Source organism: Cryptomeria japonica, chromosome 8 (genome assembly GCF_030272615.1).
Source record: "Cryptomeria japonica chromosome 8, Sugi_1.0, whole genome shotgun sequence".
In the NCBI taxonomy this organism is placed as follows: domain Eukaryota; kingdom Viridiplantae; phylum Streptophyta; class Pinopsida; order Cupressales; family Cupressaceae; genus Cryptomeria; species Cryptomeria japonica.
In genome coordinates, this window is record NC_081412.1 from 85,117,571 (window position 1) to 85,189,659 (window position 72,089).

A 72,089-nucleotide genomic window follows, 5' to 3' on the forward strand; every position below is an offset into this window, starting at 1 on the left:
TAACAGGATCGATTCCTAACAGAACCTATTGTATCAGTCTTTAATCGGACAAGGCTCCTAACAGAGATGACTTCTAAAGAGTTCAAAAACAAGCTTGTGGGTATTCATCCCCACCGTGGTTTTTCCCTATTGGGTTTCCACGTGAAAAATATGTGTGTCATGTGTGATGTCTTCTTCATGTGATGCTTTGTTGTTTTCTGTCAAGCGGTGAATCTTGTTCCAGAAAAGCCCAAGAGAATCCCACTTGGTTGTAGTCAAGTGGATTCTTAGGTATCTAAAGGGAACTATTGACTATGGATTGTGGTATCCATATAGCAAGGATTTCAACTTGAAAGTTTACACAGATGCTGATTGGGCGGGCAATATAGATGACCAAAAAAGCACAACCAGTGGTGCATTCTTTCTCGGTGGTAGACTGGTCTCATGGATGAGTAAGAAGCAGAGTTGTATCTCTCAGTCTACAGCGGAAGCAGAGTATGTTGCAGCTTTCATGAACTGCACTCAGACAATTTGGATGAAGCATGTATTAAATGGCTTCAAAGTTCCTGTATCTGAACCAATAAGTATATTTTGTGACAATACCAGTGCAATTAATATCTCTAAGAATCCGGTTTTACATTCTAGAACCAAGCACTTTGAGCTTAAGTATCATTTTATGAGGGAAAAGGTTCAAAACAAAGAGATTGCACTAGAACATTTTTCCAGTCAGGAGCAATTAGCAGACATATTTACCAAGCCTCTCCCAAAGGCTACATTTATGTACTTAAGAGGTGAACTAGGTGTTTTGCCCCTTCAGGAGGTAAACTAAAGGTATATGCTCCACATCAGTTAGGTATTGCATAGTCAAATTTTTCTTCAGGATTGATGTGTTGAAGGATTCTACTCCTCAAGGGGAGCAACATAATGGAGCAGGGAAGCTTGTGCCTCCACTTTGGCATTGTTGTCAAAGGGGGAGAAGATGAGAAGCAGAGAAGATATCTGCAGAAATTGGGGGAGAAGATGTGAAGTAGAGAGATATCTTTGTATATTGGCATCAATGCCAAAGGGGGAGGTTGTTGGCATTATGTGAACCGGTATGAGGACATAATGACATTGTATATTGTCATTGATGTCAATATGCTAAAGAGGTGAGAACCGACATATGTGAGAACCGATATAACACTGTGAACTGGCATTTGTGCCAAAGTGAAGCGGTGTGTTTGTTCAAGGTGAACCGACATATGGTTATGGGAACCGGCACATGGAAGTGTTGTATGACTACCAGTTGGTAGTCTCAACTTCAAGGTTTCCAGTTGAAGTGCTTCAAGCCTGTGTGGCTCAACCAGTGACTTTGTGTGATGGGTTAGGATGGCAAAGAACATATCGTGTTGCCACGTAAGCCTTGTGCGCATGAAGGATCTTGCATGAAGGAGATTGTTCCTATCTACCTCGAGAATGTGTGAAGTCTATAAATGGTGATAACGTATGATGGGTTATCAGCCGCTATGAAATCGGTGGAAAATGGATGATGGAGATTGGATCAAGACTATTGCATTTAATGCAGTGTGCTCAATGGTCAGGATTGAATCGTTTGAATTCCTTAACGTAACAGGTTTTAGGGTTTAAAGTTTATGCTACCGACCTATCTGTTTTCCTTTAAGGTCGATGTTGTGATTCTTTCTAAGGTTGTTGGCAAAAGTTGTGTGTGTGTATCCAAGAGAAGGGATACGTTATTCTTGCCAGACCAAAAGGAGAGAAGTGATACCTGCAGAGTGTAAGTGCAGAAGGTGAAGAGGAGCTTAAGCGGATCTGCATTGGCATTGAGTGTTGTTACTAGATCATTGTAATACCTGTTGATCTCTAACCACCTCAACAGTTGGAAAATCCCTTAACAGGGTAGCTTTAACTGGTTTGTTGTAAATCCTTTAACAGGGTGACTCAAAGAAATTGAGTTCTTGAAATCCTCTAACAAGGTAACCTTTAATAGGGTTTAACCCTTAACCGGGTGTTCTTGCCATCCCTTAACCGGGTGATCCCTAACAGGATCGATTCCTAATAGAATCTATTGTATCAGTCTTTAATCGGACAAGGCTCCTAACAGAGCGGACTTCTAAAGAGTTCAAAAACAAGCTTGTGGGTATTCATCCCCACTGTGGTTTTTCCCTATTGGGTTTCCACGTGAAAAATATGTGTGTCATGTGTGATGTCTTCTTCATGTGATGCTTTGTTGTTTTCTGCCAAGCGGCGAATCTTGTTGATCTAGTTGCTCATATGTATATCTTTGATGGTAGATTACTTGTTCATGTATTAGGGTGAAATGGAAATGAAGTGTTAGAGTATATGAGAAGATAGGTATTAACCGGTTTATGCTTGTCTTAGTTATTCTAGGTTTTTGCCGGTTGTACTTTATTTTAGGACCTGTGTTACTGTTTGTCTGTCAATGCACAATGTCTACTGACAACCCGGTCTAAGAGTGTGTTTTGTTCTGTACTGATTCAGCCCCCCCCCCCCCCCCCCCCCTCCCCTCTCAATATTGGTTTGGTACTATTCTTTCATCATTGAGTTATCAGTCGTGTGCAGAATGAAAACGTAGAGTTTATGTCTCAAAGCAGGTTTTTGAAGTTGACTCTCAATAATTTTTGAGATATTGCTAGTGGATATGTCATGGCTACTATTAAATAATTTTTATATTAGGCAAACTACTTAAACAACTTAGTAGCAGTTTTATCATTGTCATTCCTAAGAAATGAAATGTAACATGTGCATATAGTTTTGGACCTATAATTCTATGTCTTTTTAACACCTTTGTCCCTACCTATTTATCATATTAGCTAAAGTCCTTGGGAGGAATATTGTGAAAATGGTTTCCTCTCAAGCTTTAATAGGTGTTAAATTTGCCTCCTCCCTAAATTCTTCCTCTCATTACTATTTTGTGGATGATACAATTTTATTTGGTTTCTTTCCTCTTGTGGAAGCAAAGATGGAAAGAAGTGTTAAACCAATATGCAACAATTATTGGATAGTGTATCAATTATGAAAAAAGTGTGCTTTATTTCTTCAACACTATTGATGACCTTCAACACAAGATTGTAAAAGTGTTAGGATGTGATAGATCTTAGTTGCCTACTACCTACTTGGGACTATCTCTCACTTTAAAGAATGTTTTCACTAATTTCTAGTATGTGATGCATGGGCATCCATGGTGTAGGGGCTATCCTCATCAACCAAAAATATGTTTTATTTCAATTTCTGTAGTTTAAGTGAATAAATGGTGTAGAAAAAATATTTTTGTAATAAAGACCAAATATTTTATTAAATATTTTGGTTAGCACCTTATTTTGAAACTTTGTGTAAATTTGGATTCGTTTGTTGTCATTTACAATGTCAAATATTTCAAATAGGCCAACTTAAGCATTGGATTTGGAGGGGACCCACTTACATCTCATGTGAATGTAATAAAGGAAAAATTACAATATTTCGAGAGTAACAAGTTGTAAAAAAGAATTTAATGCAAGTTGGGTGCCCAAGAAGATGATCCAAACTTTTACTATCCTAGGAGTCAACCGGTGAAGTTAGTGGTATGACAGGACAACTAATTTTAGCATATTGGAAGGGAAGTTGTAAGAGCAACAAATTGACATGTTGAATGCAATTTTAAAAGGAAAATGAGAGGGAATCTAAGTTGGGCATAGCATTTATGGGAGGCTAATTTTAGCCAAATGAAATGTATTTCATTTGTGGAGTTTCATATTCATGGGGTTCATTTTTTTTATTGAAGCCATAGTTGTAGTTTTTGCAAGTGAAGTGTGTGAGAGCTAAGGAGAAGGATAAATCATATTTTAAGATTATTTTGGTGTTATACCCTCTTCTTGTAGGTTTTGAAGAGTTTGTAATCATATTTGCATATATGAATGTGATGCCAATGATATAAACTATCTTGATTGATTGATATACTGTAGTAATGAAAAAGATTTATCCAAATTCGATCGAGGATATCATCATCTGATAGACCGGTCCAAGACAATTTACTAATTGGCCACCCTGAGATGTCACAAAACTTTTCTTTAGCTAGAAACAAAAGAATTGATCTAATCGGAGCTATTGGGTTTAATTCATTGGTAATGAGATCGGTAATTATTGTAAAGAGTTTACATTTTCAGATTTAATTCAAAAGATCATGTTTGCTTGCATATTTTATGATCAGATTGGTATGAGTTTTTTGTTGTAAAATTTAAATTTGATGAAGAAAGCTTATCCCTCTACATCAATGGTATCAGAGTAGGAAATCCTAATAGTGTAAACAGATTGTCGAATGTGAGGCAATTTACACTAGGACCTGAGGGTGGAGTGTGTGTGAGTTCGATGCATGAGTCTTGTAACTACATGTTGTGTTGGTTATTCTCTAGCAAAAATAAGGTTGGGTAAAAGGTGTAGAGTTCCTCAACTGAGAGATAAAGAGTGGGTAGAGGAAGAATATTTTAGAGTTTTTGTTGAGGATAGTTGAATTGTAGATTGAGACTATATGGCAAGTGTTTGCAGAAATGCCAAAGAGAAAAGACAAGAAGTTTTTCATAGTTGTGTATAAAAGTGAGCAAGAAGGAGAAAATATTGCAAAAGTATGCTTTGGGCATAGTATGAAGGAAGAGAGTAAAGTGAAAATGCAGAGGTTTAGGGCAAAAAGAGAAAATTGCAGTAGTGGTTGAGAGTCATTTAGAGGACATAGATGATTTACAAAAATAGATTAAAAAAGAGCGAGCTAAATTATTTTTAGATAATGAGAGAAAATTTGATTCTTATGAATGTTTTAATAAGAATGTGAAAATGGAGAAGGATATTGCAGCAAAATAAGTAGAGTGGGATGCACTAATTGTAGGACAAGGAGGTGATATAGTTGTGTGTCTTGTTGAAGGCATGAAAGTGGAGAACAAAGCAGGAGTTGCAACAAGTGATGGGAAGGTAAAATATTTTCTTATTATTGGTTTTCATGTTGAGATGTTTGAGTCAGTAAAATAAAATGAGATGGTTCAGATAGATTTTGCTAGTGATAAATGGTATGCAAAGGAGGATTTGTATGGTGTTGCAAAATTTAGTACAACTACATCTTGGAGATGGTGGCCAGACTATAGTGGGTTAAATCCCACAATATTAGAGGAGAGTGAGAGTTGCAATTGGAGGAGGTGGTTGAGCTATGGTAAATTTGATTCCACTTTGAGGAAGTTGAGTATAGAACAGAGTTATTGAAAGAGAAGGATGCCTGATCCAGCTAGGTATTGGAAGAGAAGAAAGAAGAACATACATGAGGTATCAATTTTAGAAATGGAGTTTGTTGAAGATTTCTTTCAATCTAAAAGGGTGGTATTACCACTCAACTCCATTTTGTGAATCCATATTTACATTTGTTTTCTTATCTTGGGTGTCTGATGCAGGATCATACATGGTGTAGGGGCTATCCTCATCAACCAAAAATATGTTTTATTTTAATTTCCATAGTTTAGATGAATAAATGTTGTAGAGTGAATATTTTTGTAATAAAGGCCACATAATTTATTAAATATTTTGGTCAACACCTCATGTTAAAACTTTGTGTAAATTTAGATGCATTTGTTAGCATTTACAATGTCATATATTTCAAATAGGCCAACTTGGGTGTTGGATTTGGAAGGGACATAGTTACACCTAATGTGGATGCAAATAAGGAAAAATGACAAGATTTTGGGAGTTACAAGTAATAAAAAAGCATGTAATGCAAGTTGGGTGCCCAAGAAGGAGATCCAAACTTTCACTATTCTAGGAGTCAACTAGTGGAGTTAGTGGTATGGCAAGACAACTAATTTAAGCATATTTGAAGGGAAGTTGTAAGAGAAATAAATGGACATGTTGAATGCAAATTCAAAAGGAAACTGAGAGGGAATCCAAGTTTAGTGTAGCATTTATGGGAGGCTAAATTTAGCCAATTGAAATGTAATTTCATTTATGGAGTTGCATTTCATGGAGTTCATTTTTTTGGTTAATTTATAGTTTTAGTTTTTACAATTGAAGTGTGTGGGAGCTAAGGAGAAGGACAAATCATATTTGAAGCATATTTGTTTGTTATAGCCTCTTCTTGAAAGTTTTGAAGAGTTTGTAATCAAATTTACACATCTAAATGTGAAGCCAATATGATCATGTTATTTTTTTTCAATAAAAGTGGATTATTCCACTAAACTTTTTTATTAATGTTTTTTCTTTTTTTTTTACATAGGATTCAAAGAGCATACCAGAGGAAAGAACCCTAGGAAGAAAACCTCTAGTCACAGCTCATAAAATAAACCTATAGTATCTAACGGATCATGTTATTGTAATCAATACATTTTCATATTTAATTCAAAAGAAGTATGTGAGTTTGTAGAGTATTATAAATATTAAAGACCAAAATAAATATTATTAAATATATTTCATGACATGGCAGCAATAATAATAAAGGTTAATGCATTGAACAAGTTGACTTAGATATTCATGGAGTAATTTGCATACATTTGTCTCTCACTATTTCTAATAGTAAAAGAGCAAGGTTATCGTACATGCCAAGGATGATGTGAAGTAATGCTATAATCTAGCAATGACTTGCGCATAAATGGTGATAATTGCTCTAAGGCTTTGAATATAATATAAAAGGTTTTTTTAAAAAAATTTGTGAGGTATGGGATTGAAAAGAAGAAAATAATGATCTATGTAGATTAATAGAATAGTGGTAGTTTTGAGGCTTTGACATTAACAAAGAGAAATATATTGTTGTTGGTGTTTAGAAGTGAGGAATTTTTTTGAATTCTTAATTTTCTTCTTACATGGTTATATGTACGAATAATATGTGTTCCTTTATGATATATCATGAATAAAATATTTTTAAAATTATTGTTGGTGATCAATAAATACTAAATATAAAATACTGATAAAATGAACTAGGGTTCAAAAGAATCCCACAAACATAAACATAGTTAATTAATGAATAGGTTGCTTGATTAGAGTTTACATTATAATTCGCTTAAAGTTATTTTCTTTCATTTTTTTTCTAGCCAATATTTCATATATTCAGGGTAATGAGCAATCCCATGATGTCATAATTTTAGGTTCTACGAATCTACACCACCCTCATCCATATATTTCCTACTCCTCTACCTTTACATTTAATGTTATGCATAAATTTTATCCAAAACCATATGTTTGTTCAAATGATGGAGGGAAAGTAGATGGTTCAATTGTCGAAATGGTACCCTTAGAATCACTATCACACATACATGATTCATTCTCATCATTGCATGCCTCATGTGTCTTTTGTAAATATATTAATTCATGTAAAGAGATGGGATGGTCGTAAGTCTTTAAATTAACATGGTAAATTCTTCAATACCACATGACATGAAATCTAGTGGACCTACTAATAATCACCACATAAATCACCATTGTTAAGGAGAATATCTTATTTTATAATATTCTTATCGAGAGATGTAATTTTTATAATACATTTTTTGAAATTGTCTAATATTTGACATATGTTATATAGTTGAGGAACAACATATATGCATATTTTCTTCTTGTGTAGAAAAACTCCATGCATCTATATAAAGTGGATAGTATGACTTTCATAGCATGCAGTCATGGATGTCTTAAGAGAACATTGCAATATTTTTTGGGCATCACATGAAACGATGTATCTAGTGTGAAAGGTTTCATTATGGTTGGAAGAGTAGTAGTATTAATATAAGATATCCACACAAGGTCAAATCCTCTAATAGTAGGGTTAAATGGTTGTACAGTCTTTGTCATGCCTAAATTGTCTATGCAGTCATCAAAAGGACTCGTGATAAGATAATTTTTTAAATTTAATAATTAAATTAAAAATCAAAAAATAATTGTACTCTAATTTTTAATTTAACTATTAAATTCAAAAAACTATCTTATCACAAGCCCTTTTGGTGCTTGCATAGAAATTGTCTGTCAAGCTCACAATAAACTGTTTTAAGTAATCTTTATTGCATACGTTTAGATTATCCATTATCAACTAAATATTATTTAAAATTTAAATATCTTATGCCTCTTCATGATGTGCAAAGGTAAAAATTAATTAACAATTGACTCATGTGGTAGCTTAGATTTATCATCAAATGCAATAGTATGCGGTCCTTTATGACTAATAGATTCTACCAAATATGTCACCATTTGTGGAGTACTATTGGAATTGGTTTGAATCTTATCGAGTCTTTTTTCATGATACCCGTACAAAGAGGTGATGTGCACATTAGATCCCAAAGTAATATCTTAGCTTGTGTGTTATTTATTCCATGAATACTATCATAGTTCTTTAAAGTTTTATTCATATGTGTAGGCTTAGGAGGAATATTAGGTGTACTAGGAGGTAGGGTAGGTTGTTGTGAAGGAACACCCTGATCTCTAGGTAGTCTTTGATGTGTATTCCCAGCTATGTTATAATCATGTAAATTCTAGGAAGAACATGAAAAGTTAGTTTGTGTCCATGAAAATATGCTCTTATCATACGAATGGAAGGAAAGAGAGAATTGAAAGGTAAATCATGCTCAAAGGTATTAATACATATCTATCATGTCCTTGTGAGAAATATGTTTACAAAATGACTCATGAAATCATGGCGTGAATTCATAAAATAATTATAAAGAAAACAAAATGAATTAAACCATTGCAAATATTTACCATTAGGATTGATTCTATACTCACTGTCAATAAGATACCATCCTCTACATACTCATAATTGGAAAGCAAGAATGATTTAACATGTCATGAATTATTTGTAGTACCATAAAAAATCATCCTGTGATAGTTCTTCACTAAGGATAATAATGCCACCATGTAGTGTAGGAGAAGGCAATGTGGTATCAATATTTATTGCACGAGAAGCTAATGAACTAACATCAAGGTTTAAGCTATCGTGTGAGGTGTGACTATGTAAAAAACTATCGTGGGTATCTATAAGCTAAACATGAGATGTAAAAATAATGGCCATCATTAAGCTTTATATCATGTATACAAGAAGGAAATTCATCAAAATCGTATGAATACTTGGATATTGGGCTACTATGACATGTAAGAGAAGCATCAACAAGAGGTATAATAATGTCATGTATAAGTGTAGAAAGTTTGGCCATTATGCTAGATATATCACTAATGCATGATAAATTTTCATTGGGTATGTGCTCATCATTATCACATATCATAGGAGAAATAAGATTAATATGAGATTCATGGAGAAGTGAATAATGTCTAAAAGGAAAGAATCAACACTAACAAGACCAATGGAGGGAAAAGCTAATACATAATAAAATAACACCTCCATGAAAAATATGTCCTCATTCATTGCATTTAAATATCATTATAGTTTATATTGTGGAAGGAAGGATGATGTGTTACAAAGGATATGAATAAGTCAAAATTAAAAATGTAAGGATGCATAACAACCAAGGAAAATGATCCAAGGATAAGTATGCAAAAAGAGGTTAATAAAAACCATTAGGGAATCTAAAATAAAATTGATAAAGTTAGGTTAAAATCATAATTGAAAATGAAACTCTATATGTCAAATAATGATGAGCAAAGTGGGTACAAGCAACATGCAAAAAATGAATCCTAAACCATAGAGTAGAATTCAACAATAGAGCATGTAGAAGAAAAAAGGAAATAAACCCTAATAAAGTTTGAAATAGAGAATAAATAAGTAGAAAAAAATAAATTTTGTTGATAAAATAAGGTAAACTACTACAAATGTTAACCCTTCAAAGAGTACACAAATTTGATATTTATTAATGCAATATTTAATTATCTATTTAGAGATTGTATGGAGGAAAATATAAATCATCAAACTAAAATAAATAAACACATGAACACTTGATGTAAGTGGAGAAAACTGTTTTGCAAAAACTTCACCATCAAAGAGAGACACAATTATGTATTAATCTTTAACACAAGAGTAATTGAATGCACTTTCTCCATTCAATTTAATAGAATTTTGGCAACCTTTGCGTATAAGAGATATCTAATTTAAACAATTTTACAATACCATGGGCACTAAAACCATGATCCAAGAAAACATAAAAAAGTGTCTAGAAATGTCTAGAAATGATTTTAAAAATGCCATTTTTTAAGATGTTCCCCTTGAACCCCATGAGATCCCACCCCATACATAGCCTTCAGTTGCACTTGTGTGGCCTTCAACTACCCATGTAAGCCTTTGGCTCCAACTAATGAGGACAACAAGGTGGAGGGCCCTTTGGGTCCACTTGTCATGTACATAGGATTATAGTTAAATATCACAAAGTCCTAACAAATTTGAAAACCTTAATTAACATGGAAGAGTAAACCCTAAGGTCAAACCCTAGGTTGTTTGTAAGAATAGGTTGGGTTGACAAATAACATAAATAAATAAATTTACTTCATTTTTTTACATAAATAAACTAAGCTATAAGTAAATGAAAACAATAAACACAATTAATGTAGATTCAATCAAATCTAGCTCAACAAATATTCATTGAATATAAAATAAGAGGATAAATCCACTTAGCTTTGGGAACAAGGTGAATAATATATGTTTGTGTAATTCAAAATACATTTCCAATGGTACATGCATTCACACTCTTAGTCAAGAAGATGCCCTAGGCTTAGTGTAGTCTTATAAATTATTGTGGTTTAGGTCCAAGCCCCCTAATTTCAAGCCTAAGTGTCACAACCTTGATTGGATGTGCAAGAATGATCCTTGCCATTTAAGATTGAACTAACAAAATGTGTGTAGAGATTTATTCGCCTTTGCATTCCTTGTTTTTGAAGTTGTTAAGGTGGTTGTACAAAAACCTTTGAGTCTATTGCTAGATCATAATGGTCAAGTTCCATTAGGTCAACCAATTCAATACACTAGTTTTGTAGTCTTGAGTAATAATTATAAACAATATGAACAAATCTACAAATTGCTCATATGATTTTGATGTGTTTCTCTCCTTAATATATTGAAGTTTATTATGGATATTTCTTATAACCCTCTTATGTCTAGACGTATATTAATGGTGTAACAATTCATAAAAAATGCATACCAAATTGACTTATAAAGACTACTAAGAAAGGACATGCATTTTAGAGATTGCATTTTAAATTTGACATTCAATCTAGAATGACATGAATACGAACTTTTATTAAAATATTAATTTTAAAACAGGAGATGCATGCATGAAAGTGAATACAAATTTAAATAAAGAACACACCACTTTTCTATATAAAACAAACAATTATACACATAATCTCTAAATATATTAAAAATTAAATGTACAAATTTAACTCAACTACAAATTATGATATACATATTTAAACTAAATTCAAAAAAATATACACATCTAGCCATTTCAACCTTTCATACATGGATTTTTTTTTAATGGGTGAAATTCAAACACCTAACCTTCCATCTCTATTAGTATAAAATATATTATCATTCATTTTTTTAATTAATTTATTTTTTTCCATTTTAAGAAGAATCTCTCTCATAGGTTGAATAAAAAAAATCCTTAATCCTTTTCAATAACACGCAACAATAATGAGCTCTGATAAACTCTGGACTTTTATGAAATCGACCCAATAATCTCCTTCCCTCCCGAAAAAAACCCAATTCTTAATTTCAATCAGAAGAAACATATATTATAATATTTGTATGTATTGACTGGTGAATGAAGCAAAGGCAATGGAAGAACTTCTCTCACCGGACGAATTTGTTAAAGATGGATCAGTGGATCTCCATGGCCACTCTGTTATCAGAGCTCGTACTGGAACATTGAAGGCATCCCCTTTTATAATTGGTGTGTATGAACAAGCTCTCTTTTCTGGGTGTTTTCTAGGTTTACAAAATTATTATCAGCACTAAGAATGCTTCTGAAAAATCTGTGACAGAAAGTTGATAACACATAATACAGAAAGAATTCATCTCTTGGATTGATGTTTTCAAGCTCAACTTTTTATAAAAAAATTTACTACTTTGACAATTTGGACTACAGTAGCTGATTTACAGTAATATGAGTCCTCTGTTATGTCATGCTTTTATTTTTACAGTAGGAATAAGAAGAATTTTCTTTTGTATTTTGAGAGAAAAACAACTCTGTTTTATTCACTTTAATCTGTCCGAAGAGGGATCTAGATGTTAGGTCTCAAAAGCCAGCAAAAACATAGTTGTTTTGTTTCTGAATGTGTATCAAGAAAGCTTTTATTTTATGGTTGTTCTTTTGAGGATATTATTTTATGGTTGTTACTCACAGGGGTGGAGATTGCAGAGAGGTTTGCTCATGCTGGTATACAGTCAAATTTGATAACTTATCTCACAAATGTTTTGCATGAAAGCACTGCCAGTGCTGCAAGCAATGTGAACATATGGTCAGGGGTGCAATCCATGTTGCCCTTTTTGGGAGCTTTTGTTGCAGATTCATATTTGGGTCGTTACTGGACAATCATTGTTTGTTCACTCGTCTATTTGCTTGTCAGTATTCTTTACCTTCACAAAATCTTTTTACTTTGCATTATTAGCGATGGGTAGAGTAGTTTGGAACAAATTCCTCAACCAGTATAATGTCACTGTATTTAATGAAAGTTTGTAATTGAAAGGCAAAAGAGAGAGCTATTTTATTTTAGTACAGGCGAGGAGCATGCTAACACCTCAACTCAGTAGAACACAACAAACCCACAAAGATTCTAAAATAAAGATTTTTGCTACCTATTTCAAGCGGTTCCAAAATAACAGAGCACAATATCACCTAAACATACAGTAACAGAGCACTGAACCCATGATCTGGGTTCATGCAAGACAGGACAATTAACAAACCATAGTAGTCTGTTGGCATCTATATGAACAAATAACGATACGCATCGCTGAAGCGCCTAGATTACTCTGATGATAAAAACCCATATTGGTCCTTTGGTTAAGGACCCATATCTGGCTCATGTTAAAGAAAAAAAAAAGTGGGTACCTTGCCGAAGATCCCAGTGAGGCCTTTTGATTAAGAAACCATACTGCTAGATGTATGAATCAATAACAAGGAAGATGATACCGAGGTCAAAAACTCATATTAGCCTTTTGGTTTAGCATCCATATCTGCATGTGTGACTGTGAATCAATAACAAGGAATGAGGGTACCTTGCTGAAAACCCCAGTTTGGTTTTTTGGTTAAGGACGCGTATATACAAATTGAGGAGTTGTGAATATATTAAATCTTATTCTGAATTTGTGCACTCTTTGGAAATTGATTCGACTTCCATTTGCTTTCAAAATAGCTGAATAAATTTTTGTTTTCCTGTGTTTTAACCGTATCCGTTATATCCGAGTAAAATGTCATACAATGGAATATTACAGGGGCTAATCTTGGTGACTCTATCGGCCTCTCTCAGGAGTCTCAAATCGCATTTCAAGATTGGGTTGTTTTACTTTTCACTTTACTTGGTTGCTTTGGGACAAGGGGGTCACAAGCCATGCCTACAGGCCTTTGGTGCGGACCAGTTTGATGATGAGAACCCAAAAGAGAAGAAGCACAAAAGTTCATTCTTTAACTGGTGGTATTTTGTTACTTGCTTGGGAACCCTTTCAGGATTCACTGTGCTCACGTACATCCAAGATAATATCGGATGGGGTGTGGGATTTGGCATTCCTGCCGTTACCATGACAATGGCACTTCTTCTGTTCTTGTGTGGGACTAGGTTTTACAGAAACAAACCGCCTAGTGGAAGCCCTCTCACTCGAATCATCCATGTGTTTGTTGCATCATTCTTCAAGCGGAATGCCTCTATTCCTTTCCGAGAACAAAATCAGTTAGCTTCAATTCAAGAAGTAGAGGTTCTGAAGACAGAGTCAAGAAGACAACTATTGCAAACAGACAAGTTCGGGTGAGCATTCCATGCTACCATTTGCTTTAAATCTAATGCTCTTATTTTTAAGCAGAATGCTATTTTAGAGTTCAGGCTCAAATAAATGCAACAGAGATTGTTTTTATGTTTTCAAACTGGGGAATAGACCAAATGGGCCATTGTTTACTGATAAGGTTGAAGGGGTTTTCAAGTTGTTCACAAAGTTTCCATTACAGGTCTAGTCTATGCTACATGAATGGCATGTCAAACAAAATGGATGCTGGATTCAATTTCTCGACCTAGCATCTAAGCTGAAGGAAGTCAGTGTAGACAGTAATGATATTTGGGAATAATGCTAGGTCAAGTTTTGGAGTTTTCATTTGTGTTTATTTTAGCCCTATGTACTTTGGAGAATTTATTCGGTGAATGTCCTCATGTTGTCTTCAGGTTTCTTGACAAAGCAACAATTGAAGATGAATTAGACTTTGAATGCAAAACTACACGCAATTGGAGACTTTGTACAGTTCAACAGGTTGAAGAGGTAAAACTTATTCTAGGAATGTTACCTATATGGATGACATGTTTGATGTATGGCGTTGTCTTTGCACAGTCCTCAACGTTTTTCACAAAGCAGGGCAGCACAATGGATAGGAAAATTGGTCGACATTTTGTGATACCTTCTGCAAGTATGCAGCTTTTTACTAGCATATCTATTATGGTATTGGTCCCTGTCTATGATCGCATCTTTGTTCCCATTGCAAAAAGATTATCAGGGAATGAGAGAGGTATAACATTGCTCCAAAGGATAGGCGCTGGAATGTTTTTTTCTGCACTTTCAATGATTGTTGCTGCAGGGATAGAAACTCAAAGGGTCAAGGTAGCAAAGGATAATGGATTGATAGACAAACCCTCTGCAACAGTCCCGATGAGCGTTTTTTGGCTACTTCCACAATATGTACTTTTTGGCATGGCTGATGTGTTTACAGTGGTAGGAATGCAAGAATACTTTTATGATCAAATGCCAGACACAATGAAAAGCTTGGGTATTGCTGTCTCTATGAGTGTTATAGGAGTTGGTAGTTTCCTCAGTAGTTTCCTAATTTTGGTCGTTGAGAAGATTACTTGCACAAACGAGGAGCAATGCTGGTTTGCAAACAACTTGAACAAAGCTCATTTAGATTATTTTTATTGGCTTCTAGCTTCTTTGAGTCTACTCAACCTGGGCATCTTCATGACCTTAGCCAGCTGCTACAAGTACAAAAAGGCTGCAGCTACTGCCAGAGAACATTCTACCTAAAAACTAACTTTATGTTATATGTATGTGAGTGCCACTTGTACTTCTTATCTGTTTACTGTTGTATTTTGTTGTGAGAATGTAGATATATAGCCTAATAGGTGCTTTCCACATTGATGAATTGGGTTGTAAATCCAACAAATACATACTTTGTAAGGAGCGTGGAGGAATCAAACTCTCACATTCTACTAGAGCCCGGATGAAAAGCTGAAGATTCTATTGTTGATAGTTACCATAAATTCCTTCTAAAAAATGTATCTGTACCTTGCTTCCTCTGTATCATTCGTGCTTAAAGAATTGGAAAATGTTCAACATGATATTGCAAATCTTTTGTTTTCATCAACCATCTCCAAGTTGATTTTGTAGGAAAAAAGTTCATTGATCTATATAAAAAAGTAGTGCAAATATAATCTGAAGCAAAAAAATGAAAACAAAGATAACACAATTTTTCTCTGGAAAATCGCTACCTGGGCAAACATTAAATTTAACCTTGGCGGCTAAGTGTAACAGCTATCTCAATTCAAATTTAAATCTTACCTTTTCCGGGGAGAGTGGGCCCGTATTCAATTACGTCATCCAAACTGCAGTCATGACCTAAGCTTTCCCCGATCCTCCTTACGAGATCTAGCTGCCAAACTGTCAAATCAACTTATAGTTTGCGTGGCCTGAATGGGACATTTGGCATGCCAAGGACAAACATCCCTCGCCACCTTTGCTGGCAAATTTATTGCATATCCGTCCCTCATTATTTGGCGTTAAAGAGTGTGCCAGCCTACTTCTTCGCATTAGTTTTCTGCATTCTGTTCTCATTCTCATTCTCTTGCTAATTATCTATGTTACCCAGGGACGCGTCCCCAGTATTTTTTTCAGCCGTCCCCGTCCCGGGGATGTCCCGGGGACAGGGGACTCCTAGGGGACGTCCCCATAAATTCTGCATATAGACAATGAATTTAGACAATGAATTTTGACAATGAATTTGACATTGACTCTCAATTTAACACAAATTTGCCATAAGAACTCTACTAGTTCTTATATGTTAAGGTTCTATAATGGATATGTGCATGTTTTATCCATGTTTTCATATGAGTATTTTAAATTTCCTTATTTATTTTAATTTTCCCTACCTTTATATAGCTGTCCCCTAGCCGTCCCCAAAATTGGCAAAAAAAATCGCCGTCCCGGAAACACGTACCCCCGTCCCCTGCCGTCCCCGTCCCGGAAACTTGGGGTAACATAGCTAATTATTCCCAGAGTCCTGGTTTCTCCTTCTTGTTTGATAGCCTGCATTGCCATCTATGTCGTCAGAGCCCCCTTTCGGTTTCATTATGAGTGTATCCCAGACCCATCTCCTGTTTTGGAGCAGACACTCCAATTTCCCTCTCGGCGTCAACGCGCCAAGTTTCATTCCAAAAAATTACAGACCTGAGGCTCAAGCGCCGCCTCCTCTACTCGGATTTCCCTCTCATTTTGGCAGTCAAGATGATCTTGGGTAGCGGACACCTGAACAGAGACGAGTATCCTCGGGATAACACCAACATCTCCTCAAGGTTTGTTGCCTCACTGCTAGACCTAAAACTTGCCAAGCAGGCAGTTTGGACCCTCACCAAGAAGATTTTTCCAGAGGAGGTCACCCAAGAGCTCCAAGAAATTCTAAATAAGGCAATTCATGACTCTGGGGCTCCTCGGGCAGGCGATAGAATCCTATTCAATGCCCATGGAGAACTAATTAACTATTATCCTTTCCTGCTCGACCTAAAAGGAAAAGACTTGCATAGGCATCGGGTTTTCGCAGGAGTTGGCCTTGGCTACCTTAAATGGCGGTTCTTGGGAGATAATTCAGAAGACCGGGCAGAGAGGATGACCTAATTCAGTTGGCAAGACTCAACGACATTCTGCCTTTGAAAACAGAAGATGAAAACCCTCAAATGGAACAGGCATGCAGGGGTAGCGCTAGCAGGGGTTGTCGCGGGTCTAGACTTGGCCGTGGGAGTGCAAGGAAGGAGCACTTGCCATCTGAAGCCCACAAGGAAATTGCAAGCTAGGTTCCCTTTTAGTTACTTTAAAGCTTATTGTTTTGACCCTTGAGCAAGTATTTGTTCTTATCAGCATAATCTCTGTTAATAGGGCAGCAAGCTTCTGCCATTTAGACTTTAAGTTTTTTATCTATTTGCTATCTTAGCTCTGTAAACTCTACATAATCAATATAATTATGGCTTTGCCTTTATTGATCAAAAAAAAATATCTAACATACTAATTTTTTTAATTATTGCAAAAACTCAGCCATTCTACATTACAATAATGAATTTCTGTTACTTCACTCTTAAACATGAAGATATAAATAGACACATTGAAAGTAGTTTCAGACATTATATGAAATCATACATAAGATAGACATGAATTATCCAAAGTATACAACTTGGAATTTCAGTTTTTTAACAAGAATGTTTACATTCATTCCTTTGTGATTCACTAAGATATTATTTAAAGCAATTCTAGTATGAGCAATTTCCTTCCTGCAATAGTGTATTTTTTTTTCCTACAGATTCCTATTACTCAAAGAGGATTTGGATATTATAGAATTTTCAAATTGTTTTGGCAGTTAACTTTTTATTAGAAATTGACAAGTACATTTGAGCAGAAGCTGGTTTTCTTATGCCTCTTATTTAAAAGAGAATATTCATTTAATCTCTTGGAAATTGCCTTCAAGCAGGTATCTATTATTTACTTAGGATAAAACTTATATACCTAAAGAAACTTAACAAATGAAGTGCAATATAGATCTTTATGTAGTAGTTTAACCTGTAAATAAGATTTCTTTTATTGAAAAAAGTTGATATAGCATCATCTTGTCAATGGAAGTTTTGTCATCTTTGACATCAATTGCTAAATTTGTTTATTTCAAGTGAAGCATCTTCTTTTCCTTCATTAAAGTAACTCTACACTGCTCTTTTAGGTGCATCAAATTATATTGAGTTGTAATATTTTGATAGTTTAGTCCCTTTTTGGGAATGATACAAACTTGCTTTACTTGATTAAAACAAAGGTAGGTTGTAAGTTTCTATGGATTAGATAGGACACATATCTAGGATTGTCCTTTAGCATGCCAAGATGTTATAATCTAGTCACTCTTTTTATCATATTAATGTATGGTTATGAGAGTAGTCAACATGTAAGACTCATAAATTTTGACTAGTCGATGGTATTTTTGGAAATATTAACATCAATACCAATAAATAGAGGTTAGGTAGTTCATTGTAAGGTATGACGGTATGACTAAGTATTGACATAATTGTTTCGTTGTTTACATTTCTTGCTTTTTGATGGTTGTCCCTTTAAAGTGGAATTGCTTTCATACATACATTAGTGGGTATTTTTGGTCTCAGTGTGGTCTCCATCTGTTGTATTTTCTATATTGTTCATTACTATTTAAATGCTCATTTGAATGACTCTCTTACTCTAGATAAATGTTTGTTCTTCAATAATATTTTTGTTGTTAATATCAATTGTGTTGCTCCTTTTGTATAGTATTTCATTATGATTGATGTATGGTGAAATTATGCACTACAATCAAAGAAATATGAACTATGGATCTCTCAACTACTTGCTCCTTTGTATTAGAGAATGTGGATTGATTTTTCAACATCCCTTTGTAAGTGATATGCCTTTCCTTAGGCCTCTTAGTGTGGCTTTGATGTACAATTATTTCACATGACCAAGTTGAAAATTGATCCTATGACTTCCCATTAACAAGTTGGGATACTCTACCTCTAAACTATTGGTCTATTTGTGTTGTAGAGTGGATTATTTTTTAACAAGTGGGTGTCTAGAAAAAGCAAAAAAAACATCTTATTTAGGGATGAAAGTCAGTTTATGTAGATTCATGTTCCTTTAATTAGCAAGATAAAAGAATCACATCTTTCGTGTCCTAAATCCTATAAGTTATTCATTTTTCCTTTCTATAAGCTTCTAGAAATGTGGTTCTCCTCAAATCAAATGCACTTAAATAATGTGCATCTTGGAATCACTTTTACATTTGAGGATCCTCATATCATAAGATTCCTTTTTAAGATGTTACTTTTGACCAAAAATAAAAGCTTTAAACTTGTCTACATAATTAACATTAATTAGATTCTCTCTTTTATTTAATATAAAATGTTTTAACTTTGATTAGTGAGAAATATGCAATATTTCTTTAGCCCAACCTTACTTTATTATTATTTTTTAAGATCAAATGCAAGAAATTTGTTTATGATTTGTTAGATTTATCATCTTTCATGGGTAAACTTCTAGATTTGTTTATGATTTGTTAGATTTATCATCTTTCATCGATAAACTTCAATCTAGACTTCTGTTTAACTTGTTGAGAGATGTAGTTTTGGGTTGCTAAATAAAAATGTTTAAAATTCTCTTTTAAGATGTTAATTCTAACAAAAAATAAAAGAGTTTAAACTTGATTACTTAAATTTTGTCAAACTATAAAAATAACTTTATTTAGACTCTTATCTTTTATAAAATAATGACTTAAACTTGATTGGTAAGAGAGATGTGCAATATTTCTCTAGCTCAACCTTATCTAACTATCATTTTTTAAGATCAAATGCGAAAAATATTGTTTACGATTTGTTAGATTAATCATTTTTCATTGGTAAATTCCAATTTAGACTTCCTTTTAACATGTTAAGAGATTTAGTTTTAGGCTACTATGCTAAATAAAAATGTTTGACATACAAACAACATGGTTTACAAATTTTTATTTTTTAGGGCCTCTTTTATAAACCATTTTGTGTTTGGGATAAGTGTCAACAATTGATAAATCTAAAGCAAATGTTGAGCACAAGAAATATACAATCTAAAAAGGGGATTTTTATCTTAAAGGTGAAGTGAGAAGTAAATTAAAATAATAACGTCTATAACTAAATATGGTGCGATCTTCTAGAAATACATATTTACAAGTTATGTTGTTCTCAAAGCTTTGAATGTCTTTGTTTTCGAGTAGGATGCTACTAAAACTAAGCAAAATCCATTGCAATAAAATAAATTATCTTAAAAGCAAGTGTTTATGTATCAATGAAGAATTAGGTTTATGCACAATTAGAAAAAATGGCCCCACTTCGATGGAAAGGACTTGTAGTTATTATAATCAAAATTAGAATGATACGATATACTAATTGCAAGAGATCCAAATATATGTAAACTCCTCATTATTAACTATAAGATCAATCCATTAGACTTGGTACAAGTACAACCACCAATTTAACAAGAAAATATCTTGAGCCTAACCAAACCACAACCACCATCAGTAAATCTATATACAATATACTATAAACCAACATTAAACTTGCAAAAGGAAAGACAAAATATATTGTTTGAAAATCTTGGGATTGGTAAATCTATCCTTGTCCCACATATTTAGATAATGATACTTTATCTCCTTATTTAGTGATCACTTTAATTGAAAGTTTAGGTAGCTTGAACAAGAGTCACACAAGAATCATACAATTTAACTCATTTATTTGATATTTTTCGTAAAAATAGTTAAAGTAGACATTATAGCTATATTTTTAATTTGTTATTTTCAGCCCATCAAAAAAATCAACAATAGATCTTAATATGTTTGTTCACTTATTGACATTTTTTTTTACCAACACTTATCATCTAGGAAGTGTACACTTGAAATAGAAGTGTGGGCTTGTAACATAGGAAGTTAAGAGTATCTTTTACTTTATTTAGCATACTTTCTTTACATGAGTTCTCATAGGCAACATATTGCAAAGCTTCCAAAACGAAGGCTCATAAAAAGATAGGTTAAATCACATGTTTATTAGTTTGACAATTTTTTCTTGTGCTCTTCTATAGTAGCATATGACTAAAACCTAGGAAGATTTTAGACCTAAAGATTTGATACCATGCTATATTATTCACATGTCCACGATTGTTCCAAGAATAAACTCTATGAGCATATAATAGAACACAAAAGGGACAAATGAAGCAAGAAAGATTGTACTCCAAGGAAAAAAGTGTGAGAACTCTTACCCCATTTAGTGACTCGTTGAGATTTTGTGGGGCCAAAAGCATCTTTAAGAAGGGGGTTGTGATCCATAAGGATCTCGAGAAATAAGATATTTGATAGGTTATTTTTTTCTCAAAATTATAAATTGTGAATCTAACCTCAAGAACTAGTACAGTGAAATTGGGGAGCTTCATGAGAGTGTTGTGTTGCAGTTGGAGCTTAGCATGGATTGATTGGTTTTAGGTGCTTATGGGTTCTTTGGAGGCTTGGGTGGGACTAGGAGATGTCTTATTTCTTGAGATCATGCTTTAATATGAGTACTCTTTGATGAGGTTTTCAATAGGAAATTTGTGGATCTTTCACCTAGATATGGATGTAAGTTCATGACGGACTTATAAAGGAGATTGCTCTTGGAGTGAGTCAGGATGAATTGGTTATCTTGGAGTAGCATTCCCATTCCCCACTCTTGGTCTAATCTGAAGATAGTCATTTGAGGGGCATTTTCCCATTCTATTTTTAGATGCATTATGTCAAAATTTGTTTTATTTTCCCATTCTATTTTTAGATGCATTATGTCAAAATTTGATTTATTTTCCCATTTCTATTTATGGATGTAAATTTATTTTCAAGAATCCAATAGACACAAAGTAAACATGTTCATAGTTTTAGGGGTATCCAAATGTTTTCATTGCTACGACTTCTAATCCATGATCATTCTAGGAGGCACTAGGCATTTTTAGTGGGAAATTGCAATGCAAGAGGAGTACATATCCTTAGTAACCACATGAGATATTATTCCCTTTCCAAAGGAAAAGAAAATTATTTGATGCAATTGGATCTATCAAGAAAAATAATAAGTAGATGGGTTAGTGGATAACTATAAGGTGTAATTAGTTGCAAAGGGTTTCCAAGGTTCCTAATATTGATTGCTTTAAGACCTTTGCACCTATAGAAATATGAATTCTATAGTCAAACTTTATATTGGTGTAGCAGATCATTGGTAGGTTCACTACATGGATGTGAAGAGTGCATTAGGAGATATACATGGAACAACCACATGGGTTTCCATAGAAATATTCAATGGTTTTCAAACTTTGGAAATATATTTTTGGACTCAAATAGGCCCCTCAAGCTTAATATGCTAAGATGAATTCCTTATCATCTCAATTGTTTTTTATCATTATCATTTAGATCCAAACATCAACATTTTGTAGTGGGAGGATTCTCTCCTCTTCTGTTTTGATGACTTATTAATCACACACAATTCATCTACATCCATTACGATGCTGAAAATTACCTTTCATGACAAGTTTTTAATGACTAACTTGGGTTTGTTGTACTACTTTCTTGGGTTAGTATCACAATTACATAGTCCAATTCTACTCTAGATTTTCTCTCACATTTTCATATGGTTGAATGCAAACCTTCTCTTACTCTCTTCCTTTTTGGAGTCAAACTTGAGGTTAATTGTTCTTCACCTTTGATTAATGGCACTTTGTGGCAACCAATCATATTCTCTATTACATTTTGGTTACTCATAGTTTCGAAATTCACTATGCAATAGACATTGATATCAACTTGGTGAGTTATACAAATTCAATTTGGGTAGGAAATTCTCAACATCACAAGTATACTTTAGGTTATAGATTCTCACTTCCAATTTTGATCCTATTTATTGGTCAAACAAGAAGTAATCTATTGTTGCCCTATCTTCTATAGTGGTTGAGTATTAGGGGGCTACTAAAGTGACCAATAGCCATTCAACTTGAACAAATTCCCAATAAGTTTGACATCTAGTTCAAGTGGCTATTAGTCATATTTTGTGACAACTAGAGTACCACTTAGATCTCACAAAACTTGATCCATCATCAAAGGACTAAACACATAGAGATTCTAATGCTATACATTTGAAAGATTATCTCAAGAGAAGTTATTGATTTCTACTACTACCCAACTTTTAAGTAGGTTGCTAACCTTTTTACCAAATCCTTTATTAAAAGAAAGTATCTTAATCTATGAGCTTTGTTGTGAATATATGGGCACAAATTTTCTCCTTTTTCTATGACATTTTATTTTAAATGTATTTGGGTACCTTACCATTCCTTATTGTGGGGACCAATTTATTATTTTCTCACAAGTTACATTTAAAGGGGATTTTTAGTGTAATATGTTATTCACCTTGGATATGTTTTATCCTAAGTGTGATATTGCAATTGTTTATCAAGTTTACTTTAGTAAAAACATTACTTGGGTAGGATATGATAATGAGTTACACAAAATCTCTTTTTATGGGATTTTAAATTTTTCCTTATACTCACAAATCTAATATAAGACATCTTTCTATATTTTAGATCATTCATTCGATGATCTCATATTTGTAAATCTTATATCTTTTATTTTTAACATGATATTCTTGCTATATTTTTGTTTGAAGAGTGTACATGTCTTGATCTTCCATTGCCACATCTTACTTTGAGAATCTATTATTGATCCTATAGTGTCATAAATTGTACACCCTTGCTAGGGTAGTGCAATTTCACACTTGGTTTAGCACCCACCTTAGTGTGTTTTGCATCTTACATTTCTAATATCTTTTAAGCATTTAATTAATTAATTTAATTATATCTAAATTCATAATTCATCACTTTGAATGTTATAAATTGGGCCCTTTATCCTAAGTGTGCCCCTTTTCATTTCCTCAATAAATCATTTAATCATAAACCCTAATTATGTCCTATTTCGACCTTTAAGGCCCGATTTTGGATATCAAAACACCTCAGAATCAACTATAACTTTGGGATTCTCTCTAATATCATCATTTCTAACAGCCCCGAAAATTTGGTGAAAAGTTGGTCGGACCATGTTGAAAGTGCACATGGTCCTCGACTTTTTTCTCGAAATTTCGGGAGTATAATCCTATGATATAATACTACTTAACCCCAAGAGATTGACATGAAATTCAAAAACTAGGTCAACCTAAACATGAAATTAAGATCTAGGGTTTCATACTTAAGAGCTCTCTTTCTTCATTTGAAGGGGTCTTCTTCTAAGAATCTGAAAGCAGGTTTTTGGAGCATAAAGAGCCTTCTTTGCAGCAAAAGAGTAGATCTTTGGAGTCTTCAACAACATTCAACATTCATCCATCAAACATTCATCAAGCATCACTTCATCAATTGGGGGCTTTTGAAGATATAGGAAAGCAATAGGAGATCATCAACTGAAGATTGGCTTGTACCTCTCCCTTGGGGTTGGGTATGGTTTCATGTTGTTTTCATGTCTTTGTATGAGCTTCATTTTGATTCATATTCATGCTTTAGATCACTTTGCATCATGGATTTAGAGCATTTACTTTGTCAATTATAAGCAATTAGGGTTTACTCTTTAGGGTTGCTCTAGATTCTTTGCTTTTATTTTAGGATCTTGCACACACACAAGGTTCTAGCACACACATTTTCAGTATATTATCGGCTATTTGTGGATGTGGAAATCACCAAAATAGGGGTTTGACTAAGGCAAAACCCTATATAGCCACCCAAAACCCTCTTTTTCAGCTACAGGTACAAGTTCGGATCCAAGCGTCGCTGGAAGTTTCAAGACTGACAGAGCACACATAGGCTATCCTAGGGTTCAAATCTCAACAAAAACCCCTAGGACAGGGGAGTGGTGCCCTGGTCTTGCCTATTTTCAATAAGATTTGACAGTACAACAGTTTGCAGATCTCAGATCTCATCCTATCCGTTACAGCTCCAGACTTGCAAAATCAGGATAGTGGCATCACACCCTGGTCCCGAACATTTTGGCTTAGATTTCAGACACAAGTGCACCTCTGATTTTGCTTCCTAATCTATACTTTTTAGCAGTTTATTAGTTGTTTTCTATTCTGCATTTTTAGATTAGGGTTTGCTTGCTTACTTGCACTTTAGGTTAAATTGCATTTTGAATCATTCTTCTCTCTCATTTGTAGCAAGGGAATATAAACCCTAAGAGGTAATCCATGACTCTCTCTTTCTCATAAGAAGTAGCTGAAGTGCGTTACCTCCCTAGGCTCTTTTGTATTCCATGAGTGTGTATGAGAGCGGGATTAGGGTTTCCATACTTAGTCTCACTTTTCCCCCTACACATCTTTGGTGAACCTGACGTGAATCCAACTCTAATTTTATTGCGTTGCATTGTTAGATCTAGATCTAGTATATTTCATTTTCTTTCAAAACATAAAAAAAAGATATTTCTTTCTTGCATTGTGTGTTTGAATTTCATTCAATTTCCATTTCAAAATGTCAGATTTTTATTTACATGATTTTCATGCTTTTGATGATGTATGCAATTACGTTGATTATGAGTTTAGTAAGGATGAATTAGATGAAGCTCTAGATGAGTTTTTGAACGTTAAGCCTTCTAAACCCTCGTTTTGCCAAAAATCAATCAACCTTGTTACTATGCCATTTCGTGGTGATGAGAAAGATAAGTTGGATGATTCCTCCCATGGGTACATTCCTATCAATTCCTCCACTAAATATAATAACATGGTTTACCTTCACAATTCCCTTTACGAGGTTATGTCTCCTTTTGAGTCCAAAGATAAACCTTTCAATCACTATGACCATGCTTTATTGGAAGATGCCCTTGACGACTTTATGTCTTTACCTAAACCTCCAAATAAAAACAATACATCTAAAAGGTTAATCAACACGATCAATGTGAATGAACATAGTAAACCTCTTTTTGTAGTCCAAGGTGCTTATCCTTCCCCAACTTCACCTCTTTCTAATCAAGCCCTTTTCACAGTTCAAGGTGGATATAGTCATGATTCGTTTAGCACTCCGAGAAAACCTATCATTATTGTGCAAGGAGGAGATCCCACTAAGAGTCCTTATAGCTATGCTAAATAATTAACTAAAGAGAGTTATAATGTGGTTGCCCATACCTATAACATGAGAAACAATAGGCAACCTAATCCTCCTCCGGTTATCCCAACTTCTCTTGCTAATCCTCAACCTATTCTTCCTCAAGCACCTCACATTTCACAAATTCTTGGTAAGGAATATGATGTTGTTGAACAACTTAAAGCTACACTTGCCAAGATATCCCTTTGGGACTTGATTCAGACTTCTTCAACTCATCATGGAATGCTACAAGATTCCCTGAGAATATTGATTGTCCCACCCACAGTGACATCTAATAATATGGCCTCCTTGATTAATTCTATCATAGCTCCTAAGACTCAAATTGTGTTTACACAAGATGAGTTACCCACTAGTGAAATTCAACATCAATACTATCCCTTAATGATTGTGGTTATTATAAATGATAATACAATAAGACGAACACTAGTGGACAATGGTTATGGCCTTAATGTTTGTAGCATTAATCCGTTGCATAAGATCAATGTCGATACATCTCTTATTAAGCCCGATTCTCTCACTTTCTGAGGCTTTGATAATGTTGCTAAATCTTCATTAGGTATCATCACCTTGCCTATTAAGGTAGGTCCTGTTACTTTACCCACACCTATTCATGTCATGTTTGGAGAATTAACATACAACTTGTTACTAGGGAGACCTTGGATTCATAGCGTGCAAGTTGTCCCCTCTACATTACATAGGCAAGGTAAGTTCATTTACAACAATAAGACATATACCCTGCTAGGTGACAGAAATCTCTAGGCTTGTCTACAGACATCAACTTCTAAATCCTCTTCAACTGGTTCTTCCCCAACTATCTTAGATGATTCCTCTAAAGCTTCTACTCCCGCTAGTATAATCACTTCATAAAACCAATATCCTACTTCTAAATCGCTTCCCAATACTTCCTCAAGTGGACCTAAAGTTCTTGAGGAAGAGTCTTCTTAGTCTGATTCTACTATTGAGGACACTTTCTCTCTTGAAAAGGTTCTTGCAGAAGACGATTGGGGATCTCTTTATTTTAATCCTACTTTTGTAGGGGAATATAAGATTTCCCCTAGAGAACCTAAGGTCGAAAAGAAGGAAGAAGAAGAAGAACCTAAAAAGCAATCCACTTTGTCTGGGCCATTGAGTAATAACTTTGTGGTGGCTTCCTAGACTTCGTCTCTCTTAGTTTTTGACCTAGAGGACTTTGACCCTTCACTTTATGAAAATCCTCCTCTTTTGGAAAAGGCTAACCTTTATGGTCTTGGTTTTCACATCCTATCTAGGTGTAAATATAACGGTAATGGATATGGTGCTCAAGAACAAGGGATAAAGGTTCCCTTGGAAAATAACTTTCGTGATATGATATTTGGGCTTGGCTATGATCCTTTTGAGTGTACTAACGCTTCTAAGAGACCATCTATTAGTGTTAATGTCATTTATGCTTCTCTCCCAATAAAATATCCAAAGTATATTGACCGTGACTCTTCTAGTGTCCTTGCTTTGGATGTTTTTCCCATTGATGATTCCTTAGCCGAATTCTCAAGAGCTTATGATAACCTTCCTTGTTATCACCATAATTGTGGCTTTTTCTATTGTCTGAATGAGGAAGCTTACTTTGGGAAAGAAATAAATAATGATGAGATAGTTAAAGAATTTCCTCAGTTAAAAAGCACTTCTCAACAAAGCAATCTCCTAATAAGTGACAGTATTGATATCAAGATGGATCCTTATGTTGAAGATAAAATCATCAAGATAGGGAAATGTCTAGGCGAAGAAGAGCAAAAACAATATTCTGAATTTTTATTTGAATTCCTTGAAATCTTTGCTTGGATGTACTCTGACATGCCTGGCATAGATCCAAAGATTGTCACTCATAACATTGTCCTAATTCCTGATGCTAAACCTGTGAAGCAAAAGATTCAAAAGATTCACCCTAAAGTGGCATTACTTGTTAAAGGTAAGATTGAGAAGATGCTAGATGCCGGATTCATTCGTCCTATCGATTATTCCCCATGGATTTCAAACATTGTGGCTATGGCTAAGTCTGATATTAAGATTAGGATGTGTACGGACTTTCATGATCTAAACAAAGCCTCTTTAAAATATTATTTCCCTCTCCCGAATATCGATATGATAGTGGATTCTGTAGCAGGTCATGCCTTATTATCTTTCATGGACGTTTTCTCTAGATACAATTAAGTCTTCATTAATCCTCAAGATCAATACAAGACTACTTTCACCACCCCTTGGGGTATGTTTTGTTGGGTTATGGTGCCTTTTGGATTGAAAAACGTAGGCCCAACCTATCAGCGTACCATGACTATCATCTTCCATGACTATATGCATAAGACCTTAGAAGATTACGTTGATGACATCTTATCTAAATCTGTCCTTTGCACAGATCATGTTAAGATCCTTCGTCAGATCTTTGAGAGAATTCGTAAGTATAACATGTGCTTGAATCCCCAAAAAATGTGCTTTTGGTGTGGATAGTGGAAAACTATTAGGGTTCATAGTTTCGCATCATGGAATTGAGGTGGATGTGGAAAAGATAGATGCCATTGTTAACATGTTGCCTCCTAAAAATGTCCCTCAACTCAAAAGTTTACAAGGAAAGATTCAAGTGATTCATAGGTTTGTATCTCAACTCGTGGACCGCACCTTCCCTTTTACTCAATTGCTTAAAAATAATATCACCTTTCAATGGAATGAGGATTGTCATCAAGCATTTGAAGACCTGAAACTTATTTGGCCAATCCTCCTATTCTTCAACTCCCTGACCCTTCTAAACCATTTTTTCTATACACATCTACTTCCCTTCATGCTCTTGCAGCCTTGTTGGCACAACGTGATAAGGATGGTAGAGAATGTTTGGTTTATTATATAAGTCATACTCTGCTCGATTACAAAGTCCTATTTTCTGTGATAGAAAGGCAATGCCTTTCTTTAGTCTTTGCAACTCAAAAATTCAGGCATTACCTCTTGAATGCTGAAGTCCATGTTATCATTAAATTTTATCCTGTCAAGCATCTTTTGTCTAAATTTGACCTTTCAGGATGCTCAGCCAAGTAGGTTATGATGTTGTCCGAGTTTGACCTTAAGTTTGTCTCACAGAAGGCAATAAAGGGTCAAGCATTGACTGAGCACTTAGTTGAGGCTCCTTCACCCTTCTCCTTACCAAATCTAGAGTCCTTTCCTGATGAATATATTTTCTTTATTGAGATTGATGAGATTTGGGAATTATATTTTGATGGCTCTAGATGTCGTACAAGATCGGGGGTAGGGGCAGTCTTAATTTCTCCTTAAAGAAGCCTATCCCTTTATCATATTGTCTTAGTTTTTTATGTACCAATAACATTGCTGAATATGAGGCTCTTATAGCTGGAATTAAAGAAACCTTAGCATTAAATATAAAACATCTACATATCTATGGAGACTCGCAACTAATCATAAGACAAGTGACATGAGTTTATCAAACCAAGCAAGACAAATTATCACAATATAGAGATCTAGTTTATCCTTGTTGCAAAAGTTTGATTCTTATACCATGGAGCATATTCCTTGAAAAGATAATCAACATGATGATGCAATGGCATGTGTAGCCTCTCTTGTGTCTTTAGAGGATCCCTTGGTAGATCTTAAATTCACTATTCACAACCTCATTACACTGGCTATTGCTGATAATCCTAGTGATGTGGCGTATTGTTGCATTATAGATTTTGATGAATGGTACTCGCATATCATGAGATATTTAAATGATGGTACCTTTCCTAAATCTACAAATAAGAATACTAGGGCTCAGATTCATAAATTGGCCGCTAGATACATTATCCTTTCGAATGTTCTTTATAGGAGGGGTTATAATGGTCTTCTCCTTCGATGTCTTAACAAAGTCAAAATCCCTATTGCTCTTGAGGAAGCACACTCAGGTGCTTGCAGGGGGCATTTTGGGGGTAGATCCTTATTTCAGAGATTGCTCCGAATGGGATATTATTAGCAGACTATGGAAAAAGACTCCTTTGCGTTTGTTAAAAAAATGTCATCTGTGTCAGCAACATAGCAATTTGATCCACACTCCTACCCAAGAACTTTGATATCAAGTAGTGTCTTGGCCCTTTTCTACATGGGGTTTGGATCTCATTGGTAAAATATCTCTTCCCTCATCTCAAGGACATACTTTCATTATAACTGCAATTGATTACTTTACGAAGTGGGTGGAAGCAGTTCCCCTTCAATCCACTACCGCTGAAGTAATTTGTCAATTCATCTTGGAAAACATTATTTCCCAATTTGGAATACCTTCTGCCTTAGTTTTGGATAATTGAACATCATTTAAAAACAAGGATGCGAAGAAGTTCCTTGAGAAATACCATATTCAACATAAATTTTCTACACCCTACTATCCTCAATCAAATGGTCAAGCCGAGTCTTCTAATAGGATAATTGAACAGATTCTTCGAAAGATTGTAAACAAGCATGGTAAGGATTGGCATACTCAATTAACCTATTCTCTTTGGGCCTATCGGACGAGTGTACGTGTTGCTAAGAGTTATACTCCTTATAATCTTGTTTATGGTGTCGATGCCATTATGCCTTTGGAGTTAGAAATTCCTTCTTTGAGAGTTTCTCTTAGGGGTATAGTGGATGACTATTCCTATAGAGAACAAAGAATTCAACAAATTGAGATGCTCCATGAATGACATATAAACACTCTTGATAGTATTAAAGCGTATCATAAAACTTTACAACAGAGCTATAATGATAAAATAATTCAAAGTTCCTTTTCGGTGGGCGATCTAGTTCTTTTTGAAAATCAGCGTATCGCGAATGCTTTACCCAAGGAGAAAGGAAAATTCAGTCCTAATTGGCTTGGACCATACATTGTTGTCAAAGTCTACAGATCAGGTGCTTACAAGATAGCAGATGTGGAAGGTACGCCTCTTAGGGAACCCATAAATGCTATGCACCTCAGTAGATACTATGCCTAGTCTCTATCTCGTTCTCTCTCTCATTCTCTCTTTCTAGTTTATCTTCTCCCTCTCTCTACCTTTTATTTATTCAAAATTGGATAATTTGTTAGCATATCTTCATTAAAGTATGTGGTATTGAATGATATTGTATTATTTAGTCTACATTACCTTGTTCTTGACAAGCATGGTCCTTTACTCGGTTGTTTTTCTTGGATTCATTTATGTAAATTGTAATAGATTTACATTTTATATGTGCTAGCATGTTATAAAATTTCTTATGTGTTAAGTAGGATTATATCATGTTGTGTTTAATTAGAGTTAATTAAATCACATTAGTCATATAGTTCTTAAGCTTAACACATTTCTCTTCTACATCATCAAAGTAGCATTTAATTAAATACTTAGTTATTTAATTTAATCACACATGTATCAATTTAATCATGAAGCATTGAGAAATCAATCACATGGAAATTAAATTAGACATACATGTTCATCACCAAATGTGTTACTTTTAATCTAAGCATTGCATACATGGTTTAAGTATTAAAATAACATGTTTGAGATATAAGACATGAGCATAAATACATACATATCCATGAGTGTCATAACATATACATCAACAAAATGACTCATAATAAACCAAAGTCATCTCCTATCCCTAGCACTAGTAGTTGGAGGATAGTGACTAGATGTCCCCTCTTGTTTTGGCCGTGGGGGTGGGCCCATGGGTGTGTATCGTGGTATGGAACGTGAGTGACTCCACGAGGAGCTCCTGCGGTATGTGGCCGCCTCTGTCTAAGACGTTTTTTGATCACACTCTATCTACTTTAATCTCTCTCGCAAAGATCTCTCTGTCTCTCTCCAGACCTCCATCTCCATCCAAATGGGGGTGAATAGGTCCTTGTGTCGTCCTACTCTTCCTTGTGATCTATGTGCTATCTGCAAGGAACTGGGGATGTGTGCAGACATGATGAGGTCTGTCATTGCATGATGGATAAGGGAGCGACATTCCCGGATGCTAGCTGCAAAGAGAGAGAAGTTTTCATCAGTAACATTTTATTTTATCAAATCTAAACAAATAATCATAAAACACCTTACCTAGATCTCCCTCTCGCCAGTAGGGGTCGTGGAAAGAAAGAGCCTGAGATTGGGACCCACTAGGCTCTTCACGCTTGTACTGTCTCTACACAGTAGGCATGGGCCGATAAAGACTAGAATAAGAACCCCTTATAGGGTCCTTCTCCACCTGTGATGGGAGGCTTGGTGGATCTAGTGCTATGGTGTCATCCCCAGAATGATGAGGAACTGCATCTGACTCATCCTCCTCAACCTCCTCCTTAATCTCCTCCTCCTCCTCATCCTCCTCATCCTCATCCTTGTCCTCCTCATCCTTGTCCTTGTCCTTGTCGTCATCCTCGTCCTCGTCCTCCTCTCCATCCTCCTCATCATCTCCATCCTGATCTCCCTCTTTTGTATTAGGATCATCTCCAACACCACCCACATCCTACTATTCTGCATCATCAACTTGATGATTTGTGCCCTCCTCGGATGTATCGAGTCCCTCCCCATCACCCGTTTCTCTCCATGGTCCAGGGTTACCTATAGGGTGGTTTGCTGGAAAGATGGCTCCAGGGTATGTCTTCCCCCACCATGTGATGTACTGTCAGTGCACGCCCACATTATCTCTATAATCTATCGCCATGTCTCAATCCGATCCATCTGAATCCGTGATGTCAATCTTATCACTCATGGGCCTAGGAATAGCTCCTGGCCTAGGAGTCATGCGTGAATGTCGGATGTAGACAGACACATCAGTAGGAACACACTACTCAAACCCAAACTACAACCAGACTTGGTCGAAGTAGAAGGGAATGACTATGTGACTATACCATCCCTCTAGTAGACGGTTCCTCTGCATGCAAAATAACTATCTGTGTATCCCTGCCCACATATACATCCTAAGGTAGGATCTCCATATGATCATACCTGATGTCAATCTATCTAGACTCAATCTCCAATGCAGTAGATCCCTAAACTGCCACTCATGGGTAAGTGGATAAGTAAATACCCTAGGTTGCTCTGGAACTAAGTCCGTATGGACTCCAATAGGCCTAGTGCACGTAATATGCTCAAGCATCCACATCTGCAGTAGTGTGTAGGTCATTAAACTACACCCCTGTCCAAACACATACTCTCCAAGGTCGTGATAGAGATGTGCTAGCATGCTCCGACCCCAAGAGTATACTCTATGATGTCTCTCCATGGTCCTAATCGCGTAAGTGAGACCTCCATGCATGTGGGTGTCGCATCCATTAGGGCACACAACTAATGAAATGGTAGCAATCATGAGCCACCTCACCAATGGAACCTCACCGGTAGGGTGTAGGAGCCAATTGACCATGATGCGGCCCCTTGTCTCATCGGACATCACTCTCCCTATGCAGTAGACTTGCTCCCTCCTGTACTCAATAGCGGAGCGATCGACTCGATATCTAACGATCTCTCCCCTAATGTGAAGGCACAAAATACGATATACATCCTCAAGGTTAACCATCATCTCCTCCATAGGTATGAGGAATGTCGAGGTATCTGCATCCCACCTCTCCATCAATGACATCAGCATCGTAGGATGAAACTTGATGGCGGGCATAGTCATTGTATACCATAAGCCTACAATGTGAAGCAACTCTCTATCCTCTGGTGTAAGCCTCAAAATCTGATTCCAAAGGCTCCGAAAGGTGTGACCGATAGTGTGCTCATGAATGTATGGAAGAATCTGCAAATCAAAACATCAAATCATCAGTAATCCATCATAGATCATAATCATCCAATAAAAAACATCATCAATCTATTTTATCTGTTTGACGCTTGATCCCATGCACCCTTTGGACGCCCCGAATAGGGACCAAGGCGCCCCCTGGGACCAGGGCACCCTCATGGGACTAGGGCAACCATGGAGGACCATGACACCCTAGGAGACCATGGTGCCCAAATAGGGGGCACGAGCATGATCTTGGTGATGACATCATTCAACATCGAATCAGTGCAAACATGAAAAGTCAAAGACGAGTCCATGACAAGTCAACTCACCTCGTCTAATGGTCAGTCAGCGAGTACGAACCGGTGTAGGATCTCCATCCACATAGGTCGCTCGGGTTGACGTCGAGGCATGATGGCTAATACGTGGGCTCCTCTGCAGTGAATAGTGTTGAAAAGTCAAAAAGTGACAAATGAAGGTGTCACTTTCATATTTATGAGTTATGCACTTTTTTTGTTTTATGCTTTAAAGTTAAAAACCTTAATTTCTACACTTTTCCTTCAATCTATCATATCTTGAGCTAGAGAGCTTTGATTTTCTCACCATCGGTGGTGTTGGAATCATGAATTCACTTTCTTGCTTTGCATCGGTTCCATAAAGCGTTTGGATGCACAACCGAGCCTTGTTGTGAACATGTTCATCAAGAAGTTCATCACAATTCACTGTGGTAAACATGATACCCTATTTCACCTCACTAATAAGCAAGCCGAAATAGGGGGGAATATAGCTACCGACGAATTTCATCACCTTCCTTAGTAAGAATTAGGGGATTTTTTGCTCTAACATGTGGTTTTGTAGGGTGCGGTTCCTAACTGTGTACTGCAGATACCGCTGGGGGCTTCGTCCGACAACTTATGAATATATCCTTTTTCAAATGATGTTTACTTTTTCTATACTTTAGCTTGCATATGCACATAGTGTCATATGACCGCTAAAGTGGGGGCTAAATGTCATCTCCTAAATTGTACACCCTTGTTAGGGTGGTACAATTTTACACTTGGTTTAGCACCCACCTTAGTGTGTTTTGCATCTTGCATTTCTAATCTCTTTTAAGCATATAATTAATTAATTAAATTAAATCTAAATTCATAATTCATCACTTCGCATGTTATAAAATTGGGCCCTTTATCCTAAGTGTGCCCCTTTTTATTTCCTCAATAAATCATTTAATCATAAACCCTAATTATGTTCTATTTTGACCTTTAAGGCCCGATTTCGCATATCAAAACACTTCAGAATCAGTTGTAACTTTAGGATTTGTTCTAATATCATCATTTTTGATGGCCCCAAAAATTTGGTGAAAAGTTGGTCGGACCATGTTGAAAGTGCACATGGTCCTCGACTTTTTTCCTGAAATTTTGAGAGCATAATCCTATGATATAATACTGCTTAACCCCAAGAGATTGGCAGGAAATTGAAATCCTAGGTTAGCCTAAACATGAAATTAATATCTAGGGTTTCATACTTAAGAGCTCTCTTTCTTCATTTGAAGGGGTCTACTTCTAAGAATCTGAAAGCAGGTTTTTGGAGCATAAAGAGCCTTCTTTGTAGCGAAAGAGTAGATCTTTGAAGTCTTCAACAACATTCAACATTCATCCATCAAATATTCATCAAGGATCATTTCATCAATTGGGGGCTTTTGAAGATATAGGAAAGCAATAGGAGATCACCGATTGAAGATTGGCTTGTACCTCTCCCTTGGGGTTGGGTATGGTTTCATGTCTTTGTATGAGCTTCATTTTGATTCATATTCATGCTTTAGATCACTTTGCATCATGGATTTAGAGCATTTACTTTGTCAAATATAAGCAATTAGGGTTTAGTCTTTAGGGTTGCTCTAGATTGTTTGCTTTCATTTTAGGATCTTGCACACACACAAGGTTCTAGAACACACATTTTCAATACATTATTGGTTATTTGTGGAGGTGAAAATCACCAAAACAAGGGTTTGACTAAGGCAAAACTCTATATAGCCACCTGAAACCCTCTTTTTTAGCTATAGGTACAGGTTCGGATTTGAGTGTTGATGGAAGTTTCAGAATCGACAGAACACACAGAGGTTTTCCTAGGGTTCAGATCTCAGCAAAAACACCTAGGATACGGGTGTGGTGCCATGGTCCTGCCTATTTTCAACACGATTTGACAGTGCAACAGTTTGCAGATCTCAGATCCCATCATGTCAGTTGCAACTTCAAACTTGCAGAAACAGGACAGTGGTGTGGCACCCTAGTCCTGGACATTTTGGCTCATATTTTAGACATAGGTGCACCTCTAATTTTGCTTCCTAATCTATACTTTTTAGCAGTTTATCAACTATTTTTTGTTCTGCATTTTCAAATTAGGGTTTGCTTGCTTACTTGCACTTTAGGTTAAATTGTATTTTGAATCATTCCTCTCTCTCATTTGCAGCAAGGGAATAGAAACTCTAAGAGGTAATCCATGACTCTCTCTTTCTCATAAGAAGTAGTCGAAGTTCATTACCTCCCTATGCTCTTTTGTATTCTATGAGTGTGTATGAGAGTGGGATTAGGGTTTCCATACTTAGTCTCATTTTTTCCCCTACACAGACCCTTTATATATGCTTATACTAGGTGAATCGTGTTATTCACTTCCTTATCTATTTATCTAATATAACCAACTTACATTGATCTTACATTGTTTATTACATACCTTGATATTATCTAATCATATTTTATATCAAGTTGATCCTATCTTGATTCTATATATTAATCTTGCATGATTATATCTCTTGTCACTCTTTATCCTCTTTATCCTAAAATGGGGGTAATCATGCCTTTTCCCCTTATTGAGCTCTATTGCCATAATTGTTTATCTAGATCTATATCACGTATCTTATGACCATACTTTCTATATTTGGAGATTTGTCCCACTATAAAGCTTCACCATTGATCTTTTTGATCTTATTGATCCTACCCTATGTGTTTGTGCTCATGGATTCCACATTGAGCCATTTATTGTATCCCCGTGGGTGTTTTTGTCCATAATGGGTTGCATCACTATTATCTTAATTTTTCTTACACTTTGATCATACCCTATGTGTACTTCTGCTCATGGATGCCACATGGGGCCATTTGTTGTACTTTCATAGGTGTTTTTGGCCCTTAAGAACCACATCATCATTTTCATGCTTATGTAAGAGCCAATAATCCCATATTTGACTTTATGTATTGCTATATTTTTTATGATGTATTCTTCTAGGTTTGATAGCTATATTTAGTACGTGGATGATTATATGAACTTACATGAGCATTTGTTATTGATATATCATGATTATAATTACAAGTATCTCACAATGCATTCTATTATCATTTTATTACTTTATGCTCATGTTAATTATTAGTATATCTAAAAGGTCTCCCTTCAACCAATTGCACCTTGGGGAAATTCAATTGGAGGTATTCTCATTTTTTATATTTGATCTACCTTGAGAGTTAGAAGTTGCTAATTGAATCTATCATTCCTCATCTTGCAAGAATTCATTGGAGAACATATGTGAAACAAAAGAACACAAAATGATAAATTTGTCCTATATGGACCACATGTTCATCTATCTATTGCATTTATTTTATATATGTTTGAGAATGCCACATATTATTGAAGATGCATGACTCATACTAAGAGATACAAATGCACCTCAAAGTGAGGGGAAAATGCAATGGTGAAAAATGTCATTTATCATTAGTACATCCCCCATTAATTTTTATTAGGTCAATGTCTCAATGCATATATAGCTACAAATAGCATATTTTTGTGCCCATTTTTTCCATCTACCTATCCTTTCTTATATCTAGACCTATGCTTATGTAGATGAAATTCCAATCCAATTGTCTTATTTGTTTGTGTGGGGACGGGAAAAATGAGATCGGGTGACTAAGACCTAATCCCACTTTTGCCAACACATTGGGAATACGAAAGAGCCTAAGGAGGTAGATCACTTTGGCTAATTTTTGTGAGAAAGAGAGAGCAAAGGATTACCTCTTAGGGTTTCTATTCCTCTTGTTGCAAATGATAAGAAAAACTAGGGTTTGAATGATCAACTAGATTAGGAGATAAAGAATGAAGCATAAATAAACTTGAAATTGAACAAACTTGCAGATTTGAAACTGGGATACTGAAAGCATGAAAGGGGGAGGATTCTGGATATGTACCTGATGCTGCAAATTGAACAAACTGACCAGGACCAAGGTGCCATGCCACTGTCCCTGATGGACTGACAGAGAGCTGCAACCGAAAGGATGCAAAATAGAGACCCTGAAGTTGTATCCTACCAAAAATCACTGCAAAGTGGAGGGACAAGGGTGCCATGCCCCTGTTCTGGGCAGGACTAGGGTGCCATGCCCTTATCATTGACATATTTATGCACTTTTGAGACTTTTGGGTGGTGTTGATGCCTTTTCCAGATCTGAAACTGCCTCTGGATGCCTGTTTCTACACCTACAACTAAAAAGGGAAGGTTTGGGTGGCTATATAGGGTTTTTCCTTAGTCAAACCCCTATGTTGGTAATTTACACCACAAATAGATGATAATATACTAAAAATGTGTGTGTTAGAACATTGTGTGTATGTAAGATCCTAAAATGAAAGAAACTAGAGCTACCCTACGCATGAGAGTAAACCCTAAATGTAAATGTGAATGTAAATAACAATGCTTCAAACCAAATATGCTAAATAATCTAAAGCATGAATGCAAATATGAAAATTGATGTAAAGAATCTCATACAAAGACATGAAAATAACATGAAATCATACCAATCCCCAAGGGAGAGATATTGCCACTAGATCTCCTATTATTCTTCAATGTCTTCAAGGCTCCTAATTGATGATGAATGCTTGACAAAATCTTGATGAATGTTGTTGAATTTTGTTGAGGACTCCACATAGGCTTCTCTTTCACTACATAGAAAGCTCCTTGTGCTCCAAAAACTTGCTCTTAGATTCTTAGATAGATTCGATAGATAGTTCTTAGTTTTCCTTCAAATGAAGAAAGAGAGCTCTTATGTATGAAACCCTAGATCTTAATTTCAACTTAATTCCGCCTTTAGGCCAACCTAGGAATTGAATTTCCTGCCAATATTTTGGGGTTAAGCATAATAATATCATAGAATTGTGCTCCCTAAATTTTGGGAAAAAATTCGAGGACCATGTGCATTCCTGCCATGGTCCGACCAACTTTTCTCCAAATTTTCAAGGCCATTAGATATGATGATATTAGAGCGAATCCCAAAGTTACATCTAATTTTGAGGTGTTTTCATATGCGAAATCGGGCCTTAAAGGTCAAAATGGGAGATAATTAGGATTTATGATTAAATGATATATTGGAGGAATACAATAAAAAGGGGCACACTTAGGGTAAAGGGCCCAATTTTATGATGTATGAAGTTATGAAATAGGACTTTTGATTTAATTAAATTAATTAATTAAATGCTTAAAGGGAAATAATAATGCAAGAAGCAAACACACTAAGGCAGGTGCTAACCTAAGTGTGAAATTATACCACTCTAGCAAGGGTGTACAATTTACGACATTACATTTAGTCCCCACTTTAGCCGTCATATGACACTACCTGCATATGCAGACTAAAGTAAAGAAAAGTAAACATTCATGAAAAAGGTTATATCCACAAGTTGTCGAATGAAGCCCCCAATGGTATTTGTAGTACAAAGTTAGGATCCACATCTTACAAAATAACATATGTTAGATAAAATCACAAAATCACCTAAATGCTTACTAAGGAAGGTGGTGAAAATTCAAGGGTAGCTATATGCCTCCCCTTTTTCAGCTTGCTAATTTTAGTGAGTTGAAACAGGGTATCATGTTTACCACATTAAATTGTGAAAGAAGATTGATGACAAATGCTCGCAAGAAGATTTGATACAAGATAAAAAATTAGTGGAGAATCATTTGGTAAGAAAGAGAACTAAGCCTCAATTCCAACACAACAAAGAGTGTGATGATTTGAGAGCTCTCTAACACAAGATGAAATATTTAAATGGAAACAAATGCAAAGATAAGGAAGAAGAGATGGAAAGCACGAATACACACTTTGGTGATCCGTGAGAAGAGAAAATGAACCATGGACATCTCATCCCTAAAACTAGGTGATCCATGGAGAGAAGGACATGGAAAACTAGCCCCCAGAGTCTGTTTGGGTGATCCATGTAAGGGAGGAGAGTGAGAACACTATTATTTCCACTCAACCTCGTGCATGTGTGTGCAAGTAGAGAAAGGATACCTACCTTCATCACTAAGAAGATATCCATCATGCAACAATATCATAAATCCAAGCAAGGATAAGATAGTTGAAAAGAGATATCTTGTTATATAAGTGTACAGGATATCCTTGGAAGAGAAGATATATTTGTTCAAAAGGCATCTACCTTCAAGAGAAGTTATCTTAGACAAATATAACATCTTCTATAACGAATAAATGCAAGAGTTTTGAAAATAGCAGAGGATTGAGATGACATAAAAGAGAGATTATTTATAACAACACTCTTCTAAAAGAAGGCAAGAGATCATCATCAGGGATATGCATGTGCACAAAATAGAAGGGTTTATTATAAAAGATACTACTCAATGAAGAAAAGAAATTGATGAATAATCAAATACTTCCAACACCAAGGAGGAGGTCCTAATTAAGGATATGTACTTAAGATCCCCATTAGGGATGCTTGTTCCAATATGAGAGAAGGAATTCAAATATGAATACACCTCTACAATCAATAAAAAATCCTTATAGAAGACACTACTTCACAAAGGGTAAATTTTAATCTTAAGAAGGAGAGATGTTTGAAATCACCCTTGCCCCCCTTATATATGGGAGAAGAGATGGGATAGAAATAGGCTATTATGTTTCTTCCAAAAGTATGATTGCACGTGAAATTGTACCATCATGAATGGCAATGAGCCCCCAATAAGTGAGCTACCAATGTCACATAATGATGAGCAACATAATAGCCATTAATTTTATTTAAAGACGTGATAGAATGAATGAGGTATTTGAATATGAAATTTTAAATGATCTACTGTAAGTGAGATTAGAAACATGTATAAGATGGTGAAGCTTAAAAAGTCTTTAGAAAGAGAGAAGTTTATAGGAGAAGAACAGGCCACTAAGTCATACTTTTCTTGCACACAAGAGATCTTAGGAGAGGGATAAGTATAATTCATTAGATCCTTATTCCTAGAAGAAGGGATTTTAGAATGGGTAGAAGATAAAGTCTCATAAGTGGGATTAGAAATCTCTTGAGGAGATTCATAAAGAGATTTGTTCATCACCAAGATTTCCTTATGAGGTGGATGAGTGTTGAAAGAAGTAGAAGATGATTTAATTGAGATGAGGTTATCATCACTACTAAATATAGCATTCACATTGAGAGATGGTATTTTAGATGCTTTAGTGGGCTTAGAAGGATTATATCCAAGTCCAAATGAAGCTTCATGTCTATTATGTTCTAAAGTAACTTTAATTCCTTGTTCATTTGCGCCACAACCATTGCCATCATAGCCACTCTCAGCTAAAATGTGAAAACCAGGACCATAAAGGGATGCCAAATCAAAAAGAGATGGTGATGCCTCATAGGTTTTAGTGCTATATGAATTAGAGGAAGGATTTGAAGAATCATTTGAATTAGAAGCAGACACAAAGTTGTTACTTAGTTGTTTAGACAAAGTAGGTTTCTCTTTAGGTTCCTCCTTAGATTTATCCTTCTTAGTCTTAGATCCTTTCCAAGATACTCTATATTCTCCTACAAATGTAGGGTTAAATTCTAGAGATCCCCAATCATCATTTGCGAGCACTTCTTCGAGAGAAAAGAGATCCTTGGGAGGAGATTCCAATTGAGTAGGAGAATCAGGAGTACTAGAAGGAACAACATCATTAAAGGAAATAGATGTATTTGAAGAAGTAGAAGGATTGGAAGAAGAATGGGAAGTAGTTGAACAAGAAGATCTAGATTTTAATGGTTCTTGAGGTTTGGCAGCTAGCAAAGTGTATGTCGTATTGTTATAAATAAATTTGACTTGCCTATGCAAAGTTGAGGGGACAACTTGCATGCTATGAATCCAAGGTCTCCCTAATAGAAGGTTATATGTCAAATTACCATGCATAACATGAATAGGTGTAGGTAAGATAACATGACCTACCTTAACAGGCAAGATTGTGACACCTAGACATTGTTTAGTGACATTATCAAAACCTCAAATAGTAAGAGAATAAGGTTTGATGAGAGAACGATCCACATTAATCTTATCCAATAAGTCTACACCACAAACATTAAGGGCAGATCCATTGTCCACAAGGGTTCATCTTATAGCACTATCATGGATAATAACCACAATCATAAGAGGATCATATTGGTTTTGGATTTCAGGAGAAGGTAACTCATCCCTTGTGAATACAATTTGAACTTTGGATTTGTTTGTAGGATCAATCAAAGCGGACATATTATTAGGTGTCACCGTAGGTGGGACATCTAAGTTTTCAAAGCATCTTGTAACATCCCATGATAAGCAGGTGAAGTTTGAACCAAATCCCAAATAGAAATCTTAGCAGGAGTGGCCTTAAGTTGTTTAATGAGATCATACTCCTTGCTAAGATTTGATATACGAGGTGCTTTTGGAAGGGTAGGCTGAGAGGGAGGAATTGAAGTTGGGATAACTGGAGGGGGAGTAGGTTGCCTATTGTTTCTTGTGTTGTAAGTATGAGCAACCGTATTATAACTCTCTCTAGTAATTTTCTTAACATACTCATAAGGGCTCTTAGTAGGATAACCTCCTTGCACAGTAAGAATAGGTTTCTTAGGAGTACAAAAAGAATCATTGGCATAACCACCTTGAACCACTAAGATAGGCTTACATTGAGAACTTTGAGAAGGACAAGAACCTTGAACTGTGAAGAGGGTTTATTAGATGTTTCATTCACATGTATCAAATTGATTGAGGATGGTTGAGGAATATCAAAGGTTTCCTTAGAAGAAGAATGAACAAGATTGTTGGAAGAATTGTTGATAGTCTCTTATTGCACTAAAATATTATCATGGATAAGATCAATTTTAGGAGGGAGACTAGGGGTAGGCATTGATGTTTTAGGAGGAAAAGTAGGAAAGTTCATATCATCCTTTATCACCAAAGGATGTACATGGGGAATAAACTCTCTAGGAGAAGGATCAACATTACTCTTTAAAGTCTCACCTTTGAGAGGGAGATATTTGAAAGAGATGTCAACAATCTTACCATGAACTAGGGTATCCTTATGAGTAGAACCAAGTTGAGGAGAGGGAGATGCTTTATTTTTAGAGGGAGAATGATTGAGATTCATGGAAGGTGAGATGCTATCAAGGGAGTTATCAATCATGATTTTATCCCCTTTGACTAGAGGGTTCTCTCATGGGGGAGAGAATAGTCAACACCTTCTTCTAATGGTTCATCCCAAATAGTGAGGTCATTACGAAAAGTATTAGAAAAATCTTGCACAAAGATGTCCTTATTGCTATTGCCAATTTTGGGAGAAGGAATAACATTGTTCATTAATTCTTCATCCTTAGGAAGGAGAGAATAACTATATGTATTTAAATCATCCTCTTTCCTCAAAATGTCTTCAATAGGATCTTTAGGGGAGAGAGCATTAAGGAAATTTATTATGATTTCATCTTCTTTCTCTAAGGCATCTTTAGGGGTAAGGCAAAATTTAGGAGAGGGGAAAGCATTTCTCATTAATGCGTCATCTCTAATGGGAATTTTGTTGGAATCAAAAGAGAAAATACCATCACTAGGAAAAGTAGGGACAATACCATCTTCTTGCACAAAATTAACCTCATGAGGGGAGTATTCTTTAGGAGGGAGATGAACATCTTTCTCCAAAGATTCATTCTTGGGAAGGATATCTTTGAAAGAAATTCTCATAACCTCTTGTTGTACTAACATGCCCCCATTGGTAAGACCAAATTTAGGAGAAGATAAGTCAATGTCCATCAAAACCTTTTCACTTAGAGAGGCATCACGTAGGGAAGGTAAGGTAACATTAAGAAAAGTGTTTATGATATCATCCTCTTCCTTTAAGATAGCTAGATGAGAAGGGCACATTTTAGGAGAATTGTCAAGATCACTCTTCAAATCTTCATCCTCAAAGCATGGGAGAGTTTTGAAGGGGTTGGTAACAACTCTTTTACGCACTAAAATGTTATCATATATAGGAGGAGGTTATTTAAGAGATGGAAAAATTGAAACAAGGGAAGCTAATCCATTATCACATTTAGGAAATGAATGCATCATGACAAAAATTTCCTCTTTCAAATGATAACATATGCAAAATAGAAAGAAATCTTAAATTTTAACCAATGCAAGCACTCTAAATTCTGATTTAGAAAATGAAATTTATGAGTGAAATGTGTTCCTAAATCAGATTTGAAATTAATGATCCAAATTAAGCTATCCACAAGTTCAATTTTGAATTAAAAAATTAGGGTTTTAACAAAATTAACCTTTAAATTTTGAAATTTGCAAGGAATTAAAACTTGTAAATGTAAATTTGAATTTTAGATAGAAAAAACACTCAGATTTGGTAACATAAATTAGAATTAAAGAAGGTTGGATTCACATCGCGTTCACCAAAATATGGGGGTGGGAAAAGCGAGATCAAGCGACTAAGACCTAATCACACTTTTTCCAACACATTGGGAATACGAAAGAGCCTAGGGAGGTAGATCACTTTAGCTAATTCTTGTGAGAAAGAGAAAGCCAAGGATTACCTCTTAGGGTTTCTATTCCTCTTGTTGCAAATGATGAGAAAAATTAGGGTTTGAATGATCAACTAGATTAGGAGATAAAGAGTGAAGCATAAATGAACTTGAAATTCAACAAACTTGCAGATCTGAAACTAAGATACTGAAAGAATGAAATGGGGATATGTACATGATGTTGCAAATTGAACGAAACTGACTAGGACAAAGGTGCCATGCCACTGTCCCTGATGGACCGACAGAGAGCTGCAACTGAAAGGACGCAAACTAGAGACCCTAAAATTGTATCCTGCCAAAAATCACTGCAAAGTGGAGGGACTAGAGCACCACACCCCTATCCTAGGTAGGACCAGGGCACCATGCCCCTATCCTTGATAGATTTCTACACTTCTGATACTTCTGGGTGGTGTTGATGCTTTTTCCAGATCTGAAACTGCCTCTCGATGCTTGTTTCTGCACCTGCAACTGAAATGGGAAGGTTTGGGTGGCTATATAGGGTTTTGCCTTAGTCAAACTCCTGTTTTGGTGATATCCACCTCCACAAATAACCGATAATACACTGAAAATGTGTGTGCTATAACCTTGTGTGTATGCAGGATCCTAAAATGAAAGAAACTAGAGCTACCCTACGCATGAGAGTAAACCCTAAATGTAAATGTGAGTGTAAATAACAATGCTTCAAACTAAATATGCTAAATGATCTAAAGAATGAATGTAAATATGTAATTTGATGTAAAGAAGCTCATACAAAGACATGAAAATAACATGAAATCATACCAATCCCCGAGGGAGAGATATTGCCACTAGATCTCCTATTATTCTTCAATGTCTTCAAGGCTCCTAATTGATGATGAATGCTTGACAAATGCTTGATGAATGTTGTTGAATGTTGTTGAGGACTCCACATAGGCTTCTCTTTCACTACATAGAAGGCTCCTTGTGCTCCAAAAACATGCTCTTAGATTCTTAGATATATCCAATATATAGTTCCTAGTTTGCCTTCAAATGAAGAAAGAGAGCTCTTATGTATGAAACCCTAGATCTTAATTTTGACTTAAGTCCACCTTTAGGCCGACCTAGGAATTGAATTTTCCATCAATATTTTGGGGTTAAGCATTATAATATCATAGAATTGTGCTACCAAAATTTCAAGAAAAAAATTCGAGGACCATGTGCATTCCTGCCACGGTCCGACTAACTTTTCACCAAATTTTCAGGGTCGTTAGATATGATGATATTAGAGAGAATCCCAAAGTTATAACTGATTTTGAGGTGTTTTGATATGTGAAATCGGGCCTTAAAGGTTGAAATGAGACATAATTAGGATTTATGATTCAATGATTTATTGGAGGAATAAAATAAAAAGGGGCACACTTAGGGTAAAGGGCCCAATTTTATGATGTATGAAGTGATGAAATAGGACTTTATATTTAATTAAATTAATTAATTAAATTCTTAAAGGGAAATAATAATGCAAGATGCAAACACACTAAGGTGCGTGCTAACCTAAGTGTGAAATTGTACCACCCTAGCAAGGGTGTACAATTTATGACACTCCAGTTTGATGTGAATCATTAATCAATTTTTTTATCCATAATCCAATCATGTCCAACAAAGATCTAATCTAGCTATCTAATCAAAATCATTTCTATATGTATAAGGTCATTATTGTAGTTATGATCTTTGATTCACTTAAGAATAAAATCAAAATTAAACATTTAGTCTACTAGCTCCATGTTATGTGCTTTGGTCTCAAGCTATTATTTTACAAATAGTGCATAACTTGGTATTATATAAATATATATAAAATGATATTCATCATTTTCTTTATCTATCTAAAATAAACTATTTAAAAACATTCAAAGGGAAAGCAATTCAAATTTGCATCGATCATACATAATTACACTCATTATAGCACATGCTAATCACCTAGTGAACATTTGAGAATTCATATACATGTTTGAAGCTTCATATATATCAGAATATTTTTAGATATTGTTAGTTTGTTAGAAAATATCAAGAGTGTGATAAAGGTCATCATTACCTAGAGATCCAACATGGAGCGAAAATAATATTTTGTTTTAGATCCACATACACAATTGAGGGCATCTCCAAATTTTGAGGTACACATATATCATTGTCTTCATCAATTGGCATACATTCTTTGGTCGCAAAGCTAAACACTCTCCCTCTCTTCATTAATTATTATTTATGGAGTGATTATACTTGATATTTGATATTGATCTAATCCATTCTACTCCACCAAATCATTTTAACCTAGGTTATGCCTAATTCTTATATTTAATTAATTGACCTAGATTAACCATTATGGAATTTTATTTTATTATTTCAATAAGAATCATATGATGAAGGTAATATCATGAGTTACACTAAAGGTCTATCGTTTATTTTAAGAGGTTTATGTATTGGGATTGCTTTTTGTTGTGTTGTAGGCATTACAATGGATCTCATTTTCAATATAATGCTATTGATATTTGGCACAAGTATGATTTTCAATCTAATAGTTTAGGGTCTATAATGCTTATTTCTTATCTTTACACCACTAAAGGGTTCTTAAATTCATGCACACCACAAATGAGTGGTCTAATTGATTGATATCATAGAATAACATCAATGATAGATGATTGCTAGGTTCATAGTGCACAAGATAAGAAATTATAAACATTTTGGTTGAAATCATATACTTCAATAAAATAGTGAAACTAAAGATTTTTTTTAATTTTTTAATATTACTATGATTATATATTACATAATATGATTAAATTTCAAAATGTAGAAGATTCATGGTGATATCTTTGTGAGTACAAATGTTATACTTAATTTTTTTTCACGGTGCTAGGTAAACTTTTCAATGTGGTCGGTGATTCTAGCACGACACACCCTTTGGTACCATGTGAAATGCTTTTAACCTAGAGCTATTAGTTAGTGAGGTTACAATGGGGGACCTCATCCTCATTTAACAATGTTGAGGTTCAAATCCTCAAGCACAATGGAACAACAAAGGCACAAGCTTGCGATCACAATGGCCCATTGGGGGTTTGAACCTTGGTGGTCACGACACCACCACTACCACTTAACCAACACACTATGGGAATAACCTCATTTCACTCACGCAATTATTTTTTTGATTGGTAATGGGCCAAAGACGATAAGGTGTACATACCCTACCCCCTTGTGGGATTTGAACTTGTGACCTCTCTTTCAAGAGCACAAGTTTTCCACCACAAGGCCAACTCAAGCTGTACTTTCACTCACACAATTTTAATCCTATAGGAAATTATAATAAATTTTGGCATCTAGTAAATGCTTAAATCATACTTTTTAGCTATAATTATAACTTTTAAGTAAATAAAGTAATTAAAAAATGACTCTAAATTACATAAAATAAATTTGGTTTCTTAGTTGTTTTTTAATGTTTTTAATAAAAAATTCTTGAAGTTTTACTCTTTAGACTTTGATGACAGTGTAACTACGTTTGAAAATATTATGTACTTTTCTTAGACTCTTGAATTAACATATTTACCCTTTTCTAAAAAAATAATTTTTTTTTTTATAAGAACCCATAAAAATAATAAAAAACAAAACAAATAAAATGTATGATTAAAAATGTTTAATAACTCTATAAAATTGCTATATAACTTGTATGCTTATTTTCATGATTCTTTGAGATCTATTGTCAAATTTGTTGGCATATGTGCAGAGCTTGATGACATGATGATATTGTATGTTGTCATTGATGTCAATATGCTGAAGTATGAACCGGTATATTGTAGTAAGCAAACTGGCAAGAGAACCGATATGATGTTGTGAATCGGTATATGTGAGAAACTAAAGTGGTATGTTGGAATGAGAACCAGTATATGGGAAGTTTTGTATCGGGGTTTCATTTGGCATGACTACCGGTTGGTAGTATTAGCTTCAGGGTTTCCGGTTGATGCATTCCAAGCCTATGTGATTCAACTGATGACATCTTGTGATGAGTTAGCATTGTAATGAAGATCAGATCGTGTTGCCACGTCAGCCTTGTGCACGTGAAGGATTTCCTTGAAGATCTTGCATGAAGAAGATTGATCCTATCTACCTCGGGAATGTTAGAAGTCTCTGTAAACGGTGGAGAGCACGTGATGGGTTATTAGCTTCCAGAAGTGGCAAAGAATGAACGTTGGAGAACGTCTTGAGATTTGTTCAAGACTGTTGTATTCAATGCAGTGTGATTAATGGTCAGGATTGAACCGATTGAATTGTTAAACCTAAATATTTAGGGTTTAGGGTTTATGCTACCGACCTATCTATTTCCTATAAGGTCGATGATGTTTTTCATTTTGAGGTTGTTGGTAAATGTTATGTGTGTATCCAAGTGAAGAGATACTTGATTCTTGCTAGACCAGAGAAGTGTGTTGATACCTGCAGAGTGTGATTGCAGAAGCAAAGGAGCTAAAGAGGATCTGCCTTGACATTGTGTGTTGTTATCAGATTAGTGTATTACCTGTTGACTTCTAACCATTTCAGCAGTTGGAAAATCCCTTAATCGGGTAGCTTTAACAAGCTTTTGTGTAAATCCTTTAACAGGGTGACTCAATTCAATAAGTTCTTCAAATCCTCTTGCGAGGTAACCTTTAACAGGGTTCTAACCTTTAACTGGGTATTTATCCATCCCTTAACCAGGTGATCCCTAGCAGAACCTATTGTAAAAGTCTTTAACCGGACTAGGCTCCTATTAGAGCGGACTTCAAAAGAGTTCAAAGAACAACTTGTGGGTATTCATCCCCACTGTGGTTTTTCCCAGTTGGGTTTCCACGTGAAAAATCAATGTGTCATGTGTGATGCTTTTCATGTGATGGTTTAGTGTTTTATGTTAAGTGGTAATGCAAGTTGATTCAATGATCGTAAGTATTTCTGATGTATTACTTGTTTAAGCTTTTGGGTGAAGTTGTGATAAGATATTAGGTCTTGAATTGATCTAGGTGTTATCGGTTCGTGTTTTTCACATTCTCACTATGTTTTACCGATAGTGCCCTGACTTAGATCGGTAATGTTGTTTACCGATTAGTGCAGTCTCTACTGTTTGAGTTGTGGAGATATTTTTGTCTATACTGATTCACCCCCCCCCCCTCTCAGTACCTGTTGGATAGTTATTGTTCATCATTATTCATCAATTGGTATCAGAGCATCCTCCAGGTCCTCTGTGTTGTAAGCTTAACCGCTTCAGTAAAAGATCCTATTCTAATGATGAAGAGGGAAGGTCTGAAGTTTAATAGAGACAACTTTAAGATATGGAAGGACAGAAGGAAAATATACATCAAAATCATGGGTGCTCAACATTGGAGCTATGTTGAGAATACTTATGTTGTCCCTATCGGTACTCTCACTAATGATCAAACAAGAGAAATTCAGGAAAATAATCAAGTAATGGAAGCTCTTATCAGCAACCTATCTGATGTTGAGTTTATAGATGTTCAGGATAAAGATAATCCCAAAGATGTATGGGATACTCTGGAGTTTATCTATGGTGGTGATGAGCATGTAAAGCAGGCTAAGGAAGAAAGCCTTAGAGGAAAGTTTGAAGATATGCGAATGGTTGAAGGAGAGATCATTCAACAATATGGGATAAGAATCAAAACTGTTGTAGGAGACATCAAGAGTGCAGGAGGCAAAATAGATGATCCCACCGTTGTGAGCAAAGTCTTGAGAACCTTATTACTGGTCTATGCAATAAGGGTTGCAACTATTCAGGAGTTGAGATCTATTGACAAGAAAAAGGTATCCCTAGACTCCATCATTGCTAAGTTTACCGCACATGATCTAAATAATTATGATGGCAGTATTTAGAAGACGAAATCAACCTTTAGAGCATCTACTGCGCCATCTAGAAAGGGAAAAGAAGCTAGTACCAGTTGTGAACCAAAACAAGGCAGAGAAATGGATGATGAGGAGATCCTGATGGAATTTGAAGCTCTTCTTGCCAAGAGACTTCCTAAGGGAATTGGTAAATATAGAGGTTAGCTCCCTTTGAAATGCTTTTCTTGCAATAGGATATGACACATTGTTGTAAATTGTCCTAATGGTGATAATAAGGAAAAACCGGAGAAGTTCAAGAAGTTCAAAGGAGGAAATAGGAGAAATTATTTTGTAGCAGTTGATGAAGGTGTCACTGATGAGGAATCAGAAGATGAAGAAAGTGAAGACATTGTGTTTGTAGCAGTTAAGGAAGATGTGTCAGACAAGAAGGCTCTTGTCTCCTGATTTGATAATTCCAATGAGTGGATTATTGATAGTGGTTGTTCTCACCACATGACTGGTGACTGGAGTAAGTTTCTATCTCTGGAAGAGTATGATGGTGGTGTGGTCCGATTTGGTAATGATGCACCATGAATGGTAAAAGGCAGAGGGTCCATCTCTCTAAATGGAAAAAGCAGTGTCGCTAATGTGTATTGGGTAGAAGGTCTCAGGCACAACCTTTTGAGTGTTGCCCAACTGAATGATAATGGACTCACTCTGGAATTCAAAGATGGAGTGTGCAAAATAAAAGGAAAGAGTGGTGAACTGATGGCCACTAGTATGTAGACTATAGGTAACTTATTTCAGCTGAATGCAAATATCAGTACATGTCTAATGGTTAAGTTTGATGATAGCTGGATATGGCATAGGAGACTCTGCCATGTAAACTTTGATAATATTGTGAAGGCCAGTAAGATTTAGGCAGCTAGAGGATTGTCTGTGCTGAGCAAACCAGAGAATCCTTTGTGTAGAGAGTGTCAACTGGGGAAAATCTCTTCCTCAACCTTCAAAGGTAAATCTTCCACTGTAGACAATTTACTTGATCTTGTGCATACTGATTTGTGTGGTCCTATGAAAACTAGGAGTGTGCAGGGAGATAGGTACTTTATGATTCTCATTGATGAATGCTCAAGAATGATGTGGGTGACATTCTTGAAAGATAAGTCTGAAGCTTTTGGAAAGTTCAAAGCTTTCAGAGCACTAGTCGAAAAGGAAAGTAGTAAGAGGATTAAGTGCCTAAGAACTGATCAAGGAGGAGAATTCACTTCCGCTGAATTCAACAAGTACTATGAAGAGAACGAAATCAAGAGGCAACTGTCTGCCCCCCAGACTCCATAGAAGAATGGCCTAGCAGAGAGGAACAACCGGACTGTAGTTGAAGCAGCCAGAACGATGTTGATTCAAGGGAAGGTTGCTCACACCTTCTAGAGAGAAGCGGTGAGCACTGCAGTCTACACTATGAACTGGGTACTCATCAAGAAAGGTAATGATAAAACTCCTTACGAGTATTGGACTGGTAAGACACCAGTGGTAAGCTACTTTAGTGTGTTTGGTAGAAAATGTTATATCAATAGGAGTGAACATCAGAGCAAGTTTGATGCAAAATGTGATGAGGGAATATTCCTAGGGTATTCCACCAAGAGCAAAGCTCTCAAGTGTTTCAACAATAGGACTCAAAGAATTGTTGAAAGTATCAATGTTAGAGTTGATGAAACTTCTGAGAAACCTAAGGAAACTGACAGTGAACAAGTGGTAGATGAACCAATTGTAACCTTCTGGGAACCGGCTGCAAAACAACCTAGTACCAGCAACAGTGCTCCTACACCGGTAGATGCTGATGCTGATGAAGATGAGGATGAAGAAGAAAAGAAAGAGGAAACAACTAAGATCATTCCTAGGTATGTAAAGCTAAATCATGATCCAAAGCAGATCATAGGAGATAAGGATGCAGGAATTATTACAAGAAGAAAGGTCAGAGAAAACTCTTGCATGATCTCTGAATTTGAGCCTCAAACATTTAAAGAGGCACATAAAGATGAAGACTGAATCAAGGCCATGGAAGAGGAACTTGACTAGATAGAAAAGAATGGTACATGGTCTTTGGTACCTAGACCTGAGCATAAAAATGTATTGGCGCCAAATGGGTTTTCAGAAATAAGCTGAATGAAGATGGCACAGTGGTAAGAAACAAAGCCAGACTGGTGTGTAAGGGATATGTTCAAGAAGAAGGAGAAGACTATGGAGAAATATTTGCTCCAGTAGCTAGATTGGAAGGAGTTCGTATGCTTCTTGCATATGCAGCCTTCAAGGGATTCAAAGTATATCAAATGGATGTAAAATCTGCATTCCTAAATGGAATACTTGAAGAGGTGTATATAGAGCAACCAGATGGATTTGCCCTATCGGAAGACAGTGACATGGTGTGTAGGCTACATAAAGCCTTGTATGGATTGAAGTAGGCACCTAGAGCATGGTATGAACGTTTACACTCCCATCTTGTGAAGATTGGATTTGAAAGAACAAGTGAAGATAGCAATATCTATCTGAAGTCAGAAGGAGATCAGATTCTAATCTGTGAAGTATTTGTTGATGACATAATTTTTGGTGGAGATGACAAGATGAGTCATGATTTTGTAGATGAGATGAAGAAGGAATTTGAGATGTCACTTATAGGGGAGATTAAGTTCTTCATTGGACTACAGATTCAACAAATGAAAGATGGTATCTTTATAACTCAGTCCAAGTATGTCAACAAGGTGTTGAAGACCTTTGGCATGGAAGACAACAAACTGGTTGGTACACCGATGGTGACCGGTTGTAAATTGTCAAAAGAGGATGACTCAGCGTTGGTAAATGAGAAGGAATACCAATCAATGATTGGTAAGTTGCACTATGTAGTACATAGCAATCCAGACATTGCACATGCAGTGGGCATTACTGCATGATTCCAAAAAAGTCCAAGAGTATCCCACTTGGTAGCAGTCAAGCGGATTCTTAGATATCTGAAGGGAACTATTGACTATGGATTGTGGTATCCATACAGTAATGATTTCAACCTCAAAGTGTTTACAGATGCCGATTGGGCTAGTAATGTGGATGATTGGAAGAGAACAACTAGTGGTGCATTCTTTCTTGGTGGTAGACTAGTCTCATGGATGAGTAAGAAGCAGAGTTGTATCTCTCAGTCTACAACAGAAGCGGAATATGTTGTAGCATTTATGAACTGTACTCAGACAATTTGGATGAAGCATGTATTAAGTAGTTTCAAAGTTCTTGTATCTAAACCAATGAGTATATTCTGTGACAACACAAGTGCAATTAATATTTCTAAGAATCCAGTTTTGCATGCTAGAACCAAGCACTTCGAGCTCAAGTATTATTTCTTGAGGGAGAAGGTTCAAAACAAAGAGGTTGTATTGGAACATGTTTCCAGTAAGGAGTAGTTAGCAGACATATTCACCAAGCCTCTACTGAATGCTACATTTACCTAACTAAAGGTGTGTGCTCCACATCAGCCAGGTATTGCATTGATAAATCTTTTTCAGGCTTGGTGTGTTGAAGGATGCTACTTCTTAGGGGGAGAAACATAGTGTAACAAAGATGTTTGTGCCTCCACTTTGGCATTGTTGTCAAAGGGGGAGAAGATGTGATGTGAAGCGGAGAAGATATCTGTAGTATTGGGGAGAAGATGTGAAGCAGAGAGATATCTTTGTATATTGCCATCAATGCCAAAGGGGGAGATTGTTGGCATATGTGCAGAGCTTGATGACATGATGATATTGTATGTTGTCATTGATGTCAATATGCTAAAGTATGAACCTGTATATTGTAGTGAGCAAACTGGCAAGAAATCCAATATGATATTGTGAACCAGTATATGTGAAAAAGTGAAGCGGTATGTTGGAATGAGAATCGGTATATGGGAAGTTTTGTATCGGGGTTTCATTTGGCATGACTACCGGTTGGTAGTCTCAGCTTCAAGGTTTCTGGTTGATGCATTCCAAGCCTGTGTGATTCAACTGATGACATCTTGTGATGAGTTAGCATTGTAATGAAGATCAGACCGTGTTGCCACGTTAGCCTTGTGCGCGTGAAGGATTTCCTTGAGGATCTTGCATGAAGAAGATTGATCCTATCTACCTCGGGAATGTGCGAAGTCTCTATAAATGGTGGAGAGCGCGTGATGGGTTATCAGCTTCCAGAAGCGGCAAAGAATGAACATTGGAGAACGTCTTGAGATCTGTTCAAGACTGTTGTATTTAATGCAGTGTGTTTAATGGTCAAGATTGAACCGACTGAATTGTTAAACCTAAATGTTTAGGGTTTAGGGTTTATGCTACCGACCTATCTATTTCCTATAAGGTCAATGATGTTTTTCATTTTGAGGTTATTGGAAAATGTTATGTGTGTATCCAAGTGAAGAGATACTTGATTCTTGCCAGATTGGAGAAGTGTGTTGATACCTGCAGAGTGTGATTGCAAAAGCAAAGGAGCTAAAGAGGATCTGCCTTGGCATTGTGTGCTGTTATCAGATCAATGTATTACTTGTTGACTTCTAACCATTTCGGCAGTTGGAAAATCCCTTAACCGGGTAGCTTTAACAAGCTTTTGTGTAAATCCTTTAACAGGGGGACTCAATTCAATGAGTTCTTCAAATCCTCTTGCGAGGTAACATTTAACAAGGTTCTAACCTTTAACTGGGTATTTAGCCATCCCTTAACCGGGTGATCCCTAGTAGGATCGGTTCCTAGTAGAATCTATTGTAAATGTCTTTAACTGGACTAAGCTCCTATCAGAGCGGGCTTCAGAAGAGTTTAAAGAACAACTTGTGGGTATTCATCCCCACTGTGGTTTTTCCCAGTTGGGCTTCCACGTGAAAAATCAATGTGTCATATGTGATGCTTTTCATGTGATGGTTTAGTGTTTTATGTTAAATGGTAATGCAAGTTGATTCAATGATCGTAAGTTTTTCTGATGTATTACTTGCTTAAGCTTTTGGGTGAAGTTGTGATAAGGTATTAGGTCTTGAATTGATCTAGGTGTTACTGGTTTGTGTTCTTCACAGTCTCACTATGTTTTACCGATAGTTCCCTGACTTAGATCGGTAATGTTGTTTACCAGTTAGTGCAGTCTCTGCTGTTTGAGTTGTGGAGATATTTTTGTCTATATTGATTCACCCCCCCCCCCCCCCCCCCCCGCCTCAGTACCTGTTGGATAGTTATTGTTCATCATTATTCATCAAAATCAACTTATCACCACTTCTCGTTCACAATGTAGATGCACTACATAATTGATCCCTAGTATATATGAGAATTTATTTCTTCAAAACCATTTTTTAATTCAAGTTCTATTGAACTTGTGATGATGATTTTTTCATGCCAAACGAGGATCCATTGATTGGTGTTGCAATTATTATTTCAATTTAGGGTATTTCTACTTTTTTTGTTGATGATTTATATAAGTCTCCTTGATTTGTGGTTGGAAGCATGTAAGAGCATGGGTTCAACTACTTCTTCCAAGTTTCCTAGAGATATTTTTTATCAAGAGTCTTCGGGGGCTCTCATTACTATTGTTGTGGCTCTTTTTTTGATGATGGTTATTCTTGGGGGGTTGAATTTGGCCACCTCTAGTGTGTCTAGAGTCAGGTAGTTAGACGTGTTGATTTTTTATTCTTCTATAGTTTATTCTTTTCCCTTGTCTCCAAATATTGTGTATTCTTCTATTGTTGTTCATTCTTAAGTCTTTTTACAAGGAGAATGTTTTAAAAATCTAGATGAGATTATTGACTATTCAGCCTCTAAGTGGGCCAATGCTCTTGCGAGGAATTTTTTGGGTACTAGGCCTAATGTGGATAGTTTCAGATCTTGGGCAAGGTGGAAGTGGAATTCCAAATGTGTGTTGTAGATTATTATTCTACAATATCATTTCTTCATTATCTCTTGCTCTCTTCATGATGAATGCAATGTACCTTGCATGAAAGCCCTTAGTTTCTTGGCAAATCAAGCCTCCTCCTTATGGAGTATTAACTGAGGTTATATCTTAGCAAAGTTGGCATTGAAAAATTTGGCGTGTGTATCAACTTCCTAGCCTCTTGTTGGAGTTTTGGGATGAAGAAGTTTGCATTTCTATTGTCTTCTCTTTGGGTGATCTCATTATAATTGATGATGTTAATAAATCTAAAAATTGTTTCCTCTTTGCTAGATTTTGTGTTGACATTGTTGTTGGCAAGTAACTCCTTTCTTTAGTTACTAGCTTTCTTCTAAGCATGGAGATTGGATTTAGCACATTGATTACTAGGGCTCCCTTATGATATGCTATAAATGTCATAAGATGAACCATGAAAGTACTATGTATGACTCTTTCTATGGGCAATAACCATCATCATCCTAAGAACCATCATGTTCCTTCCACCCCCAATGTCCCACGGGGGCTTCACTGACTAGGCAATATTATATCATGTGCATTCATATTGGGGGGTTTAATATCCCAAAAATGAGGGTACAATATATTATCTATCGGTGAAAATAGGGGGCTTTTTAATTCGAGCTATGAAAAAATATAATATCTGGTGAAAATAGGGGGCTTTTAATTTAGCTATGTATTAGGAGGGGGTGACAAAATTGGATTTTAGGGCAATATTTTTTGAAAATAGGGGGATTATTTAGTATGACATGAACACACGTGCCATAACCCAGGTTCACCAAGTGAAACCCCTGTGCAATGTCCCCTCATTGGGGTTGGGTGTTGTGGGTTGTCTTGTTGTGAAAAATAAGTCTTCCACAAATTGCTCTTCTATGTATGAAATTTGTAATGGTTTAGCTGAGTAATTTACAGTTTGTATTCCTCCTTTTGGCTCATTGGCCCCTTGCAAGGAAAAAGGTTTATCCTCCTCTTTGAATTTAAGGGATAATTTTAATTCCATCTAGATGGGTTTTATTCTAGAAAAGAATTGTAATGATAATTCTCTAAAGAATCTTTTATTTAAACCATCATAGGTGGTGATCTAGCCCCTTTAAGGCTCCTTGCCTTAGCTTTACCATCCCCATACATAAGGATTCATGGTTTTGTCTTTATGTCTTGTCACTTGGTGTTTCATTTTGTTCTTGGGTGTCATAAGGTGACTTTCTCATTTCTTGGGTGTCAAATTCCTGCCAATGGTGTTGTTAGTTTAAAGTAGAAATTAGAAAGCACTTAATTTGAAGTAGAAATTAGAAAAGAACTTGGTCTGGTGTTCACACAAAAATCTAGAATTAGTATTAGTAATAAAATAGTTTGAAATATATTGTGACAGTGTAGAAGATGAACAAGAAAATGTTGCAAAAATCTAAAATTATTATTGGCAATAAAACAATTCTTGTCATTTGAAAAGTGAAATTGAATAAATAAATAAATATATTTACTAAAAGGATGGTAAATATTTATTCAATCACAAAAGAGATACAAACAGAGAGACGAGAAGAAAGAACTAGAAAGCCCTATCATTGTCCACTAGAAATAACTACTTTTAATAAATCAGTTATTAAAAGTAGTTATAATGTTTTTGTTTTTTTTAAGTTTTAAAAATAAATTAATAGAGCTTAAGTTGGTATTATAAATTTTTAATGTTGAAAATTGCATATTTAAAAACTAGTTACTTATCAATTTAATTTTAAGATTAATAACAACTTTTAATAAATCAATTATTAAAAGTAGTTATAATGTTTAATTTATTTTCAAATTTAAAAAATAAATTAAAAGAACTAAATATTATAAATTTTTAATGTTGAATATTATATATTTAAGAAATTGTTATTTGTAAATTGAATTCTAAGATTAATAATTACTTTTAATAAATCAATTATTAAAAAATAGTTATAATATTTAATTGATTTATTTTTAAAAAATATAAAAGCCAATTAACAATAAAAAATTAATTAAACTTAAATTAGTATTATACAACCAAAAAAATTATATTTTAATAAATTTTCTATAATTGGAATATTATCTATAGCTATTTCCCATGAATGACAAGGAAATAGCTATAGATAATATTGTCACCAATTCAAAACCTAAACACAAAAAAATCTTCCATTCAAACTATTTACCCCATGAAAAACTTTTATTTGCATTGATTAACTTTTTTCATATTGCCCGTTTGTTAGTTCCTGCCCGTTCCTATGAGTAGGAAACTATAGCGGAGGCTATTTTTCTTAACCCGTTATTAATCTAAGCATGCCCAACCAATCAAAGATTGTTTTGTTGCAAAATTTTCCCTATTTCCTTAGTTTCTTTCTGATAAAGATGCATATTATTTAAGCAAATTATAATGCTTGAGCTTTTTGGCGTGTGGATATTCGATATTTGGATGGTTTGCAGGGTTTGTGCAGTTCTCAATGAGAGAGAACACACATCTCTAGAGGTAGCTGTAGGGTCGTCAAAGCAGAGTCATTGATGGTGGTTTGAAAAAGATGGCCATCGAGGGAAAACTTCTAGAGGTGAGATCTATTTGAAGCTTACATCTTCAGAGGCAGGGCCATCAAAGCGAGTTCCCTACGATAGCTTGGAACAAATGGCAATCCAAAAAAAACTTGTAGAGGTCAGATCTAGGGAATGTTGTGGAATGTAGGATGTAGAACAATTGGTAATAAAAGAGTACACTGGTCTACATGATGGACAGTTGTGGGTTGTCCCGTGGGGTGTTGATCTATGTAGTGTTGCTTATGAATATTAATAAATAAGGACTGAGATAATAAATAAACAATGTAAAAACCATTGTTTGGATCTGTGCTTCCAACTGTTTTGTGGCTTTGCTGTACGTTTGGCTTTTCCATAGCTTTTAGTTGTACTTGTGCAATTTCCCGTGAGTATTGTTTGTTTGTTTATTCATTTCATTGTCCCATATACCAAAAGATGGGTTCAATATAATATAAAACCCTAATTTAAAAACTACGTATTCAATATCTCTATGGGTGGGAAATAATTGCCTGGGAAAACAAACTAGTCCCGTCCGGTTTCAGACTTTTGCAACCAGTTATACAGATAACATTTAATAGTCACTCGACAGTATTGTTACTTTCATGCTTTGTATTTTTAGGGTTTTTTGTTTTGGCTAGGATAGGCTTTGAACCTTGGCATTCCCTCTGAGCATTTAATGTTGCATCATAACTCATAACATTTAAGAATAGGATACTTTCATAGTAGCAAAAATAAAACCAAACTCAGATATTTTATTGTTATTTTCTATTCTAGTGGAGCGCTATTATCTGTATGAATGTTTAATTTCAGGCTACAGGACAAGATGTTGTATAGCTTACCATCTTCACTATTATTGAATTTGTCTATCGATTTGAAAAAAAAAAATTAGCATTTCAAGTGGTAAGAACATTTTCCCATCAAATTTTTTTTCGATATTCTAAAACTTATATATTGTAATGTGCATTTCTCAATGCTAATTGTTTCTTAAGAACTATATTGAATTCATTTACAACGAAAAAAAATTAGGCCTTTTAGTTTTCAAATTCTTGTAATGTACTATGACAAAATGTAGAGCACCCCTCCATATCAAAAATATCTATTAGGGGAACTACGAGCTCATCAAGCAATAAAATAGTAAATTGATAGAAATAAAGGATTCATATTTATGGAGTTGCAGAGAATTGAATATAATCAAATATGAGAGTTCTCAAGCTTCTACAGTTAATAAAATTAGAATAAAAGCTTTCTGATTTCTCATTGTTACCCGATTTTCTTGTCTGTGACACTATAAAAATAATAAAAGTACATATCCAACATATCCTATGTTAGGTCCCAGAGACAACTGAGAGGGAGGGGGGTGAATCAATTGTCCAATAAATTCAACCAAAATTTACTTAACCAAAACTTAATGCTTAATACCGATAAACCAAACTTTATGCCGATAGATAGTCTTAATAGTTAATTGCAATACTGGTAAAGATCAATGCATGAAACAGAAAGACAATAACATCCACAACACATAACACAAATGTTTGTACGTGGAAACCCTGTAAGGGGAAAAACCATGGTGGGAAGCCTTACCCACAATCAAATGATACTACTCTAGATAGTATGTGTGTACAATTTGGATTCTGCACATGCAGAAAGGCCAACTGCCTAGAGCTCACTGCTCAATCACAAAATGAGAGTCACACTGACTACAATTGGATGGTTAAATCCAATGATAATGTACTGCACAAAATAGCATATTCATATGCTGGATTTAGTACCGGTTTAGTTTTGATTGCCTTCACAAAATCCTTCCTTCAACCTTCAAATGATGTCTGCATGTATAACTCTACTTATTTTCACATATACCTTATTGCAATCCTTTTCGCATTCACACTCTAATCTCACAAATGAGATTTTATATTTATACCATAACCTAAGACCAATTGAATAGGTTGGCTCACTAAAATATATTACAATAAAATCAATTACAAATAAATCAATATTCGATGCATGATGTCGGCTCAATACATTTACAATAATAATAAATCATCTCCATAATGTGTCGTGCTGATTTGGAATAGATATGTTTGTCGGTGCTTATCCTGGGCCTATTTGCCGGTAACAACAAATATGCAAACCCGAATAAACAATTAACCAAATCGCCAAAACCAAGTGATCGAATAATGTCTTCAACATAACCAAGTAGTTTCCAACTCATTCCAAGTGTCGGTGAACAATATAATGTGTTGGTGAACCAAATAGTAGTGACTATGCATAAGTCTTTGACTTGCCGATGAATATAACCAAAATCTCCAAGTGCTGATAAGTGTTGACAAGCGATGACAAGTGTTGACATCAATGACAAAACCATATTAATATATCCAAAATGCCAACAATCTCCCCCTTTGGCATTGATGGCAACACAAGATGTAAAAACCATCAAAGTGCCAAAACAAAAATGCCAAAAACCAAAAACCATCAATCTCCCAAAGAGATCATTAACTAGAAATAAAAAATACATAATATCTCCCCCCTTAGGAATAATCTCTCCCAAAAGAAAAAGATAATGTGTTTTTCCATATCAATCTCTCCCCCTTTGACATCAAATGCCAAAGCAATACAAAACCAAATACAAAATACTAACTTATTATGCCAACTACTCCCCCTGAGAAGTAGCTCTCCTCATCAAAGCCGGAATAAAATATTTCTCTGTTAATTCTGTCGGTTGATGACAAACATCAATTGTCTAAGTCTCTACCGGTGGGGGTAGGAATCCAAGTTGCTCTCTGAGATACTCAAATGTTTCCTTAGGCAAAGGCTTTGTAAAAATATCTGCAATCTACTCTTTAGTATTCACATAAACCAATTTCACTTCTTTTGCTTCAACATTCTCCTTTAGAAAATTGAATTTGATAGAAACATGTTTAGTCTTAGAGTGAAATACTAGGTTCTTTGATATATCAATTGCTGCCATATTATCATAGTAGATAGTTATAGGTTCCTTGCATTTTACCTTTATGTCCTTCAACATTTTCTTGATCCATAATACCTATGTACAATTAGTTGTTGCTGCAACATATTCTGATTCTGTTGTTGATAGACTTGTACAACTTTGTTTCTTTCTCAATAATGAAATTAGTCCACTGCCAAGAAAAAATGCTCCATCGGTGGTTCTATTTCTATCATCCACATCTCCTGCCCAATTAGCATTTGTGTATGCACATAAGTCAAAATTTTCATCTCTAGGATACCATAAACCAAGATTTGTATTGCCTTGTAGGTACTGGAAAATCTTTTCACTGCCGATTCATGATTTTCTTTAGGATTACTCTGAAATCTTGAAACAATACATATTGTATTCATAATATCAGGTCTTGTTTGTGTCAAATATAGTAAATCTCCTATAATATATTTGTATCTAGTCGGATTAGCAGGTGTAGATTCATCCTTCAAAGATAATTTATCAGTTGTAGTCATAGGTGTGCTTGCCGGTTTACAGTTTTCCATGCCAAATTTCTTTAATAATTCCTTCAAGTACTTATATTGACATAGGAAAATAACTTTATCAGTCTATGAAATATGCAATCCTAAAAGAATTTTATCTCTCCAATCATAGACATTTCAAATTCTTGCTACATTTTGTTAGAAAAGTCTTTACACAAACCATCTTCTCCTCCAAAGATTATATCATCAACAAAAACTTCAATAACCAAGATGTCATCATTAGTCACTTTGTAGTATAGATTGTTGTCAACATTACCTTTAGTGTAACCAAGCTTCAAAAGATATTTGTCCAATCTAGCATACCAAGCTCTAGGAGCTTGTTTTAATCCATATAAAGCTTTCCTTAACCTGCAAACCATGTCTTTGTTATCTGTCAAAGAAAATCCATCAGGTTGTTCAATATAAACTTCTTCTTCAAGATCTCCATTCAGAAATGCATATTTAACATCCATTTGATATACTTTATAGTTCTTGTGTGCTGCAAAAGCCAATAAAAGTCTGACTGCCTCAATTCTAGCTACCGGTGCAAAGGTTTCATTGTAATCAATTCCTTCTTTCTATGAATATCCCTTACATACCAATCTTGCTTTGTTTCTGATTACCATGCCATCTTCATTAAGTTTATTCCTAAAAACCCATTTAGTTCCAATTACATTTTTGTCTTTAGGCCAGGGAACTAATGACCAAGTGTTATTCCTTTCAATTTGTTCCAATTCATCTTCCATAGCTTTAATCCAATATTTCTCTTTACATGCCTCATTAATTGATGTAGGTTCAATTTGAGAAATAAGACATACCTCCTCATTTGCCAATCTTCCTCTAGTCATAACTCTTTGAAATTTGTTTCCAATTATCTGATCTTCAGAATGATTCAATCTTACATACTGGGGTGTTTTTACTTGCCGATGTTCTTCAGTGAGTGTTGAATCTCCAGATGATGTCGGTGTAACTAGATCACCATTCTGTACCGGTGTATTCATAGTAGGTTCATTTGTGATTATCTCTATTGCTGGTTTAGAGTCTATGTACCTTGAATTTACTCTAAACTGTTCATCAATTTTCACATTTGCACTCTCAACAATTTTCTGCAATCTCTTGTTAAAACATCTATATGCCTTGCTCTTAGATGAATAACCAAGAAATATTACTTCATCACTTCTAGGATCAAATTTTCCAATATACTCATCTCTTCTAATATAGCATTTACTTCCAAATATTCTAAAATATTTAAGAGTAGGAGTAATACCAAACCATAGTTCATGTGGGGTCTTACCAGTTTCACCTCTGATGTGAACTCTGCTGAATGTATAACCAACTATATTGACCGCTTCTCTCCAGTATATATGAGGTAGATTTTCTTCAGATATCATACTTGTGGCTGCATCCAAGATAGTTATGTTTTTCCTTTCCACAACTCCATTCTGTTGGGGTGTCTGAGGTACTGATAACTATCTTTTGATCCCATTCACTTCACAAAATGTATTAAATTCCTTGGATGTGAATTCGCCTCCTTGATCTAATCTCAAACATTTGATTTTCTTGGCGGTTTCATTTTCTACCATCACCTTGAATAGTTTGAATTTCCCAAATGCTTTAGATTTATCTCTGAGAAAAGTACATTCTAGAATAGTCATCAATGATTAGCATAAAATTCCTATCTCCTTGTATACTTCTAGTTCTTGTTGGACCACATAGATCAGTATGAATTAAATCAAGAACATTGTTAGATTTTTCTGGAATACTCTTGAAAGTTGCTCTAACTTGCTTTCCAAATTGACATTCCTTACATATCGGATTGTGAGGTTTAACAATCTTAGGTAAATCTCTAACTGCCTTAGTAGTACTGATTTTCATAATGTAATCAAAATTTACATGACAATGTCTCTTATGCCATAACCAACTTTCATCAATATGTGTAATCAAACATGCTTTCTCATTGTTGTTCAAATGAAAGATATTACCTCTAGTCTGATTACCGGTTGCAATTTCCAAACCAGTTCTGTTTAAGATTTTGCATTTACCATTCTTTAATTTTAACTGAAATCCTTTCTCAACTAATTGACCAACACTCAAAAGATTATGCTTCAAACCTTCAACATAGTAAACATTATCAGTATTGTGCTTACCATCAAAAGGTATAGTGCATTTTCTTTTGATCAAACAAGCTTTATCATCTCCAAATCTTACTAGACCTCCATTGTAATCTTGAAAGGTTAAGAATTTACTCTTATCAGCAATCATATGATGTGAACATCCTGAATCAATAATACATTCATCCTTATCTTCAACTTTAGCTGCCAGGGCCTACTGTACTGGTGAATAGTAGCTGTCGATTGATCTTTTGTTATAGTAGAAAAATCCAATCCATTGTCTATCGGATCCTCATCAGAATCATCAGTAACTCCTTCATCAACATAATAACAAGATTTGTCTCTATTCTTCTTAAACTTGTATTTCTGATAGTCAGGGTTAGGCTTATATCTTCTTTTAGCTTCTTCTCTTAATCTTGCATGTCTATCAGGGCATCTAGAAGCCATATGACCAATCTTATTACAGTTAAAACATTTAAAGGGTGCTTTACCTTCATACTTACTTCCAATTGGACCTTTAGGCATTTTCCTTGCAAATAGTGCTTCAAGTTCTTCAAGTTCTTTATTTTCTCTCCTGCTTTCTTCAAGTTCTCTTGCATAGAAGGCTTTCCAATAAGATTTATCAGATGATTATGATGTTGTAGTTGATGATGATTCCTTGAAAGCTAGATCTGTCTTGATAGTAGTAACAAGACCAAATTCCTCAAGCTCAAAAGCTGAAAGTTTTCCAACCAAGGTGTCTCTAAATACTGATGCATTAGGCATTGTTCTCAATTCATTTATAGCAGTAACTTTCATTTTTTATACCAGTGGCAAAGCTCTTAAAACTTTAGAAACAATCTCATCTTCACTTAAGGTTCCTCCACAACATTGTATACCCAAAACAATTTCATTTACTCTTTCCATAAAAGCAGAAATTCTTTCTTCTTCTTCCATTTTCAGATTTTCATACCTGACTCGGAAGCATTCAAGTTTTGCAATTTTGACTGTGGAATCTCCTTCATTCAATGTTTCCATTTTATCCCAAATAGCTTTAGCAGTAGATCTATTTGACAATCCCATGACTTGTTGATCTGACAATGCGCTCAAAAGTGCTTCTCTTGCTTTGCAATCATTTTCCTCATCTTTAGCCAAGTTAGGTGGAATAGGTTGACCTTGAGTAGGAGCAGTATATCCATTCTTTGTAACATCCCATATATCCTTTCCAATGCAATTCAAATGTATCTCCATACTGATCTTCCATATGCCATAGTTAGTTCCATCAAGTTTCAGACTGTCCTTCCTGAAATAGTTAGAAGACATTGGATCTCCTCAAGCTGTTAAACTTCTGCAAAAAGAGGACTATGCTCTGATACCAATTGTTAGGTCCTGAAGACAACTAAGAGGGGGGGGGGGGGGGGTGAATTAGTTGTCCAATAAATTCAACCAAAATTAACTTAACCAAAACTTAATGCTTAATATCGGTAAATCAAACTTTATGCCAGTAGATAGTCTTAACAGTTAATTGCAATACTGGTAAAGATTAATGCATGAAACAGAAAGACAATAACATCCACATCACATAACACAAATGTTTGTACGTGGAAACCCTGTAAGGGGAAAAACCATGGTGGGAAGCCTTACCCACAATCAAATGATACTACTGCAGATAGTATGTGTATACAATATGGATTTTGCACATGCAGAAAGGCCAGCTGCCTAGAGCTCACTGCTCAATCACAAAATGAGAGTCACACTGACTACAATTGGATGGTTAAATCCAATGATAATGTACTGCATAAAATAGCATCTTCATATGCTAGATTCAGTACCAGTTTAGTTTTGATTGCCTTCACAAAATCCTTCCTTCAACCTTCAAATGATGTCTGCGTGTATAGCCCTACTTATTTTCGCATATACCTTATTCCAATCCTTTTCGCATTTGCACTCTAATCTCACAAATGAGATCTTACATTATACCATAACCTAAGACCAATTGAATAGGTCGGCTCACTAAAAGATATTACAATAAAATCAATTACAAATAAATCAATATCCGATGCATGATGTCAGCTCAATGCATTTACAATAATAATAAATAATCTCCATAACGTGTTGTGCTAATCTAGAATAGATATGTCTGTCGGTGCTTATCCTAGACCTATTTGCCGGTAACAACAAATATGCAAACCCAAATAAACAATTAACCAAATCGCCAAAACCAAGTGATCGAATAATGTCTTCGACATAACCAAGTAGTTTCCAAGTCATTCCAAGTGCCGGTGAACTAAATACCGGTGACTGTGCATAAGTCTCTGACTTGTCGGTGAACATAACCAAAATCTCCAAGTGCTGATAAGTGTTGACAAGTGATGACAAGTGTTGACATCAATGACAAAACCATATCAACATATCCAAAATTCCAACATCCTATTCCAAAGCCCTCCTTGTGGCACAAGGCAGAACGTTGGCAAAAGATGTGGAGTTTTTCTTCACACATGCCAATTGCATCTTCTAGAAAGATCTTTTGAGCATATTTTGGAATCATGGCATTCCATGAGCATACTGTAAACTCAAATATTCATTGCTTGCCTAGGAAGAGTACCTTTCTTAACATAGAAAACATTCTCCGAGGTATGGTCCTTTCCTATTTTCTAGTTTCATCTATTTTGGTGCTTTCTTACAATAATATATCTAATTTTCAACTTTCTTAGCTCTCTTGGAAACCATAGCAATTTTTTTAATATATTACAACCTTCCTTTTTCCTAATGTCAATCAGTTCCAACATTGCAAATAATTTTTACATCAAATTTTTCATTCTCAGTTATTCTGTTTATAGGTACTTGTGATATAGCATGTTTCCTCCAAACAAATTTATGTTATGCATTTCACTGCATCTTACACACAGCTCCTAACCAGCAAGAGATTCCTCCAGACGTTGAGAGCTACTCTAATGATGGATCACAACCAAAAAATTAAGTGCTCTTCTAGATTTCTACAATGTCCCCTTCACCTCAACTGATACTATAGAAGTTGAAACATTTGATTTAGCCATAGATTAAAATTGCAACCAGCCAATGCTTCCTGCGTAATTGAAATTTGTACAACACAATCTATTGTTGCTTTTGAAGGGGATGTTCTTGTGCAATATGGCCCTGGATGCAACAAGAACCTTGCAGGACAAGTCAAAGCACCAATTGTACATATTGACATGGTCTATAAGCATGGCCAAATGACTATTACTATAAATATTAATAACAAATTGATTGATACGCTAGTTCCCCAACTATTTTCTGGTGCTAGTGTGCGGCTAACAAACTTTACAATTAAAAAAAGCGCAATGTGAAAGAGGCGATGTTGATTACTGCCTCCAGTTAACCCCCAAAATAATGATTGAAAGCATTGAAAAAGTCTGCAAACAATGCAAACTCACGATAGACACAACAATAACTCAACTGATCCATTCAACCAACACATATTCAATTGGAACATTGGTTGTTCTTGTAGCTAGTTACACTCAAGAACCTATAGAATACCAATTAGAAATTAAAGATGGAGACTCAACATCTGACTCAGCTACTATAAGATATTCTCGACAACCATCAAAATGAATATTATGCTTCTCACATTGTTTTGTTCCTTCGTTACATGAGCCAATGCTTTTCCTTTTTTTTGTAGCTCACCATGCCAAAAACACATGCTATGTCTATGCTACTCTCCAGCAAATACTTTCTACCACTCCACTACCCCTTTTATTGCTAAAGAATATTGTTCGCAATGGCACCCAAGGCACAACTCTATTAAAGTCTAGCTTGTCGACTTTCGTTGACAAGCTCACTGATGAGTATACCAAAGCTTCATTACAAGCTCTTGCCCCTTCAAATATTCAGGTAACCTTTTAAAAAACTTAATACTTACAACACAACTTCTACTATTCAGTAAATTACACTCCTTTCTACCACCCCACTAATATTGTTTCACCATTCATAGGTCAGTGGAATACTTAAAACCAAAAATTTCTATGTTCCACCTTTTCAACTACTTTGCACCACTTGTCACCATGTTGTCCATTTCCTTCCCACTGCGAATGATGGTTCAACCCAATGCATTACTTGCACTTCAACAACCCCCTTCACTTACCAACCCTTCTTGCATTGCATAATTGAAACTGCAAATGGTGCAATTTGCATGCAACACTTTTGCAGCAAAACTTCCCCCAGCTTGCAAAAATATCGTTGGAGAATTACAAAAAAATGACATGTGTGCAATTGTTTACCTCCTATGTAAATTCTAGCTGAAAGGAACATTCACGATTGCAATGAACAATTCCATTATTGATGTTGCAAAAGAAGAAAATGATGTAACACACTCAAACCTATTCTTTTTTATTATCATAATTTGCAAAAAACATGACTTCAAAATAATACTCCGCTTCTAAATAAATTGCTCTGTGAATATTACAGAATGTATGAAAAGAGATTGGCACATGGAAAAAGAATTCAGCTAGACAAATGCTCCTCTTGAAGGTAATGTCGTATACCCCAATTTCCTTTCTGTATGTTGTAATTGGTATACACAATTGTTTCTGATAGAATATCCTATGCTTTTTATAATAGTATTTTAAATTGAATAGCAACATGAGTCATCAAAATTCATTTAAAACCAACTTGAGAACAAAGAACCAAAGCATCAAAATTTGACAAGACGCTTTTCATATCAAGATTGATGGCTCAAATTTATGCCTTAGTACTCAGTTCAGGTTTCATTGTCCAGTTTTGAAGTGTTAATTCTCCAGCTCAAACCCTTATTTTAGATTTGCAAGCAAATTCCAAAAGTTTTCAAAAAAATCCCCCTAAGGGAAAGCACAAAGAAATGCAGAAACAACAAATTGCAAATGGATATACATAGATATAAACTTAAGCTTGTGCTCATGACACTTCAAGTACCCATGTTGCTTTCAATTTTAGATTCAATGATCTTATCTGTTACCTTAGTTATGAGTTTTCTCCTTTTCTTCTATGCATATACTTTATTGAATGCTCTTTTGGGACTTATATCAACTAATCTTTATAATCTCTAATACTTCAAATCATGTACATCATAGTTACACACTACAAATTTTACAAGTCCCCCATGACATTGTTACAACCTAGAATGTGATATATGCCAAAGTGATACTAGTTTTGTACATCATAGTTACACACTATAATTTTTACAAGTCCCCCATGATATTGTTACAACCTAGAATGCGATATATGCCAAAGCGATAATAGTTCTCTACCCTTGAAGGCAATACTGGTTATGCTTTTCATCATGATCTTTCCTATGATGCGTTTGTTTTTTGCAACATGATCTTCTAGATTGTTTACATCTCCTCAACATGACCACTATCCACTGCACATTGCATATCCCAAGGTGATACCGAGATTCTGCAGATAGATTCATCTTGATGCTTAACTTTATCCAAGCAATTCTGAGCAAAACACTTAGTAATTTAGTTTGATTTCAGTCATAAAGTTTCCTATCTATTTTCCAAGTTACAAGATTTTAGTGTACTCAGGCTATTTAAAAGTCAAAATATCGATTGATGTTTTAATTCAAAGCTCGCTGATTTCGAACTAATTAATTGACATATATCGGATTAAACTATTTTGATATTTGCATTTGGTTGTTAATGTTGGTTTTCCGAATTGCAACTTCAATTATTTGTTTTGGCACCAATTTTGTTGTGTGTACCAACCGAAATTAACAAAGAAATGTTGTTAAATTTACAGGTTTAGGAATACAAAAGCTCCGAATAGCCAGAAAGATCACAGAAAAGCCTAAAATAAAATACATAGTTTATTATCATTGTACTTGTTTGACTAGTTTCATCTTCAAGAAAGAATGGTTGCATTGCATATATATATTCTTACACTTTGAATTGCTATGTTTCAAATGCTTGTTTTTTTTGGACAAATATATATATATATATATATATATATATATATTCTTCCACTTTGAATTGCAATGTTTTGAATGCTTGTTTTTTTGGACATATATATATATATATATATATATATATATATATATATATATATTCTTCCACTTTGATTTGCACTGTTCTTGTATGCTTTTTTTTTTTTATAAGTGTAATATATCTCCTCATTCTCAATGGCTCTGCTACTTGCACTTATAGTTAACGACAATCTGCACTACTCTGCCACACCAAACAAACACATTCCCTGTTTGCCAAGCACTGGCAGGAACTACGCTGCTTGCAGCTCTTGTTTTTGTGATGTGGAGTCTTCCAAAATCAATGCATTAAATGCATTTGAGATGAAGTGTGAAAGGTTAATAGTTGCAGGCAAAATCATACGAGATATTATATAACACTTTATTATTATTATTATTTGTGGTATATATTGAAATTAAATTGTATGACATATAATTAATTTGATTTAATCAATGCAATGAAATATGTAATATAAAAAATAGAAAATTAAATTTTACACTGACGACCAATAAGAAGAAGATAAATGATATTTATAATATGTTGTTTTTATAACAACAAATTTTTTTTGTGTTCAACTATTGGTCCTTTGGTGTTGGATATAAAAGTTAGAGATAACACACATTTATGATTACTAATAGGTATTTGGTCCATTACATTTATGTTCCATATAGGTTATGTTTTACATAAATATATGATATTATATTAATTACAAATGATATTTTTTTATTTAACAATTAGGGATTTTTAGATTAAGTTTTGGTCAAATCTTTAAAATGTCATTTTTTGGACAATTCACACTAGACATGTTATTTTGATGACTTGCATGATGAGTCGTGCCTTCAAACTTTAGTTGTAGATAGTTAAGTCTCCATATAACATTTCTATAAAAAAATAGAGGTCTTATGATATTCCATGTGACGGCTACATGTTGACGAAGTTAGCCCTCATGACTACATGTTGAGTTTATGTTTTACCTATCTGAGTTCCATTACTCCTAGCTTTATCTCTGTTTCATTATTGTGATTTGTTATCAAGTATCCAATTATATGGTCTAGTCATTGAGGTACTTCCCACATTGATGAAATGGGTTAAAAATCCAACAAATGCACCCTCTATAAGTAGCCATGTAAGTGGAGGGAGTGAAACTCTCACATTTTATCAGACATCACAAATTCCATCCAAAACAACCATATATGTACCTTGCTTCAATCAACTTTCATTTAACTAAAAATTTAATTTTTGAATCCCAATTTAATGAAAGTGTTTTTTTAAGATTGTAGAACTCAAGTAGCTCAATATATACTGCAGTGCATTGGTAGTGTGACTAGAGTTTCTAGTGGTATATGTCCTCTAGTATCACATGGGCTAGGGGGAGACTAGACCTCGTGACCTTGTGCTTTACCACAAGAAGTTCTCGACAATCAAGCCATACCCCAACCCAATGAAAGTGTTTTTTTCCTATGATAGATCTATAGCAAAAATAATTCATCTGAGGTGAAATAATAAGCTTGGTGCATTGATTCTCTCAAAGCTCTCCTCAACCTTTACATATAAGAATTCTTAAAAATATTGAAGAGGAATAGTGCAAATCTTTTTCTTGCCCTCAACCACCTCCAAGTTGGTATCACACATAATTATTGAAATTTTTGGCAAGCACGTTCACATTCTTTAACAATTTCCTTCTCA

At 35.2% G+C, this 72,089-nt stretch overlaps 1 protein-coding gene across 1 annotated transcript; it reads left to right on the plus strand.

Annotated features, from left to right (window-relative positions):
* The first annotated feature begins 11,537 nt into the window (after positions 1-11,537).
* On the plus strand, positions 11,538-15,481 carry LOC131038438 (protein NRT1/ PTR FAMILY 5.10). Its single transcript, XM_057970878.2, has 4 exons — positions 11,538-11,819; positions 12,273-12,490; positions 13,361-13,887; positions 14,296-15,481. The coding sequence occupies exons 1-4, from the start codon at positions 11,705-11,707 to the stop codon at positions 15,143-15,145; spliced, it is 1,710 nt and encodes a 569-aa protein (XP_057826861.2). The 5' UTR covers positions 11,538-11,704; the 3' UTR covers positions 15,146-15,481.
* Positions 15,482-72,089: the final 56,608 nt, after the last annotated feature.

Bases quoted from the DNA above. Each gene is read 5' to 3' on its own strand.
- LOC131038438 (XM_057970878.2), top strand. From the start codon at position 11,705: ATGGAAGAACTTCTCTCACCGGACGAATTTGTTAAAGATGGATCAGTG. The intron at 11,820-12,272 runs GTGTGTATGAAC...TGTTACTCACAG, and splicing joins GGCATCCCCTTTTATAATTG to GGGTGGAGATTGCAGAGAGG. The intron at 12,491-13,360 runs GTCAGTATTCTT...GGAATATTACAG, and splicing joins GTTCACTCGTCTATTTGCTT to GGGCTAATCTTGGTGACTCT.